The following is a 72,089-nucleotide window of genomic DNA, read 5'->3' as shown; positions in this document are numbered from 1 at the left end:
ACAGCCTCAGCTCCACCTCAAATCATCAGACATTAGATTCTCATAAGCAGTGCACAACCAAGATCCCTCACATGCACAGTTTACAGTAGGGCTCGGGCTGTTATGAGAACATAATGCTGCTGCTGGTCTGACAGGAGGTGGAGCTCAGGCAGTGATGAGAGCCATGGCAAGCGGCTGTAAACACAGATGAAACTTCACTTGTTTGCCCCCCCCTCACCTCCTGCTGTGTGGCCTGGTTCCTAACAGGCCATGAACTAGTATGGGCCGGTGGCCTAGGGGGTTGGAGACTGTAGGTGTAAAGGACATTGAAAAGTAAGAAGCAGGGAGGGTGGGAAGGATAAACAAATACCTATTAGGTACAGTGTACAGTCTTCTGGTGATGGGTACACTAAAATCCCTGACTTCAGCATTACACAATTCATCCATGCAACAAAAATTATTTGTACCTCCTAAGTCTATTGAAATAAAAAAATTTAAATAAATTAAAATTCTTTACAAATTTTGCTTTATATATAATACCGAGTAGAGTGAGAGGTCTCTATCTCTGTTGTATGACAACCACAGAGCTGCACTTTCTGAGATTTATATTGATATCTAATGGAAAGACTATGCCTAAAAGCAAAGCCAAATATAAAAAAGCAGCTTATGACATGGATGTGAATACGGACAAGGAGTCAAGAATGAGAGAGAGAGACAGAGAGACAGAGAGAATCCTAAAGAGATAGAAAGAGAATGGCCCATTGTTAATCATTTTATCATTTGGACTTCTGGGTCATCAATTTGTAAAGCCTCTAACACCCTTTTGAGTTTCCAGTTATGTAAACCAACAGATTTCATTTTTGTAAGAGGTTGACTGCCACATGCAACCAAAAGAATTCCAACTAATATACTAATCGAATAGTAAAATGTGAAAAATAAAGAGTAATTGGTTAAGTCTAACAGAAAACTATATATCCTACTCTTTATCAAAATGATCATGATGTGGGAAAATCAAGACTTTCTAATAGACATAAATATTTTATTTAAGATGGTCAACAGTGGAAATAAATTTTCCCACTCTCTTAAAAGAGATAGATTCAAGGAAATTGCAGACAGAATGTGAAAATCTTCAACTTTTAATACTGAGGAGCTTTTACTTCTGAAGATAAAACAAAAGATAAGAAGATAGAAGCAGTTGCAATGGCAGTAAAATTCACTTTGCACCTCTGCTGCTACCTGGATATGTTAAGAAAAGGCAATACAGTAACCTAGAAATCATTAAGGATTCAATTTTGTGGTGAATGTTGAAAATGTATTGTACTATTACTCATGACTCTTGGCCATGTCCGAGTATCCTTTGAAACATGTTCCAATTATTGTAGTAGTGAAGATTGTGCAAGATCTTGGGTTTACCTAATGAAAATTGAGACTAGCAGTAGCCACCAATATCTATTTTTACTCTTTTATTTGTGTGAGCAGGAGAGATCATTATTCACCTGTTCATTCGACAAATATTTGCTGAAGACCTAATCTATGCCAAGCTTTTGGGAAAAAGTGAACAAGACAGAACATCTTCCCTTCCTCAAAGATCTTACAATACAATGTAAAAGACATATAAACTGGATAATTTAATATTGCATAATATAAACTGATGGGAAAGAGCAGAAGCCATAAAACACATATAGGTAGCATCTAACCCTGATTTACAGATTCCTGGAAATCTTCCTGAATAAATGTCTGTCAAAACTGATTTCTGAGAAACTAGTGGAAATTAGTCAGTAATAAAGTCAAGGGAGTGATACAGACAAAACATCTGGTACAAAGTGTACAAGGCAGTGGGGTGTGACACAATGAGAGGAGTTCAGTGTTGCTCAAACATACACAGCTACATCTGGGGGAAGATAAGAATGGAGAGGTATTCAGAAACCAGATCTGGAAGATTAGGGTAATCATGTGGAGGGATTGGGTCTTTGTCCTGAAGTAAAGTTACATTATTGAAGATTAGACTTTGCTTACGTGTAGAATCTAAAAAAGTTGAACTCATAGAAGGAAAGAGTAGAATGATGGTCACCAGAGGCTGGTGGGTGGAGAGATTGGGGAAATGCTGGGCAAAGGATATAAAATTTCAGTTAGAGAGGAAGAATAAATTCAAGAGTTCTATTGTATATCATTGTAAATGTAGTTAATAACAACAACACGTTATATACTTGAAAATTATTAAGAAAGTAGATTTTAAGTTTTCTAACCACAGAAACAAAGGAAAAATATTGAGGTCATGCATGTGTTAATTAGTCTGATCTAACCATTCTACAATGTACACATACGTCAAAACATCATGTACTGCACCTTAAATCTAAAAAGTTTTTGTCAATTAAAAATAAATGCATAAATAAACAAAATTAATTTTTTTTCTCTGCAACATATCCTATTAAGAGAATGAAATTACAAGCTAAAGACTGGGAGAAAATAGTTTCAAACTACATATATGACAAAAGACTAATAACCAGTTTATGTAAAGAGCTCTCAAAACTAAACGGTAAAAATCCAGAAAGTCTAATTAGAAAATGGGCAAAGATATGAAGAAACATTTCATTATAAAGGATATAAGAATGTAAAATGATCATGTGAAAATATATCCAACGTCATAGCTATTAGGTAAATGCAAATTAAAACCACAGTGAGATATGACTGCATTCCTATTAGAATAACTAAATAAAAAATAATGACAATACCAAATGCTGATTACGGTGTGGTGCAAGTTGATCGCTCATATATTGTGAACTGGAATGTAAAAGTGTACAGCCATTCTGGAAAAATGTTTGACAGTTTCTTAATATACTAAACGTAACCATAACACAATCCAGACATTGAACTTCTAGGCATTTATCCTGGGGAATTGAAGCCTTACATTTACACTAAAACCTATATAGGAAATTTTATAACAGCTTTATTTATAATGGCCAAAAACGAAACAACTCGAATATCTTTCAACAGGTGAATAGTTAAACAACTGTGGTACATCTACGCCATAGAATAGTATTCACCAAAAGGGAACAAATCTTTAATATGTGAAACAAGCTGGATGAATTTCCAGAGACTAATGCTAAGTGGAAAAAGAAATAAAGCTGCAAAGTTATTAACACATACTGTTTAATTTCATTTACATAATATTCTTGAAATGACAAGATTATAGAAATTGAGAACGAAGGGTAGTTATCAGAGGTTAAGAAGGGGGTGTAGGTTTGAGGGAAGTGGGGATGGCTATATAAGTGCAACCTGAGGGATCCTAATGCTTATGGGAATGTTCTATATCTTGACTGTATGTTGACCAGTATTGATGTCAAAATACTGGTGGCGATGGGTACTGCAGGATTACAAAATGTTAACATTAGGAAAAGTTGGGAAAAGGATACATAGCGTTTCTCCATATTATTTCTTACAAATACCTATGGCTCTATAATTATTTCAAAAATTTAAAAAAATACTTAAAAATATCATTGTGGATTGATGTGTAACATTCAACATGTATGGGTAGCTGTCTGAACCTCAGGGAGTGACCGAATCTCCGTGGATCATCTGTTGCATGGAGAGGCTTTCTGTTGCCATATCCCTATCACATATATGAAGAGGATGGATCTGTGAGATATTTATGGAGACCTGTTAACAGTTTTGATTTATTGCACTGTGGATGTTCCATAATAAAATTTTAAATACATTGCAAACATTTGAATGGAAAATTAAATTTATGCTAAAATGACCACATTTTATAAGATGCCACAAAAAAATCAGATTTTGTTTTGTTTTATTTTGGCTAATCAGTTACTTCTAGGTAAAAAAAAATGAAAAATCTAAAAGAATGCTATATGATTACAAGGCATGGCATTTAGTGCAATTTGTGTCAAAAAGTACAAGTGAAAGTCAAAAACTTCACATTTAAATAATGAAACACAAAATGCATGTTCTAGGTTGTCAACTGACAACTTTTCAGGTATCTGACATGTGCACTGTAGGTGTAAAATCATATTTTATTTTTAGACAATTGCAGGCTGCTTACTGATTAGTTTAGAAGTTGAGAATCATTTATCTTTTATTACTTTATACAACTTTCTATTTGTGGGCAAGGCCAAGGTAACCTAGATAAAAGAAGGCTCGACCTAAGAGTGAGAAAAGAGTAAAAAAATAATAATATCTGATGGTGTATAAAGGCCTTCACTCCAGTGGATAATCTACTAGGTTTTCAAAATGTATAGTACTTGTATTTGACAAATGTCACTATCATTACCTTTTATTGTTATCATCATTATTTTTAAGTTTGAGGGTTTGTTATGGTACATAGGGGATCATTTAATAATTGTCCTGTAGAACACGACCAGCAAGGTGAAGAAGCAAGAGGTAAAGCTCATATTCTTGCTTCAGATTTTTGTTTCCCAGAGAGTGACTCAATAGCTTTGTGTGGCACAAGATGAGAAGAAACAAACAAAAGAAACATCAACAAAAACACCTATCTTTTGTCCTTTTGCACACACATGTAACACTCATTGTTTAGGGTACTGCTCCATTGATAAACTCAGTAAACAACGATATATTATGAACAAATATAAACACATTTTATGGTAAATAATATCGTATAGAGCAATGTACAAATGCAAAAACTCATTTTTGCTAATTGGAAAGCATGTTTTCTTTGCAAATCATCATGCTGAAACCTAGATTCCATTATAAAAACTTTAAAAATACTGTGAAATAGTATATGTTTTTTCATGAACCAAAATTACCAGCTATTTAATTGGGGTTTGGAGGTTGCAGAACCCCCTCAAAAATACCCTGAAATGTAGAAAATGTAAATATATCATTGCTGCTGGCTAAGTAATGAGAGATTATTTAGGAAAAAAAATGATACATTAAAAAGACATCAAATTCTCTATTTTTTTACTTTTTTTACTTTTTAATTATTATGGGTACATAACAGTTGTATAACTTTATAGAGTACATGTGAGGCTTTGATATAGGCATACAATGTGAATTAATCAAATCAGGGTAATTAGAGTATCCAATACCTCAGACATTTATCATTCCTTTGTGTTAGGGACATTCCAACTCCACTCTAGTTATTTTAAAGTATACCCTAACTTATTATTGATGATAGTCACTTGGTTGTGCTATCAAATAAAAGATTTTTTTTTAAAAAAGAAGAACTTGGAAAAGCAAAGTGAAGAATCAAAACGGGGGTGGGGGGGAGTTTTGCTCCATCTAAGGAACCACTATATGAATTTTATAGCAGCCCTTAATAGAATACTAAAGGATTTCTATTTGGAAGTTCACAAGCATGCCACAGGAATTCCCCAGTGACTGAATTTATTGCCCTCTGGTTTTCGAATTTGGCTTGAATTGTGCTTTATGCTTGCTAGGTTAGTGCTGCATTAAATTCTAGCTAAAAGAATCTTTTCTATTTCACATTGCTCATCTAAGATACATTTCCTTCTTTTTGAATGCTATTAGATATCATTTTTACAGATAATATATTTATAATGCATTTGGGAATTGTTGCCAGTTTAATTTAAAATGTTTTTAGCTATTGAATGTACATAAACAAAATTATTTTTGTGATCTTTTGTCTGTCTACAAGGCTTCCCTTTGTGTCTGGGGATATAATTTATTTCCAAATGATTGTTGTTGTTGCTGTTGTTGCTTCATTGTTGTTATTGTTTTTGCTTTGCCACTCATCTCCCCCACCTTTTTTATTTTTTCACTGTCATAGATTGCTATTGCTATATACTAAGCTGAGCGCCTCATAGGCTAGGTCATCAGAATTGGATGCTGCTTTGGTTCGTTCAGGTTGCTGTAACAAAATATCATAGACTGGGCAGCTTATAAGCAAAAGGAATTTATTTCTCACAGTTCTGGAGAACAGGAAGTCCAAGATCAAGGTGCCAGCAGATTGGGTTTCTGGTGAGGGCCTGCTTCATCATACACAGCTGTCTTCTCACTGTAACCTCACATGGAAAAGGGGCAAAGGAGCTCTCTCCAGCTGCTTTTATAAGAGCACTAATCCCATACGTGAGGACTCTGACCTCATGACCTAATCACCCCCCAAAGGCCACACCTCTTAATACTGTCACCTTAAGGATGGTATTTGAGCATATGAATTTTATGGAGATGCAAACATTCAGACCATAGCCCTATCTCAAAGAAAATGGTCAAACTCTTTATATATTAAAGGGACAACATCTGAACTATTCCCTAAAAGAAGCAGAAACTGTTAATGGCTTTATGTCCTAGTAGTAATGAAAATCAAATCTTTAGTATTAGTTTTAGAATGTTTTACCTATATTCACTTCATAAATCTACACTCCCTGTCTACCCATCTTTTAAACGAATGTCTTCCAAAATAAAACAATATTACACCTATAAGCAGAAAGTCATGTATGAAGTCTAGAGTGTTGGATGCATAAATATTGTTCATTGGGATTCTTCTAAAAACATAAATTCTATCTTTCTAAAAAAAAACATGTGAGGAGGTTAAAAATGGGAGTGAATAGATATGTCAGGAGGCTCCTAGTGATGATAGATGCCACAAAAAATTAGTAACAATGAATGTGAAGAATGGATTAATTTCAAAAATAGTTAAGAAATCTTAGCAGGATTTGATGTTTACTGGGACATGTGGTCCAAGTAAAGATGATTTAGAGTTTTCTTAATTTTTTTACCCTATTTCCTTTAATTAGTTAATTTTTTATTTATAGTTGACACATAAGAATTGTACATATTTATGGGATACAGTGTGATGTTTTAATGCATGTATACATTGTAAAGTGATCAAATCAGGGCAATTACCATATCCACCAGTTTAAACAGTTATCATTTCTCTGTAGTGATAACATTCCAAATTTTCTCTTCCAGCTATCTTGAAATATACACTACATTGTCATTTGCTATGGTGACCCTACTGTATAATAGAAAACCAGAATTTATTCTTCCTGTCTAATTGCAACTTTGTACCTGTTGACCAATTTCTGTTTTACTCTCCTCTATATAATCTCCAGCATTTTGATTCAATATCTTGGCTAATGTGAATAACACTGCAATAAACATGAGAGTGGGAAGATATCTAAAAAGACAGAGTTTTCTTACCTGAGAAATAAGGATGAAGTTGCCATTTATTGCCATTAAACCAAAAAAAAAAAATTGAGGACAAATCAGGGAATGGTTTTTCTCATCTTACAAGTTGAAAGGGAAACTTTCAGTTAACTTGATTAACAGATAGAACTTGATTTATTTCATGAACAGCTAAGCATACTTGTTCTGGTCTCTGGCCAGAACAGCCTTAGAAATGTCTTCCACTGTTCTTGCAGTCAGAGAGGAAAATAACTTCTGTTAAGTGATGTCACTGGAAACAAGTCACAATAGCTGCTGCTCCTAAGCCCTTGTGGTGTTTATTCATTCAGCTGACAGTGCCTTGCTGACCAATATAAATTTTTGACTCCGTTCCTGGTACTTTGCCATTGAGGCAGAAGATACTTCAGAAGCCATTTGACACACACGTATAAAACTCAGAATGCGAGATTATGTATCCTTTAGAGGCAAACTTCTACTATTTGAAAACAAAAACAAGTAGATAAATTGTTCTTTTCTCCAATTTTATTTTAGAAATGCAGTGAACTTATAGTCTATTTGAAGATATAATGTGAGACCAAGAAATCAGGTATAAAGCTGTGGGTGACATTGTAACTGACTCCCTTCAGCTGGCCCTCTTTCCTTTCCAGATCATTGTCCCTTCCCCACACTCCTGCTTCCCTGGGATTGGCACTTGCTATGCAGCCAATGGCACATCAAACTTATTATTTAAAATCTTCAAAAGTCAGGATGATGTAATGCATTACACTGTTGAATGCTAAAGACAGCAGTAAGCATTCATTGTCTGATTCCCAGGGTTCTATTCATTCTTTTGCTCTCTATCAAAATATGGTCCATAGGTACCACTGATTATCTTAATTTCCACAGAATATCATACTGGTCCACTATATTTATGACATTATGCTAAATTAATTTGATGAACAAAACATGACATGTAGCTTATATGCCTTAGTGAGACAGATATGCCAGAAAGTGAAAGCTACACTAAGAATAACAGTAGAAAGTAGACCATTACTACATTACACAGTAGAGCAAGAGATGAGTAGTAATTTTGGTTATTTCCTTCATTGGAAAGGAGAGGTGATCAGAGGAAGGAAGGAAGGAAGACAATCAAAGAAAATGCACGTTTTAGGATCTATGTGATTTTAAAAATTGGCATGGAGACATATGGTCAGATTCTGATGAAGCTGGGGACCTTGAATACTTAAATTTCACCAGATCTTCTTTGCTACCCAAAGTCATCATGCTGTCCCTCCCTAAAGAGCTTAATCCTTCCTTACCTAAAGAAGCTACAATGATCTTCCTTGAAGTGGTTGTCTTGCAAAGCACTGTGGGTACTCCTCAGGATCTACCCCTACCATGTCTCCTAGGTTCTCAAATAGGGATTGGCAACTTTATTTTTGATGTAATTCTTTTATTTCAGAATATTGAAAATTTACAGAAAAATTGTGAAAATAGTATGAAGTATTCCCATATACCCAACATAAAATTTGTCCTATTATTAACTTATTACAATAATCATAATTAATAAAACTATTTTTAGCCAATATTATTTAATAAAGTCCATACTTTATTTAGGGTCCCTTAGTTTTTATCTAATGTCCTCTTTTTGGTTTGAGGATCCCTTTCGTAATACCAAATTACATTTAGTTGTCATGTTTACTTATGTTCTGCTTGGCTGTAAAAGTTTTTTGGACATTTTTTGTTTTTCACAACTTTGACAATTTTGAATATTGCCCAGACATTTGATAGAATGCTCCTTAATTGGGATTTGTCTTATGTTTTTGTCATGATTAGATTGGGGTTGGTATTGTGAGTTCTGGGGAGAAATGCCACACAGAAATAATATGCCATTCACATCACAGCTCATAAACATAACACATTGTATGCACACACATATATAATTTCAGAATATATATATTCATATAATGTATATTTGGTAAAATTTCAGTTAAATCTCAATACAATTTTTTTTATTATTTGTTTAAATTATTCTAATGTTTGCCATTGGGAGCTCTTTCACTTGGCTCCTATTTCTCTTTGACATACTCAAATTATTGTGGTTTTATTTTTTCAGTATTTCTTTACCATTTGGCATTATAAGATGCTCCAGGTCTCATTAAATATGATGTTATCTGTAGGTTTTTCATAGATGTCCTTTATCAGGTTGAGGAAGTTGCTGTCTATTCCTAGTTTGTTGAGTGTTTTTCTCTTGATAGGGTGTTTTATTTTGTCAAGTGCTTTTACTGTATCTATTGAGAAAATCATACGATATTTGCTGTTTATTCCATTAATGCGGTATAGTACCTTAATTGATTTTTAGATGTTAACCCAGCATAGTATCATCCCTGTGATCAATCCCACTTGCTTGTGGTATATAATCTTTTTTATAAATGTTCAAATGTGGATTTGAATTCACTAGTATTTTGCTGAAGAATTTTGTGTCTATATTCATTAAGATATAGTATTTTGTAGTTTTCTTGGGTTTCTTTGTCTAGTTTTAGTATCAGAGCAATATTAGCTTCATAAAATGAATTGGAAAGTGTTCTATCCTTTTTAATTTTTTGTGCTAGCATGTAAAGAATAGTAATTAATTCTTCTTTGAATGTTTGATAGAATTCAGTGGTGAAGCCATAAGATTTGAGCTTTTCTTTGTGGGTAGTTTTTTGATTATTGATTCAATTTTTTTTTACATTTTATGGGTCCATTATTATTGTCTATTTCTTCCTGAGTCAGTTTCAGCAGTTTGTGACTTTCCAAGGAAGTTGGCTATTCCATCTAAGATATCTGATTTACTGACATGTAAATTTCCAGAATATTCCCTTAAATAGCTTTTTATTTTTACAAAATCAATAAAATTGATTTCTTTTTAATTTCTGATTCCCATAATTTGAGTCTTCTCTCCCTTTTTCTTGATAAAACTAGCTAAAGGGTTTTTTTGTTTGTTTGTTTGTTTGTTTGTTTTGGTTTGTTTTTATCATTTCAAAGAACCATAATTTGGTACCATTGATTTTTTTTCATTTGTCTTTCTATTTTCTGTTTCTTCAATTTACACTCTAAGCTTTAGTATTTTTTTTTTCTTTTTCTTGGTTGTTTTCAATGTCTTAAAGTGAAATGTTAGCTCAATGATTTGACATTTTTCTTCTTTTGTAATATGGGCATTTACAGCTATAAATTTCTGTCTCTGCAATGTTTTAACTGCATCCCATAAGTTTTTGTATGTTATGCCTACATTTTTTTTCATTGTGAAGTGTTTTCTATTTTCCCTTTAAATTTCTTCTGTGATCCATTGGTTAATTAAGAGGGCATTTTTTTAATTTCCACAGATCTTAGTTAGCAATAATGTATTTTATGTTTCAGAAGAACTAAAACAGTGGAATTAGAATGTTCTTAACACAAAGAAATGCTAAATGTTTGAAATGATGGATAACCCAGTTACCGGGATTTGATCATTATGGATTATATGCTTGTATCAAAATATCACATGTACCCCATAAATTTGCACAACTAGTATGTATCCATAGTAATTAAAAGTAAAATACTTTAAAAAGTTTACACAGGTATTTGCTTTCCAAATATTTCCCTGTTATAGACTTATAAAATAATTACATTCTATTATACTTAGAAAATATGCATTATATTATTTCTACTCTTTAATATTATTAAAGTTGGTTTCATAGCATAGTATATAGTCTGTACAGCAGAAGATTCCATGTACATTTAAAAATAATATAGTCCTTTGTTGTTTAGTGGAGTGTTCCATATTAGGTCACGTTGATTTATACTGTTATTCAAGAGTTTTATTTCTCTTTCAATCTTCTGTCTAGTCTGTCAATTATTGAAAGTGGAATATCGAAGTCTCCAACCATTATTGCTGAATTATCTATATCTCCCTTCTTTTTTGTCAGTTTGTTATTCTATTTGCATGTATATATGTTCACAGTTTCTATATCACCTTGTTTTATTAATCCTTTTGTTGTTATAAAATGTCTCTCCTTATCTTTAGTAACATATTTTTGTTTGAAAGCCAATTTTGACTGATATTAGTATGGTCACTCCAGTTTTCTTGTAATAGCTATTTGCATGGTATTTTTTTATGATTTTACTTTAGTTTTGGTCATTTATTTAATGTGTGTCCCCTGTAGACAGTATATTTTTGAATTGTGGTTTTTATCCAGACTGACAAATGCTGCCTTTTGATTGAATTGGACTCTTTAATCCATTTATATTTAATGTTATTATTGACATAGTTGAATTTAGGTCTGCTATTTTACCCCTTTTTTTCTCCATGTCTCATGTATTTTTCTTTCCTTAATTTTTTTCTTTAGCATTGAGTTAATACTTTCCAATGTAGTATCTTAATTTCATTAATTGACACATAGTTAACAATGAAAGAGTGGATGTTCTCCCCCTATGATCAGGAAAATGATGTGTATGTATACTCTTGTGAAATCTATTCAACATTCTACTGGAGACTAGCTAAGACAATTAGGCAAGACAAAGAAATAAAAGCCTTTTACTTTATAAACGAACACATAAAATTTTCTCTATTTGCAGATGACATGATCTTATTTAAAATGTTTATATAATCCATTAAAAATATTACAATCAATAAGTCCAGTAATGTTACAGGAAATAAAATCAACACATGAAAATTAATTTTATTTCCATACACTTGAAATGAACTATCGAAAAATGAAATTAAGAAAACAATTACACTCACATTAGCATCAAAAAGAATAAAATCCTTAAGAATAAATTTAATAAAAGTAGAGTAAAACTTACACTCTGAAAACTACAAAACATTGCTGAAAGATATGAAGATCAAAATAATTGGAAAAATATTCCATGTTTCTTGACTTGAAGACTTAACATTGTTGCTATGGTAAAACTTTACAAAATGATGTATAGTAGCAACAAAATCCCTAGTGTAATCCCAGCTGGCTTCTTAGTAGAAATTGACAAACTGATTCTAAAATTCATATGGAGATTTCACAAAGAAGTGAAAATAGAACTATCATTGGATCTAGCACTCCCACCATTGGGTATCTACTCAAAGGAAAATAAATCATTATATCCAAAAGAAACCTGCACTAGCATGTTGATCACAGCACTATTTATAATAGAAAAATAGGGAATCAACCTAAGTGTCCATCAGTGTATCATTAGAAAATGTGATCTATATAAACAATAGAATACTATTCAAACGTAAGAAAGAATGAAATCATGTCTTTTGCAGCAACATGGATGAGACTGGAGGCCATTATCTTAAGTGAAACAAATCAGACACAGAAAGACAAATACTACATGTTCCCCCTTGTAGGTGGGAGCTAATCAATGTGAACACATGGACACCGAGTGTGGAACAATAGACAATGGAGACTTGGAAAGGTGGGGTAGTGTGAAGGGTGTGTATGATGAGAAATTACTTAATGGGTGCAATGTATGTTATTCAGGTGATGGATACACTAAAAACCCTAACTTCACCACTATGCAACATATCCATGTAATAAAATAAGACTTGTATTCCATAAATTTATCCAAATAAAATAAATAAATAAAATTCAGATGAAATTGCTAGGAACTCATAAGAGCCTAAACAATCCTGAAAAAGCAGAATAAAGTGGGGAGGTGACTCACATTTTCTTATTTTAAAACTTACTATAAAGCAAACATAATCAAAATAATGTGGTACTGGCACAAGAACAGAAATATAAATCAATGGCATAGAATTAAAGACACCAGAAATCAACCGATACATCAATAGTTAACTGATTTTCAACAAGGGTGACAAAACAATTTAACAGAAAAAGAAGAGTTCCCCCAGCAAATGGTGCTAGCCCAACTGGATAGCCACATCCAAAAGAATGAGTTTGGATCTTTACCTTATACCACATAAAAAAATTAACTCAAAATGGTCCAACAATTTAAACATAATTGATAATACCATAAAACTCTTAGATGAAAACATACAAATAAATCTTTATGAACTTGTATTTGGAAATGGTTTCTTAGATATGACACCAAAAGTAAGACCAATAAGAGAAAAATAGAGAAAATGAACTTTATCATAATTAAAAGTTTTTGAGCATCAAATAATATTACCATAAAAGTGAAAAGAAAATCTACAGATTAGATGGAAATATTTGTAAATCATACATCTCATAAAGGTCTGGGATTCAGAGCAGAATTCTTACAATTTGGCAACAAAAAGACAAAGAATCCATGGACATTTTCCCCCAAAAAGATATACAACAGGCGAGTGGAATGACAATCAACATTGCTATTCATTAGGGAAATGAAAATCAAACCCACAATTCAGAGCCACTTCACACTGACTGGGATGGCTATAATTTTAAAAACATGAAAAATAACTAGTTTTAGCAAACATGTGGAGAGGTGAACCCTCATACACTGGTAATAGTGCTGGTGAAATGTGCAATCGAGTATGCTCTTTGAAAACAGTTTGTCAGTTCCTGAAATGATCTAGCATAGAATTGCCATATGATCTAGACATTATACTCCTAGTTACATACTCAAGAAAAACAAAAACATAGTCATCTAAAAACTTGTTCATAGCATGCTTATAGCAGCACTGTCTGGAAACAGCCCAAATGACCAATGGATAGATAGATAAAAAAATGTGGTATGTTCATACCGTAAAATGATATTCAGCCATAAAAAGGATGAAGAACCGATACACATTGCAACATGAATGAACTTTGAAAACATTATGCAAAGTGAGAGAAGACACTCGCAGAAGACCACATTTCATATAAATAGCAAGTCTGCAGTAGGGAAATCTATAAAGATAGAAAGTTCATTATTGATTGCTTAGAGCTTAGACAACAAGCAATGATATAGAGGGGTGATAGCTAAAGGACATGGAGTTCTTTTTTAAAATGGTGAAACTTTTCTGGAATTGACTACAGTGAGGGTTGCATATATCTGTGCATATACTAAAAAGAAACCAATGAATTATACACATTAAATAGGTTAATTGTGCGGTACATAGATTATAAATCAAGAAAGCTGTAGAAAAATGATGCTCCTGTCTCATCTCATGTAACATCCCTCTCTGGTCCTAAACTAAGCATCCCTGGTTCCTTTAGTAAACAATGGTATCAATAACAACAGCTGGATGCAAAGTTATTCCTTGCTACTGTGATGTCATTGACTCTATGTCATGTCAGCTCAAAGAACAATACAACACATTTGTGTACACTAACCTGTGTTTAGACATGATTGATATTCATATGTGCATCCATCTGAACCTATTGAACTAAACACGAGTTCTTATTGATGTTTCCAACTCTAATCAATTGCCACATGGATCATTGTAGACTTATTCCCTTGCTTACCTGTAACCTCTCACTCCAAGAGTGAAAAGCCTGACTCCTACCGTCTGCCATCTATTTACTTAATTGTTCAAATCCATGTACAATGCTTTCAGAATTTTTAACTTATATTCTAATGGGGAAAAAACTTTTTAACAACTAGAGTACAGGTCCTATTGCCTGTAGAATCATAGACTCTGTTTAAATCCAAAGTTACTCTAGTCAGCATCATATCTTCCACCTCCTACCTCCTGCAGGAAGATTTTTGATGCATATGCAATACAATTTTTAACTTGATACATTAGTGTTTACTATCTGTGCATTATAGTTCTGTGCAGTGATGTTACTAGGTATTTACCCACCACATTTGTGGTAAATTTTTACAGTAGCCCTGGAAAACAAATGAAATGTTTTGGTAATATTTTCTCCCAGAGTGGCTCATCTTTTTTCCTCTTTACAATGTCTTCCACACAGGAGACATTTTTAATTTTATTAAAGCCTAATTTTCTGTTTCTAACTTTATACATTATGCTTTTAGTATTTTATCAACTCATCATCAAACTTAACTTCATGAAAATTTTCTCCAATTTTTTCCTCAGATATTTTATAATTTTACATTTAAGTCTATGACTGAAGTTAAATTTGAGTTAAATTTTTGTGAAAGGTGGGTCTTTATTCTTTTTTGCAGGAGTGGGACATATGAATGTCCAATCATTACAGTACGATTTGATGAATGATTATCCTTATTTTATTGAATTTCCTGTGCTACTTGGTCAATAATCAATTGATTATATTTGTGTGGGCCTCTCCTTGGGTCATTATTCTATTCTACTTATCTACATGTTTATTCTGTCATGAATACTATGCTATCTTGATTACCATAGCTTTATAATAAGTCTTGAAGTTGGGTAATGTCAAACCTCCAACTTTCTTTTCTTCAATATTATATGTCAATTTTATACTTGTTTCCTTTCCATACAAACTTTAGAATCAGTTTGTCAATATATATGAAATTGTTTGGTAGAATTTTGATTGGGATTGCTTTGAATTTACAGATCAAGATGGAAAGAAATGACATCTTAACAATATTATCTTTCAATCTATTAATGTGAAATATTTGTCTTTATATTTATATTTCTTTGGCTTATTTCATAAGTGTTTTATAGATTTCTTTATACATATTCTATACATATTTTGTTAGACTTACAACTAAGTATTACATTGTTAGAGTAATTTTTTAAAAGTGTTAAATTCAAATTGTGCATTTTTTGTACATAGCAAAACAAATGAGTTTTGGATATTGACCTTGGATCCTGAAAACTTGCTTTCTGAATTTTTACATGTTTTGGAATTTTTAAAAATAGACAATCATATTCATCTGCAAACATTATTTTTCTTTTTTAATCTTATAGACTATTTTCCTTATTTTAACACAATAGCTAGTACTTCCACCATGAAGTGAATAGGAGTAGTAAGACAGGACTTCCTTGCCTTGTCCATGATTTTAGGGTAAGGGCACACAAGTCTCTGACTACTGAGTATGGTGATAGCAAGAGGTTTTCTTGTGGATACTTTTCCCAGTTGAGAAAATTTCCTTCTATTACTAACTGCCTGAGAGCTTTTATTTTTAAATCATAAATAATATTGGATTTTGTCAAATGTTTTTTTTGCACCAATTAATATGATCATGATTTTTCTTCTTAAGACTGTTGATATGATAGTTTGCATTCTTTGATTTCCTAATGTTTGGACATGTCTTATGTCTTATATATCTGTCTTATATATCTGCTTGATTTTAGAATATAGTCTTTTCATACATTGTCAGATTTTATTTGCTAGTATTTTGTTGAGAATTTTTTCTTTGATGTTTATGAGAGATATTTGTCTGTTGCTATTCTTTCTCATTACATATTTTTCTGGTTTTGGTAATAGGGTATTGCTGACCTCATAGAATGTGCTATGGATTTCATGTGCTTTTATTTTCTGGAAGAGATTTTGGAGAGAATTTGTATTATTTCTAGCTTAAATGTTTGGTGGAATTCATCAATGAAACCATATAGACCTGGTGTACTCTACTGTGGAAAATTATGAATTACTGTTTTGTTTTATCAGTAGATATGTGGTTATTCAGATTATTTCTTTCTCCTTATGTGAATTTTGACAGTTTATGTCTTTCAACTAATTGTTTCATTTAATCTAATTTATCAAATTTGTGAAAATGGAGTTATGTGTGCATTCCTTTAATATCCACATTTGATGTGCATGGAATCGGTAGCGATGTCACATCTTTCATTTCTGACTTGTTAATTTTTGTCTTCTCTCTTTTTTTCTTGGCTAGCCTGCATAAAGATTTATTAATTTTATTCAGATATTTAATACGTGATTTTTGGTTTTTCTTCTATCATTTTTGTTTTTGATTTCATTGACTTCTGCCCTGATTTTTGTTTTTCTGACTTTCTTTTATTTTGCTTGCTTTAAGATTAATTTCCTCTTTTCACTGTTTCAAAGATATAAGCTTAGGATATTGATATTATATTTTTTCTTTCTAATCTTTGAATCTAATGCTATAAATTTCCCCCCATCTGCTGCTTTCACTGTATCTCACAAATATTGATAGGTTGTGTTTGTGTTTTCATTTAGTTCAAAAATAATTTTTCATTCTCTTGGGGCTTCTTGTTTAACCCATAGATTATTTCAAAGTGTGCTGTTTAATTTTCAAACATACAAAGATTTTTCCAATTATCTTTCTGTTATTTATTTCTAGTTAATTCCATTGTGGTCTGAGAACATATTTTGTATGATTTCAATACATAAATTTGTTAAAGTGTATTGTATGATCCAAAATGTGTTCTATTTTGGCAAATATTCTAAATTAGCTTGAAACAAATTTGTATTCTGCTATTGTTGGATGGAGGATTTATTAATTTAAATGGCAATTGCATCCATTTGATTGATCATGTTTTCAGTTCTGTTTTTGTCTCAGTTTATTAATTACTGAGAGAATGGTTTTAAAGTCTTAAAATATAATAGTGAATTTGTCTATTTATATTTCAGAAATCAGTTTTTGTCTCATGTATTTTGACATTCTGTCATTAAGTGTACACATTTAGGATTGTTATGTCTTCTTGGAGAATTATCACATTTATAGTTATGTCACACCTCTCTATATCCCTGACAATCTTCCTTGTTTTGTGGGTTTCTTTGTCTGAAATTAATATAGCTATTTCAGCTTTCTTTTGATTAATGTTGGCATAGTATATTTTTTTCCAATCCTTTATTTTAACATACCAGTCTCTTTAAATTTAATATACTTTCTTGTTGGTAATATATAGTTGGGTGTTCTTTTTAAATCCAATTTGACAATCTCTGTCTTTTTCACTTGTATATGTAAAGCATTCACATTTAAAGTGATTAGCGACATTGTTGGATTAACACCTACCATGTTTGTAACTGCTTTTCATTTTTTGTATTTATTCTGTATTTTCATTTCCCCTTATTTTCTCTGGTAGTATGGAACCTTTTAATAAATTTCTTTATCTCCTCTTTTAGCATATCAATTCAGTTTTCAATTTTGCTCTAGTGTTTATAATATACATTTTAACTAGTCAAAGTCCACCTTCGAATAACATTATACTGCTTCACATGTAGTGCACAAACCTTATCACTGAGTATTTCCAGTTCCTTCATACTGTTCTTTGTGATATTGCTCTCATTCATTTCACTGATCTCTCTGCTATAATCACCCAATATATTGTTACATTTATTCTTTAAACAGTTTTCTTAGATCAACTAAGAATAAGAAAAATAAAAGATATATTTTACCTTCTTTTATTCCTTTTGTGACACTCTTTCCTTCTTTATGTAGATCTAAGTTTCTGACCTATATCATTTTCCTTTGACTAGAATAATTTCTTTTAACATATTTTTTTGCAGGACAGGTATGAGCATAATGAATTCTCTCAGTTTTTGTTTGTCTGAGAAAACCTTTATTTTTCCTTAATATTTGAAGGATAATTTCACTGAATATCAATTTCTAGATTGATGATTTTTTCTTACAACACTTTAAAGATTTCACTCTTATCCATGCTTTCTTGGTTTCCTATAATAAGCCCACTGTATCTTTTCTCCATGCTCCTCTTTAGGTAATGTATTTTGTTTCTCCCCTGACTTCTTTCAAGATTTATTTTCTGTGACTTTCATTTCTGCAAACTGAATACGATGTGTGGATCATCTGGTATTTATTCTATTCAGTGTTCTCTAAGCTTTTTGGGTATATGGTTTGGTGTCTGTGATTAATTTTAGAAAGTTTTAGGACATTATGACTTGAAATATTTCTTCTCATACTTTCCCTTCTTACATTCCAGTAAAGCATATTTACACCTTTCGAAATTGTCCCATAGTTTTTCAATGCTCAATTTTGCTTCTGTTCTGTTTTGTTTCATTTTTCTTTCCTATCTTTCAGTTGAGAAAGTTTCTATTGACATATTTTCAGCTTCATGATTCTTTCCTTAGCACTGTCAAGTATATCAATCAGCCTATAAAAGACATTCTAAAATTCTATGATAGTGTTTTGATTTCTACTGTTTCCTTTGGATTCTTTCTCAGAGTTTTCATCTCTCTGATTACACTACCCAAATGCTCTTACGGGCTGTCTACTCTTTCCATTATACCCCTTAACATATTAACCATAGAAATTTTTAATATCATGCTGAATATTTTCAACATTTGTGTTATATGTGATTCTGGTTATGATGATTATTTTGCCTTTTCAGACAGCATTTTTTGTTGCCTTCTGATATGCCTTGTTATATTTTTTCTGAAAATTGATTTGAGTAGTAGGAACTGAAGCTAAGGAGATGTTATTAGGAACATTTAGGTTAAACTGGTTAGGAATAGATTTGTATTTAATATTTCTTGATACTATACATGCCAGAGGCTTAAGTTTCCTCTACTTTTCTTGTTTTTGTTACATCTGCTGATTTGGGCTTCCATAAACTCTCCTCAGAGAGAGTCTGTGTCTTATAGATCTTTCAGCAATAATCCACTGTCATTATTCTGGAGTCCTGTTTGTGTTTTGCTCATGTCTGGGGAATGAAGAGCATTCTACAATCTCACAATCAAACCTCATTGTTCAGTGGACTTATGTCTTGGAGTTGTGACCTTCTTATGTGTTTCTCCACTGGTATAGCTTTTTTTCTCCCTGCTTTGTATTCCCTTCCCTGGCTGCAGTCTTTCAAATCTGTTTCCTTGAGACCTTAATCTCTGTTGACTGTGCCCTCCCATCTAGACTTTTGGTGAGAAAAGAAGGCTGACAAGGGCTGGGGTCCATATAACATCCTGCCTTACACTGGGAAAAGCTCTGGCAAAGTATTTTCTCATGGAGATCCAGTTTTTATTATGAAAAATGCTCTGGTACTATTTCACAACGTCTTCTCTTCTGCTTCCCCTGCCAGAATTAGGAATGCTTTTTCTGGATCTTTACAATGAGAAGCTGGTGGGGTCCCTGAAGAGAAAGCCCATGAAAGTGTTGGGCCCCCATAAGATTCTGCCCACTTCTTTAAGACTTTCTTATTCTTAAGCTAATCTACCCTCAAACTTCAACAATTCTTCACAATTACTATTCAAGTATTCTTATCAGTTTATGGTTCCAGTGGCTTCTGCTTCCGGTAAGCACATCCTAGCTCTGCCTTTCAGGAGGTGCCTGTCTCTTCTGATTTTGTGATGTTATTTTCCCCTGCAACCTCTGTTCTCTGATGTGTACAAGAAAAGTCATTGATTTTCAATTTGTCCATCTTTTTCTTGTTATAAGGCCAAGAGAGACAACTTCCAAGCTCCTTAAATGCTCTTAAAGGGACAGATAATAAATATTTTAGGCTTGTAAGTCATATGATTTTTGCCATAACTTCTCAGCTCTGTTGTTTTAGTGCAAAAGTAACCATAGACAATACATAAACAGATGAATTTGAATGTATTCCAATAGAAATTATTTACAAAAACAAGTTTACAACCTATGTTCTATAGTTCACTAAACCTTATTTTGTGCTATACCCAGACTTAAATCCTAGCAAAGCATGAAGTATAAAGTGAGATCTGTGATAAGATCTGATATACACCAAAATATTTATATGATTTAACTAATTTATATATGAGAATACTGGAGTTCTAGCATGCAAATATATTTTAGAATTGTGGGATCGAGTTAGAAGAATATAGAAAATTTGATCAGGCTAAATTTATTGATAACAGCCTTTTGAAGCAGGATTCTGGATTCAGTGTTAGCTTAATGGACTAGGAATGTCTCTTAAAGTTTACTTGATTGTTTGACTAAAATATGGACCAAATAATAGCCTACACTGTGTGAAGACAAAATGCCCAAACATCCTTTGTGTACTACAGAGGAAGATATCAACAGATTTAGACAGATTGGAGTACTATAGAGGATTTATCATGTAAGATTTGGTCACCTATGTTGAGAGAGACATACCATTTATCAGTGAGCAGTAAATAAATTTATGAAGAGAGCTCCAGTTTACAGACCCGAAAACCTCTCCAATATGAAAAAGGCTGTGTACCTTTGAGTAAGGTTTTTGCAATTTCCCCCAAAATGTATGCTGTTGATTATCCTGCCAGCCATTTCTATAGGGACCTACTACCTGATGGTGTATTAGGAAAGGAAAAATAATCAGAATTCTCAGGCAGGACTTGACATTGATTCTGTAGACCCAAAGCATCACTGTGGTCTACCTGTCAGAGTAGGGGCTTATGAAGGTTAAGTGATCAATGTTTTTTTGTTTGTTTGTTTGTTTGTTTGTTTTTTAATTAATGAAGTTTCATTTCAGGTCTGTCTCACAGTAGGCTCAGTTTTCTAGGATATACCTGTGCAGTTTTATACTTACCTATTTCCCTTAGAAGATTGTATGGGCTGGAAGAATTTATTACTCCCCAAGGAAAAGTATTGCCTTCCACGATGGGTTTGAACAGCACCATCAGATCACTGTTGCTGAGCTACAATGGCCTGTCCTATGAGCAACATCTTATTTGGGGAAAGTCTGGAAACGTTGCTCTTTAGCATGCTCCTTTATTTTGTCTGGCCATCAGGCTTCTGTCATCAGCATGTGTACTTTAATTTTTATGAGACTTGTAAGTAGACCTACTGAATTGGTAATAAACAGCACATAGAAATAATGAATTTGGACTTGTAAAGTGCAGTTTTATTATGCATCTAAGCCAACTAGATAGAAAACAATATGAATAAATTAATTTTAATTTTCACCAAGACTGCTTCATGGACTTAAAATTGAAAGGCACTTACCTTTCAACTTGTCTTGATAGCTCAAGGCATAGCACAAGTACTTTCCTTACCTTGCTAAGAGATCAGACAAATTCATTTTAAAATGATAACTTCTATATTAATCACAGGATAATCAGAAGTGTATGAATCTATACTGATAGATATAAATATATTTGTCAGTGCTTAAAACATTTTTCACAGCTGAATATATTATTTAATTCGAAGTTAAAGGGCTTACACTAAAGTTCAAATAATTTTAGTAGATTAGGTGTCATTATGTGAACATCTTTGTCAGCAATTACTGGGTATAAAAATATGAAAACAAGTACAATTTGTCTAAAATAGACATTTTTCCTTTGAAAGGCAATATGAATGTTTCTTTAGTTGTCCTCTTTCATGAAGAACTAGAAATAGAATCACCCAGAAAAGTGTCAAAAATTTACCTTCACTTTTCCAAAACTGAAGTTTAATTGAACTTAACATCAAATAAACAGCCGTTACCTTTAACACTAATGTACCCAAAAGACAGTTTCCACTCATTTTGTATGATTAAAACTATGTTAGGAATATAAATGTATTAATTTATAGATACAGATACTAATTGCTTAAATATTGAGTTCAAAACCAGGCACTAATATGTGTGGAATAATTGGTTCTTGCTGTAGAAGGAAACCATAATAAAGAACTTGAAAGTGCTGTCATATTTCACATAACTAGTAAAATCGCAGAATATTTGAAAAATATTCTGAAAGAAAATGTCTTGGGGCTTCCTTAATGAGAATGAATGTGGTTTGAAAAGATCAAATAATATTCACATATGTCAAATACAGGTTTTAATAACAGTTAGAGATAATGAATAAAATTAAAGTAGGTCAATTTAAGTCATTTATTTTCCAAAAGGAGTTACACATCATAATCACTGCTTGTTAAGATATAATTAAAAGCAAAAAATGATATTTACGAAAGAAAGCTCAGTTACTAAATATAAAATATCAACATGAGTTATTTTATCATCTCTTAATTTTAATGTTCATTTTTTATTAGCATATCAGCATTTTGTAGTTAATGGCCATGTAAATATGATAATGTGATAATAATTGAGATAAGAGTGGATGTCAGAGTCACGAGAACAGAGTGTCCTTGTTTTGCCGCTGATATTTTAGCAGCCTGCTATTTATTGTGATTCAGAAGGAAATTAGATGTTTTCTAGCACAGATAAAGTATTCTTGGATGTATATATATATCTCTCAATCTAGGAACAAATGACTCCACAAAAACGAAAAATATTTCTTGAATTCTTCAAAAATAATCCTAAATATAAAACATAATCTTCACATATTTGTAAATTAAATAACATAAAGCTATAATTTTTGCCTTAGCAATACTTTTATTATTTCTAAATAAGTCTCTAGTACTAAGCCTATGAGATCATGACTTCAAAGAGATTGTTCATGTTAGAGGGAACAATTAGCTTAATAAAAGTCTGTCAAAATTCAATATAATTACATAATCACCATTAAAAATCAGACTCAGAAAAACCTGTTTCTTTAGAAAATTTGATTAACCTTCTAAAAATCCAATGAGTATATGATCTGGAATAGTTTTCTATTTTGGTCATCATTTAAAATTGCCCATTTTAGAAAATTCTAAATAAACCTGCACTGTAGAACTTATTATTGTAACTTATTAATTTTAAATGAAATGGAAAAGAGTAATAGCCAGAATCAACAGAGGAAATGGAAGTTTAAGAAAGATAGCATAAAGCTTGCACTGTCATGGGCATGGCATAGGAGAATAAATTTTTAAAATTCTAAATTATTGGCAGATTTCAAAGAATAATTCATTTATCACTTTAAAATAACAATTATTGCTATTTCTGTCATATTATATGGCATTGGCCAAAATATCCACTTAATGAAATCTGCTTCAAGTCTCACTAGAAAAATCTTCAAAAATTTCACTTTATTAAATCAGAATTTATAACTAATGAAGCAAAATTGATATAGACTATATAAAATAAGCTTTTGCTTATCGAATTATATAAACATATCTTTGAGTGAAACTTTATTTTGAGATAAAAGACCCTGATAAGACATTAAGTGGGACATTGGGAGTAGTAAAAATAATATTCTTTTAAAAAAATTAGAAGTTAAAAAAGGAGAGTTGATCATAAGAAGATTATTTTTCTAAGTTAAATGAAGTTTAGTGACTCCAGATTGAAAAGACCAACTGATAGCTGAGGAGAAACAATTAAAAATATTAGTCTAATACAAAGTCCTTGATACATTCCAATGAATTTTCAAGACTTCAATGATAAAGAAGACATGTTGAAAACTTGCCAAAACAAAAAAGAAGGTTTTGTATGATAGATTCAACAACCAGATTTATTTCAGACTTCTGGTCTATAATACTCAATATTTAAAAACAAATATCTAAGGAAAAATAATGAATTTATGTCCAACCCATATATAATTCAAATAAAGATTTAAAATTAATGTTTTTTTTAATGTTCAAGGACTGAGAAAACTTACATTTTTAAAAAAATATTTTCTTTGTGGTGACATAGAATCTTTAAATATCTGACCTGTGTTTAAAGAAAGTCCCATAAGATGAGTTTTTCTTTTCCAATGCAGAAGCCAAAATTTAGTCTCCCAGTTTCCTCTCTTTTGGAGACTGGAAACATGTGACTTAGGAGCTACCAATCAAATGGAGCCAGTAGCATCTTAATTAATAAATAAGCAGTGTGAGAAAGAAGGCACTGAAAGTCTCAATCTTTTGGTGATGTGATACTAGAAACTTTTTGAAAGCAGCAGTTGCAAAGTTTATGGCCTCACTGATGTGAGCTGTATTGTCTGTAAACAGCAGTAGTGTGTTTGCTGGATCAGCTTTTGAGTCTAATTCCCTGATCTTATCAGAGACTTGTGGACTTTCTTTCAACAGATTTTTTTTTATTCTTAAACTATGTTCAAAAAATGCTTTCCGTCCAATGGATGTTGGGATTTCAGCTTTTATAATGGAATAAGAGTTCTGCCTCATAAAATGGGGGGGAGGGGGTTTCTCCCAAACTAGGAGAGAGGTTCAGAGATTTAGTTGTTAGGTGGCAAAGAAGATTAGATAATATCTACTATTAGATATTAGAGTTATTAGAGAATATTTAGATAATATCTACTATTAGATATTAGAGTTATTAGAGATATTAGAGAATTAGAGTCTTCCTGTTGGGCTTTACATCTTCAAAAAATGAAGAAAATCTTTATTTCTGACATATTAAAAATATATATATATTATACACTTTCCCTTGTTTTGTCTTTAATGATTTCATATAGATATTCTTTTATTCATATACTAAATATTAAAGTGAACCACAACCAATACATCTCTATATAAAATGGTGGAGGAGAGAGAGAATTAAAAAGTAATAAAAAAGTACATTATTGGCCGGGCACGGTGGCTCACGCCTGTAATCCTAGCCCTCTGGGAGGACGAGGTGGGTGGATCGCTCGAGGTCAGGAGTTCAAGACCAGCCTGAGTGAGACCCCATCTCTACTAAAAATAGAAAGAAATTATCTGGACAACTAAAAATATATAGAGAAAAAATTAGCCGGGCATGGTGGCGCATGCCTGTAGTCCCAGCTACTCGGGAGACTGAGACAGTAGGATCGCTTAAGCCCAGGAGTCTGAGGTTGCTGTGAGCTAGGCTGACGCCACGGCACTCACTCTAGCCCGGGCAACAAAGTGAGACTCTGTCTCAAAAAAAAAAAAAAAAAAGTACATTATTTCCACAATATAGCAAGTGAAGACATATTGGTTAATGATATGTATTCCATGTTTACAACTAATACTAAGCCAATTTTTATTTATAAAGAATAAAAAAGAATTTGTGATAATTTTCTCAATGGTCATTAAAAAAGATTCAAGTTTCTGAAAATTGGAAAGAGGTAAGTTGTAATATACCTTCAGAAATTTTTGAAGTTGCTACAAAAAGAAGTAAAAATTACTGTTTGAATTTTACTTTCTCTATTACTTGAAGGACAGCAAACATTTAGAGACAAAGGCAAAGAAAGGCAAAGAACATAAAAGTAGTAAGAATAAGTATATTAACATAATAACGTAAAAGAACTAAATTCCTGAATCGTGATAAAAATCAAGGATATTCATAAGTGGTTTGCAAAAGCACATATACATATTCTTCTGAGAACAGTCCATAAAATAATTTGTCAATACATACTAAAGAAAATGAATGTCTACTTGTTAATATTAAAATCATAAAATTACAATTTAATATATTAATAAAACATCTTAAATGGGACATGAATGTTCATCTTAAATTGATAACCTTTAAGCCAACAAATATACAAGTATGAACCTCAATATTTTTATTTTGAGAAAGAATATGTGTTCATATTCTTATTGAGCCATTTGATTCCAGGTAATTTTCAGCTCCTCCTAGCACACACCTGATCCTACTTTCACATCAGAACATCAGATTGCTTATCTGGGGCACCTGTTAGCATTCTTTGGCAACTCAGCTGAAGACTGGTATTGATTTAGTATTCCACTAAAATTTATAATCTTTATTTCTTTATTCTTCTTGTCAGTTTCTTTCAAATCCACATCTCACTTAATCCCCCATATTAATGTTTACATTTTTATCTCCATTGCATTTATCATTATTACAAGTTTTAGTCATTAAATAGGAATAATATTAAGGCTAATGATTATAATAAAATTATAACAATGTAGACCAAATTGATGAAGGTGGTTGATTGTGGCAGTATAAAGAGATGGAATCAAACAGTAAAAATGAAAGCCTACTTTTGAAAGGACATAAAATATCTTTGGGGCTGAGTTAATATATCCTATAAAATGTTGTTATTTTTTGATAGCTTCTGCTCCATTTTTTTCTCTCCTCTATTTTCTTCTTCTTTCACTTGCTGTTGTATTTGATTAATTTAATTATGTACTAGTTATTTTCTACGTGTCTCTGATACCAAGTTTGGGACATAACAGATTCAGTAAGTTTTAAATGAATTTTTCTCTTATTCTAGATACAAACAATTTGTGGAATAGCTCCTGCTTCTCTTGTGCCCTAAGATCTTAGAAATGGGTTCAATTCACAAAGGATGAATAAAAAGACCCTTTAAGTGATTATTTGTGGCATCAATTACTGATTTTAACTATTTTATAATTTGGAGCCATCTGGTGCTTCAAAGCAAGAGCTGTCTTTGCAGATTACAGAGGCTTGTAAAACCATCTTAGTTTAATATGGATATTTCTTAGGTTTCTCAGGCTTATACAAGAAGTGCAAACTTCTTGTGGGGTATATTACCTCTGCATACTAAAGTTTCTCATTACATTTGGATACTTTAGTTACATCCTCAGAGTTTGACTACATTGCCATATTCTGAGAGATAAGTTCTCTAGCTTTCTATAAAAAAATTACTGAAGCCTATGGCACTACTTCTCTAAGATTAACCAGTTATTTAAAACATTTTTGGTGCCTACAATGTGTATACTCTCCTCCCATTAACACACCCCGGATCTTATTTAATTGCATAGCGATAAGCATGATGAGAAAGAAACTGTCTTTGAAAAGCACATCTGCTTTTAAATAAGGAAAATGTCTTATTCTTGGTATGTTTTACTAGCATTTTCTATCTCTAGGGTGGAATATCACCATTTTTAGAAGACAACCCTAGAGAAAGAGCTTGCATATGCATGTGGTATTCAGTGTGACATTAGCAGGTGCAACATTGCTTTAAAGACAGAAGTTAGGCATTTTTAAAATGAATGTGAAAAGCTTTGGGAACCCCAATCCATTTGATGTAAGCTAAAGGATAGTTTCCACTTAGGTTATTCTGCTATATTCAAGATACTTTGTAATTATATCCTTTTCTTCCATTAATGATAGAATAGGCTATTAATATCTTATCCTATATAAAGACACAACATCAATTTATACAGTTTAGGATTACATAAGGCTGTCAGATATTTAAAAGATTTTCTGGCAGCCTATTTACAGTCTACCTGCTATGGCTGGAATTCAAATCCCCTACATTGCCTTCATAAAACTGTTGGCATAATAGCTCTGAAAAAAGCAGTAAAGACTTTTTTGTTCTCCTGCCTAGCTAAAGTTTTAAAATATCATTTCAAAGCCCGATCTTTATTTTCTTACAGCACCGGTTCTGATATTTAGTCCATTACTATGTACTTGGTACTTACTATTTGTAGGTTGTCACTCTATGAACCATTGGAAATTCCATCATTGATTAGATATCTCTCCCAGCACACTTTTAGTATGTTAAAGGGCTTAAAAATTTACAAAGAAAATCAAGTATCTTGATACGTAGTCACTAATATGAAGTAGAAAGCAATAATTGTCAAACAGCAATATAAAGTATTATATGTGTTGAATAGAAACATAAGCATTTGTTTTAAAACTTTAAGATAACAATTCTGATCCTATGACTTCTATGCATTTGAACATAAAATAATATTTCCCTATGTTAACTAATAATATAGCATGTATGTTAAGGTTGAAATCAACTAGAAGGCAAATGCTGAGAAAAAGTGTCATGGATTGGGCCAGTAATTCCGTGTATCTAGAGTGCTTATTTATTTAGTAGTTGTTATATTGGTTAGGCAGTGTGCAACATGCTTTTTTAATATTATTTAATTTAATCCTTTTAAATAACTCCAGCGGTAAGTATTAATATCCAACATTTCCTGATCAGGAAGATGAGTTACAGGAGAGGTAGCACCGGTTCCTCAAGGTAGTTCAGTGCTAGAGCTCCATGCAGTAGAGGTACATAGCACATCCGAGTTTTATAATTTACTTCTGTATAATATGCGGCAAGTACTCAAACTTTCTATAACTCCAATCTCTTACCTGTTAATAAGGTATGCCATTTGTACTTCTGAGACAAAGCCAACTTTAATAAAAATGCAGTATTATTTTGACATATTGTGACACTCAGTTTATTACTCCATGAAAATTATTTTTTCTTCATTTTCTTACTGATTTTTATATCTGTCTTTGTTATCCTCAGTTGCTCTGTCAGGCATCTAAGTAAGAATTCTTCCTTCTTTCCTCTCTTCCTTTTCTTCTTCTTCCCTGTCTCTTTCTTCATCCCTCCCTCCCACCTTGCTCTCTTTTATCCTGCTTGGAATCCAGTGGAATTCTTCAGTGCACCAGTTGGTGTCTTTCACAAGCTATGCAAACCCATCCCAGGGATAGGTATGAGTTGACTTCTAATTTACTCTAACATGAGGGTTCTATCCAGTCTCAACTGAATTGAGGGAGAGTTTCCTATTACTTTTCCTTGACTTTGCAGCCGGTTGTACCCCTGGACATCATCAAATTAAAAATCTGATGGTTTGAAAAATGCTTACAAGGTGAAGGAGGCTTCAGTTTTCTGCTTATGCCTCTAAATTTCTGTCTTCAACTAGATGTTTGTTTAATAACTCATTATTATATAGACTCATAAATAATTCTCAGAATATGTAAAAATATTTATCTACAGTTTTTAGTTATTTGTATAAGGAGAACTTAGTGTTACATATTACCTGAAAGAGAAAAGACATTTACAGCCCGGCATGGTGGCTCACGCCTGTAATACTAGCCACTCAGGAGGCTGGACGTTGTGGTACATAGTTCCAGCTACTGAGAGGCTGAGGCAGGAGGATCTCTTGAGCCCAGGAGTTTGAAGTTGCAATGAGTTATGATGACACCACTGCACTCTATCTACTCTGGGCAAAAGAGTTAGACTCTACCTCAAAAAAAAAAAATATGCAATACATTCTCAGACCATCCATTGTTCATTAAATATATATTTCTTCATCGGTTCTTTTTTAAACACATATTATTTGTCAGGTACTGTTTTGAATATGTGGGTTGTATCAATGAACAGAAGAAATATCTCTAACCTCATAGAGTTTGCTTGCTTTCTTTCATGCTTTTTTTTTTTTAAACTAAACTCCATCAAGTAACAAGAAGGTAGACTTTAATCTATGGGCAAATACATTAATTATAGTAAGTAATACTTTGAAAATTAAAAATAAAAAATTAATTTCCTACCTAATTTTATTTTTATTTTAAACTCTGCTTGAATGTTAGTAAATAATCACGAGGGTTCCAAGTTGATTTCACTCATAGTATAATTAATTGGTTAATTTAAGGTTTTGACTGTTTTTGATTTTTTAGGCCAGTAAAATTATTTGATGAAGTAGTTTAGGTATGATTTTGTTAAAAGCTGGTATTTGCTTTTATCTAAGCTCTTCTCAACAAACAGAGTATCTTTTCGTCCTGTCTTTTCCCCGGAGGGCTACCAGAATACTTGATACGGAGCTATAATTATATCTTTTAATTGCTAGTATATTTTTATTTCTTCTACATCTATTTCTGCTTTTTAATAGTCCTTTCTCTCTGTCTTGTTAGTATATTTTTTTCTTTCCTTGACAACAACATTTTAAAACTGTTATTTGTTGATGCTATTTGGCCAGGCCAGCACTTTCTATTTGTCCTTGTTTCTTTTTCACTACAATTGATTTTTAACCACCCAAAGATAAACTGTGACTTCCGACTGCTCTGTGGCTCTAGTTGTTGCAATTTCTTCTTCGAAATGGCTGAGTGAGCAGGAGATGACTCAAATCATGAGCAGGAAGCAAATGATTTCTTCCCTCATGAATCTTTGACTCAGCGTTTGGCAAATTCTAGAGATGGTGAGGTATTTCCAATTGTACCATTCTTCTACTTTCCCTAGATTGTTCTAGCATTTATGATCAATCAGAACTTTATGGAAATACTCATCTTGTTCTGAGTTCATTGATAAGAAACACATTGAAAAATCTGATAGTATGCTTTGGGTGATAGTTGAAAGAGATGAGATATGAAGTTATAAGGGTATCGCTGAAGGCATTTTAATTTATCTTCTGATTTAAAGATTATCTGAAGACATCATCATTTACAACAAACTTTTAAAAAGAATTATTTATTAGATAATTGAACACTGTTTTTTATTACCTGAAGTAACACAGCACAAGGAAAACAATTTGATCCAGTATCAGGAAGCCTCAGGCTTGCACCAGCATTTATGATTAACTAGAACTATAGAGAGACTCTCAGTTTTACTATTACATGAATGCATAAGTTTAAACAACTGATATATACCATTTAGGCCTTATTTTGGTCATACATGGAATTAAGGATGTCTTCTAAGATCGCTTAGAGTATCCTTTGATTGACTGATTGATCGATTGATTGATTGTAAAATTTACTATCTTTTTCTCTTGACATGAAGTCTTATGAACTTTATTACATGTATAGATTTCTGTACTCACTATCATCATCAGGATATAGAACAATTTTATCAACCTAAAAAACTCCTCAGCTAGCATTTTATAGTCACACACTCTGCCCACCCCAGTACCTGGAAATAAATGATCTGATATCTATCCCTATAGTTCTGTCTTTGAGAAAATGTCATCCAAAGCACATAACCTTTTAAGAATGATTTTATTCACTCAGCATAGTTCCCTTGATATTCATCCAAGTTGTTATATGAACACGTTTGTTCATTTTTATTCTCTGAGTAGTATTCCTTTTCCTAGATGTATACTTTTTTTTTTTTTAATTCATTCACCTGCTAAAGAGCATTTGAGTTATTTCAGTTTGGGTAAATTATGGATAGAAATTTTTATAAACACTCACGTTCAGGTTTTTGCTAAAAATCAGTTTTCATTTCTCTAAGGTAGACCCCCAGGAGTGAGATTGGTAGGCTAACTGTAATGTATACATTTAACTCTATAAGAAACTGCTAAATCAGTTTCTACAGTGGCTATGTCACTTTGCAATAACACAAAAAACATGAGTGGCCCAGTTGCTTTCTTTTTATCTTCACCAGCTTTTGGTACTGGTGACATTTCTAAGGTTACCTACTCTAATAGCTATGTGCACTGGTGTCTCATCCTGGGACTAATTGTATTTTTCTAGTGGCTAATGACAATTCACACAAATTTTTGGTATGTATGTACTATTCACTGTGATGAGTAAGAAAGTATCTCTTCTTAAAAATTACTTGTCTTTTCCTTAACTTTAAGTCACCTTAGTCTCCTTAATGTTGGCCTGAGAGTTCTCATCTCACTCCTCTGATCAGCTCTCACATGTGTAAAAATGACTCTCAAATCTAGCTCTGTGACATCATGTCAACTTTTCTCCTAAATTCTAGTTTCACATTTCTGGCTGTCAAACTGTCATATTTGTTTGAATGTTTCAGGAGCTACTCAGTTCAACTTTTCCTACATTAAAAGCTCCTGTTCATTCAAATTAGTATATTACCCATCTTATCTTTTTCTGCTGTATCAACATTCTCAAAGTCTCAAATCCTTAGCCAACCTCTACTACATTTTTTTCCTCAGTATATTCCATGAATTTCCAAGTATAGTTGATTCAGCACAGGCAATGTCTCTATTTTTTCTGTCTTCTACGACCACTAGCACACTTTGGTTCAAGAAAATTAAAACAAAATAAAACAAACAAATGTATGATTATGTATGAATATATTATATAAATACCAGATCTTTTGATATTCAGACTAAAAGTCTCTGAACATTGATAGAGTATTAATTGTACTATACACTGAGATTCCTTTAAGAAAGTTCAGAAATCCAATGTTCATGGGAGTAATGGGTTTTGTGGAGTTTATCTGGAAGAAATGCCTGGATCATTAATTTGTATAGGACATCCAAAAAAGATATTTATGTTACAGATGAATTTGGTTAGAATTAAATGCTGAGCCAGGAAGAAGTATATAGGATTATTAGACCTCCTGAGTGTACTTTGGACACCTCACATAATTATGATATGAAGTTTTTGAGTGATGTGTTTTTATTAATCCAATTAAGTCTAGGGATGGTACATAAAACTTTTTCTGTCTAGTCTATGTTATCATTATCTAAAGTAAAAATAAACGTGGTAGCTTGATTATTAATATTCAAGCTGATAAATTAGATTGGAAACAGTTCACTAAAAAGGTAAAGCCACATTAACTATTATAATATATACATTTATTTAAGCCTAAAATATCTGTATGAAAACCACTAATTCAGCAAGCATTATCTAATATTACCTGAGGGTAAGATACTATGCTAATTATTGGTGATATATAAAGCAAATTTTGAATGTCAGGAATTTAAAGTAACTGCTAGAGTAAGTCAAATAAACAGACAACGTTTATAGAGTGTAATACTATGCTATATGCATTAAATATTGAAGAAGGGTTTGTAACACAGAATACTAAAGCAAGGAAAGCCTCTGAAGAAGAAGACAACACATATTGTTTTGGACAAATAATAATAATGGAGAAAGACAATAGAAATGGCATTCTAGGTAGAGGGAAAAGAATAAAGTTACTTGGCAGACTTGGGAGTATTGCATGTTTTCTTCACAATGTATACTATTTTTACCCCAGACAGATATATTGTCTTGTCTCTTTTTTACCTATCTATTTATCAACCTCTTGCTAACCTAAGAAATAATTTGATATGACAAATTCACCACCCTTCTGTGGTCAAGAATTTGGTTTATGCTGACTAGGACGATGGGCAAGAGTTAAACACTGAATAGGAGGTAGATTTATTCTGGGTAAAAACAAATAGCAACTGTAAATATCTGGAAACTGGAATGACAATGCCTCTCATCATGGGTGACTAGGAAATAAACTCTGAAGTGTAGAGTACAAGGAAGAGAAGGACAGAAGTTAAAATGGAGAAATAAGCTGCATATTGAAGTGTTTAGACAGGACACTATCAAGCTTTTGCATCGCCTTGAAGAGTTATATTACTTGCTTAATATTTTAGAAGACAGAAGAAGGATCACAGGTATGATGCCAAGAATGTGTGATACAGCACAGCACTTTTGAAGAATGACAACAGTTTTCATTGTAACTTGAGGTTTTGAATGTCTGTACTATGGGTGGTGGATGAGGCTGCAACAGAAAGCTAAGAACATATGGTAAAGCCTCTCTGCATGTTATACTAATGAATTTGCAACTACTAAAAATTTTCAAGCAAGGGAATAAGATTTCTGAACATTATGAGCCACACTCACTATTAACATATAATTACTTCTTTGTAGTAACATTCATCCAATTACAATGGTTGCTAGAATCTGCTAGAATGAAGCTGATCAATGTTCTTTTATTAGTTGTACTCATGAAGAAATTCCCTACAAATGTACTATGTTTTCTCTTACAATACTATATGTATAATAGCATACGTTATATGTTTGTATGAATAATATAAATTTCTAATTCATAGTCTTTTAAGAAACCATTTAACATAATATTCAGAAAAGTTGATAGAAAGCTTTAATCTCATTTTAGAGATGTAAAAAGTGTAACATATTTTAAACAATATGTTCATTATTACAAAGGTAGTAGGTGATACTATTAAATCCAAATTTTGCCCCATGGATAATTTTTATGAAAGCCTACTGTATTTTAAAAGTACTGTGGAATTTTTATTTCAATGATTTGAAATATTAAAAAGAGAATCTTGATTTATTTCAACCAAAGCAAAAGATTAGCTAATCTGGTAAAATCATAAAATCTACTTATTCTGAAGAATTTATATGATTCTGAATGATTTTGGAACTTTGTTCCTTGGCTATACTTCTGTTTAAAGGGATACAAATACAGTTTTCTATGTTAACTTCAAAATAATTTATTGTAGTGCTTAACAATCTTACACATGAAATATCATTTTTTCTTATATATGTTTATATATGTATATGTGTATATGTATGTATATATGTATATATATGTAAATTTTTGTAAACTCTAAAATATTTTCTTTGGATATTAAAAAGTCTTTTACAGTACACATAGAAAATGTGTATATACTTTTTGATGTTATTTTGTGAGAGTTGTGTCTATTTTTTGTAATTCAATTCCATCACTCTTATTTCTTTTCCATTATCTTTAACAATAACTTTTTGGTTTTGATGGGAGACATTTATTTCTCTCAGACTGATTGATTTTGACGGGTATATTTAAAATTATAATTTGTTTTTAATGTTGTATAGATTTGCTACTGTTCATTGCTACTTCAGAACTTTCTTTGCTATTTGTATAGAATTGTATTTAACTGACCTTCCAAAGAATGTGAATGGCATGGACATCTCAAGAATCTATGCCACTTGTACAGTGTGTTTACAGTGTGTATTCTTGGACTTTTATTATCAAAAGCTTTTTGCCAGAATGTGACTGTAGCATCCAATCTAGGGAACCTCTTCATGCCTGCCATTTCTGCCATTACTTCTGTTTAAGTTTGCAGATGAGAATATTCTCTTTGGAAATTTTCATTCAGCAACTTTGGATACATGTAGATTTCAAATTACCATCTGTTTTATCAACAATTACCACCAAGAGAATACAGGCAGAAGTCCTTTGCACATGACACATAATTCCATTTTTCTATTACTCAGTTAAACTTATACTTCAGTCTGGTCAAGCTTTCATAATATTAATGTTTTTCTAATTGTGTGTATCAGTGACCTCATATATCCTATTGATTCTGAGGAGTAATAAATTGTGAATAATCCAATATCTTCAACTAGGCAATAAATAATAATATAAAATGTATTGGACATATAATACTATATTTCAGAGTGCAAAATATACTACCACATTAGTCATAGCCCAAGCAATACTCTAACCTTGTTAAAAAGACAAATAAACAATATGACATATTGAATAAAACAGAACATAATAAGCAATAAAGAGTTTACAGATATAGAATGATGAATGGTAATACTAAAAGCATCACAATTTTTTTATAGTACTAGTACCCAATAATTATATTGGTAGATGAGTAGTTAATTGATTTAAACTAAGGAGCCATGAAATGATTATGAATCTGGGCAACATTATATGCAAAGATATATTTAAAGTGGCAGGAATGTTCATGATAACAAAGAGGGAATTGAGGGCAATGGCAATAAGTCTATCAATAATACAAGATTTTGAAAAGGGAAAATAAATACATATTCTCCAAGGTTAATAAGAAAAAATTAAAAAAAAAAAAGGTGTAGGTCACTTTTAAAGCTATTATACCCTAATCTTGATTTGACTGAAGATATACAAAAGAATAACCAGACACATAATCCGTATGAAAGCTTTTACCACTATAATTGGTTTATAGTCAAGAAATATATGAATTTTCTTCTTTCCTCTTGCCACCTCAAACTCACTGTATTTGCTATAATTTTGGGTGTTTAAAAAAATAACTGAGGTGATATAGAGATAAAATTTCCAAATAAATATGTAATGTCACCAGAGGTCTCAAGTACTTTAATATTTGTGTAACATATTGCCATAAACCTATTCAGTCTGAATCAAGGATTCTAAGTTAAATGTAAAATTTTAATAAATTTGGTTAACTGTCTACCATAATTTTTATATGCAGAATAAAAACAATTAGTAAAATACACAGAAAATTAAGAAACAAATAACAATGTGCTTGCTATGATTTGAATTCCCCCTCCAAAACTCATGTTGAAATTTAATTGCCATTGTGATAGTATTAAAAGGTACAACTTTTAAGGGTAATAAAGGCAGGAGGGATTTGCCCTCATAAATGGATTAATGCTATTATCATGAGAACACGTTAGTTATTGAGGGAGTGGTCTCCCCATAAAAGGATGAGTTCTGCCCAATTTCCACTCTTTGTCTCATACACTCTGCCTTTCTGCTTTTCTCCATGAGATAACACATAAAGATGATACTCATCAGATGGCCAAGCAGATGCTAGCACCATGTCCTTGGAATTCCAAGCCTCCAGAACCATGAGTCAAATAAACCCATTCACACTAGAAAATGGACTAAGACAGTATTGTCTTACTATTGTTTCAGAAAATTGAAAGTAACCCATGTTCTTATAAGTGATATTTATATCATATTTACGTAAAGCACATGGTAAAATAGAGAAAGATTAGAAAAATGAGATAAAACAAAAAGAAAGTTTGAGTTTTAAAGAAATAATATTTGAGCTCAATATTGAAGAATTAATTCACAAATCACAAAGATGTACTTTATTAGATATGCAAATGATAAGTAAATTGAAGCAAAGTGAACTGAATTTTAATTACTTGGCTTTCAATGACTTGGGGGGCATGAATATAATTTGATTCAAAATATTTTATCATATTATCAATATTTCTTGTGTATTTTAATCTACCTATTAAAGAACAGAAAGAAGAAAAAAAATTAACAGAACCTCAGAGACTGGTGGACACTATCAGACATATCAAAATAGGCACAATAAAAATCTCTGAAGGAAACTATAGAGAAAAAGAGATAGAAAAAATATTTGAAGAAATACTTCCCAAAATTGATTATGTACATTAATGTACACATCCAAGACCTAGACATGTAATAGCCAAACTGTTGAAAGCCAAAGAGAAAATCTTGAAGTCAGTAAGAGAAAAAAAAATACTTATCACTTATCAGGGAACTTTAATAGCAATTACAGCTGATTTTTTATTAAAACTATGGAAGCCAGAGGCAACAAGAAGGCACAAAGTTCTAAAAGAAAATATATATATTGTCAACTAAGAATTCTTTATTCAGCAAGGATCTTCTTTAAAAACTAAGGAGAAATTAATACAGTCCCAGATAAATAAAGAACTGAGAGAATTTGTGACTAGCAGCCCTGCCCTACAAGAAATACTAAACTAAGTTATTTGAGCTAAAATTATAGGCTGTGGGAAAGTAACTTGAATCCATATGAAGAAATAGAGTGCCAGTAAAGTTAACTACATACGTAATGTAAAGATGATATAAATGTATCTTTGTTTTTAAAACATTTTTTCTACTTTATTTAAAAATTCAACTGCATAAAGCAATAATGGTTAAGCTGTATTTGGGGGATTTAATGTATAAATATGTCATTTTTATGACAATGTTAGCACAAAGGAGATAAGAGGTAATGGACAGAGTTTTTGTATAACATTAAAACTAAATTGGTATTAATTCTAACTAGATTTTTTTACATTAAGATGTTGATATGTATAGTATAGCCACTATAAAAAAACTCAAGGAAATATTCAGAAGTAACAAAAAGGTAGTTAAAATATAACAAGATAATGTGCATAAAACAAAAGAGAAAAAAATAAGGAGAATTAAAGGATATAAAAAACAATATAAGGCATACAACAAGCAAATAGCAAAATAGCAATTGTAAATACTAACTACCTCATAAATTACACATTTCAGTTAACAAGATTGCAAAATGGGTTAAGATTATGATTCCACTATATGCTGTCTACAAGAGAGACATTTTAGATTCAGTTACATCAGTATAGCAAATGTATGAAAAGATATGTCATGCAATGACAAAAAAAAAAAAAACCCATGGAGAGCCCATATTTTAGAGAGTGCAATATAGAAATTGTAGATGAGAACTGGAAAATTATGAAGGGACAGAGTTATGGTTGATGTTAAGGTAGTCCCTCAGTATTCAACATAGCATATAACTTAAAGAAAAATAAGATCTAGGATCTAACTGTGTGCTATGATCTGAAAGAAAGTTTGTGTCCCCTTAAATTCATATGTTGAAATTATAACCCCCAAGGTTATGGTACTAAGAGGTAGGATCTATTAGAGGTGATTAGGTCATGAAGGCAAAGCCCTCTGAATGTAATTAGTGCCCTTAAAAAAGGAGGCCCCTGAGAAACCCTTGCTCCTTCCACCATTTGAAAACATATTAATAAAGTGCTGTATATGAACTAGAAAATGGGCCCTCACCAGTCACCAAGTTTGCCAGTGCCTAGGTCTTGGACTTCCCATGTTCCAGAACAGTGAGAAATAATTATTATTGTTTATAAGTTACCCAATATATGGTACCTTAAATAGCAGCCTGCATCACCTAAGACCCCTGAGAATAGGTACTTGAGATAAATAGAATAATTTATTATTTGAAGTAAAGTAGTCAAAAAGCTGAAAAGCCAGGGAGTCAGAAAATCCACCGAGTGATACCAAATCAATATTTTCAACAAGAGAAGCTTTAGATTCAATCAATGTCATAATCTTTAGTGAATAAAGTGTTCAAAAGGAAAGTGGATTATATCTATAAAGAAGAAAGGAGATTGTATATACTTATGATATTCATATAAAAAAGCTGCTTTTTTAAGAGATGAAATAATATGTAGTCTATTAGTGACAAAGAAATACTAAGAGGACATTAACTTTTTATGATCCAATGGATCAAAGAAGAAGCGAGAGACCTGAACCCTACTTCCGCTTGCTAGACAGTAGATTCTCGACTGTCCCACTTCTAAGAGTATGTTCTTCAGCATGGTGGGGGCTTCTCCACCCTCCCAGGTATCCCCCAGTGGTCTGGGAACTGACCTTTGACCCACATTTAGATGGCACTTATGTTAACCTCTGTAAAACCTGGACATGAACTTGTCCGATCCCGCTTCCCCTGGCTTTGTACTCTCTGAACTATGAAATCAACTTAAGTGTCCATCAATGAATGAAAGGATAAAAAGATGTGGCAAATATTTACAATGGAATACTATTCAGCCATAAAAAAGAACAAAATCCTGTCAGTCATGGCAACATGCATAACCCTGAAGGTCATTATTTTAAGTGAAATAAACTATGCACACAAAAATGAATAATGCATGTTCTAACTCATATGAGGAAGCTAAGGTTTTTTTCTCATAGAAGTAGAGAGAGCAATAGAGTGGCTTGTAGAGGCTGGAAAGGGAAGGGCTGAGGGGATAGAGAGAGATTGGTTAACAAGTATAAATTACAGCTAGATAGGAGACATAATATATAATGTTTTATAGCACTGTAGGGTGAAAATAGTTAACACTAATTTATTGTATATTCTCAAATAGGTAGAATAGATGATTTTGAATGTTTTCACCACAAAAATGATAAATGTTTTAGATGATAAATATGCTAATTACCCTGATTTGATCATTATATATTGTATACATGTATCAAAGTATCACTCTGCATCCCATAAATATGTACCATTATTATGTGTCAATTTACCAAAAAAGAAAAAAGAAAAGAAAGAAAAAAAGAAATTGAGCAAACACAATAGGTTTATAATTTTGGCATCCTCATGATCCATAATATGTTTATTTCTCATTGAAAACTTACAAACTACTAAAAATACGTCCATATATTCTCTGGGCTTGTATATCTCCAAGAAGACATCTCTTAGAAACTTATAATCTAAATAAGTGATTGAATTTCCAACTATAATATGAATGTTTTAAGGAGTAAAGGCAGCTTAAAATGATGGAAATAGTAAGAAAACAAGAAGAAATAAATTGGACTATAGGATCAGAGCAAAGGAGGGGTAACAAGCAGACCTAGAAAAATTCTCTGAACTCCCGTGCACCTTGGGTACCAATCAGATAAGTAGTTTGTAAGAACACTATATAGGAATGTGAAAGGAAATATTTTAGATGTTGCTTTTTTTTTCCTTGTTTTTTTTATTTATCAGAGAGATACGTACTTGTTGGAGAGGAATGGGTTACCACAAAATTCGTTTGTAAAAATTTTCACATCATAACTTACATTTCCATAAAAATCCATTGAGATTTTAATAATACAAGTTTCCATGTTTTCAAATGAAACAATCTACAAGTTTGAGTATGATAATTTTTTTGTTTGTTTTTGGGGTAAATGAAACATTCCACATTAACATATAGCACGCCAATATTCTCCTTTCACTATTTATAATCATAGTTGCTTTCATTCATGCAGCACGTCCAGTGTTTTCTTTGCTGAGTAAAGATCCTTGAATTATTCCCTGACAGCTTTTCATTGGTGCAACTTTTTAAAATATGTCCTTATACTTCTGGCATTTTGCATTTGTGGGATTTCTTTTCTCCATTTGTTCCTGAACTACACTTGCATTACTTGTTGCCTCAAGGCCATATGCGTATATGTATGTATATATATATATATATAAAAGTATTTATATATGTTCTTTTTCTTTTCATAAACTTATTTATGGAGGTCATTGTTTTCTTTCTGATAAAGAGTCTTGGCATTGATGGCTCCTTGTCACTAAGTCAGATTTCCTGGAGAAGGTTAATTAGAAGAGAAAAACAGTGACCTTGGTCTTTTGAAGAAAGTTAATTTTTCAAATAAGTACCTTTATATTTCATTCCAGAAAAAAATGGTGACTTTTTGACTAAATCACAGTAAATCAGATAATATGATATCTGAGATTTTTATTTCATATTGTTTATCAAAGATAAGAAATTCTTAAAAATAGACAGAATAGATTTAGAAAAGGATGAAAGAAGTAAAGCATAGGATCATTTTCTATACAAAATCCATATTATAAACTCTTATTAAAAATAAGAAGTTAAACTATATAATCATACATGTATTGTTGGTATATTTAGTGGATATCTCTCACTTCTTGCATTATTCAATTTAGTCTAGGCTATATTTTGGGAAGATTTTTGTCCTTCCAGATACTTATTAAAAAGAGAAACATGAAAAATGATGCACGACTATGACAGAAGGGTAACAACTTCACAAAGAGGGATGAATCATTGCACATTCAACAATGGATCTCATCAAAATTGTTCTTAGCATCACATACTTTACATTCAATGGTCAATCTATGAACAAACTAGTGACTGAGCTATGGGTTCCCCATCTCATTTATCACAGCAGAACTATATCTTTCGCATTTCAAGAAAATTACAGAAAATAAAACTGCAATAAAACCAAAAAGCTGGAAAGAGAGATGACACCCATGACAACATTTTAAAAAGGATGCTGAAGATGTGCAGCCATCCGCTCAACTTACAATTAATGCAGCACAAGATCGATGTCTGAATTTTCCTGTTGCAATATCTGACTGAACCTAAAACAGGACCCAATGGGAATGCACCAAAGACATGAACAAATGCACATCAAAATAGGTTATATTATTAATTTTAACTGATATATATGTATATCAGTATATCCATGTATTTCTCCATGGCTCTACCTTAAATTCAGTGCAAATATATAAATATATAACATTTGTTAATCTGAACCATTGCTAAAATGAATCCATGATTTTGTTCTGAGCTAATACAATGCAGTTTGCCCAAGGTACTTATTCTTGGCTATAATTGCTTCTTATCTGGGAGATTTCTATTAGGCAGACTTGTCCTGAAGTACCTACTGAAACTTAAAAATTTAGATTATATGTTTTGTGTGTATATAAATAAGGGGGAAAAGTGACAGGTAAAAACAGGTGAAAAAGGAAGTGTATCATGAATTATAAACTTGAATCATATAAAATGCCTTAGTAATACCCTAAAAAATGAACTTAACCTATATTCTGGGCAATACTACAGGATAATGGTCTCCAAAATGGGGATGCATTTGCCCCTGAGAACATGAGAAGAAAATTTTAACATTTATATTTATATTTTACATTGTACTTTTTCAACTTACATATTCACAAAGTTATTTTAATACTGCTGAAAATATAAATTTTAAATTAATACTGATATATACACATATGTGTGTGTGTGTGTGTGTGTGTGTGTGTGTGTGTGTGTGTGTATGTTGGCAGCGCATACTTGATTATTTTTTAGTTTAGAAATCATTGCCAGACTTTATGAATTGGCTTTTATCTGACACTTTACAACAAGTAGATTGCAGAAAGATATGTTTCTTTTCAAGAGAGTCTTCATGGTTAACAAGTTGTTTTAGAACAATGGATATAGGATCACAACTCAGTGGATAGCTACTTATCATGGATGAGGATGTACTGAACTTGATTTGATTCTTTGTTGTTGATTTCTGACATCCTACTTTCCACAGGCATATATTCTAACCTAAGTGATAAAAATTATATGTAAGTATTTTCTGTAAGAAATGTTAATATGAGTTATTAAGGAACAATTAAAATAATGGTAATAATAAAGGTGATGAAAACAACATTTTTTGGTCTGCTTATTTTTAAGATATTAGTATAAAATATTAAGGAAAAGAAAAATACTAGAATAAGATGCCTGGTTCTTATGAATGTGAATTTGTTTTCATAAAGCACATAACTTAGAATAAACACTTACAGCTCATTTGGAAGTATACATGACATAAAATTTAAACAAAGAGATGATAAAATTTAAGATGTTTATAAGATATACTTAGGATGCATATTACTGAAAAAATATAATTAAAAAGAAAAGAACTTTCATGGGTTTTCCTTTTGCCTTAAACATTTAAAAAAATACTGTACTTAAAAATAAAAACTTGAAGAAGGGGCAAGATGGTGGACTTGAAGCAGCCCATGCACTACACTCTCAAGGAGAGGATTGAAAGTTGCAGGTGGATGCCCACATATGGATGGGCCTTGTTGGAAAAAGTACTGTAACTCATCAGAGAATCTACAGGGGACAATCAGAGTGAAGGAGAAGGTGACTTGGCAAGATTGGAGGGTACCTGAAGAAGGCATCCAAAGGTAAGGAAGGACAGGAGAAGAGAACCCCAGGACTCCATGCTCCCACATGGACACTGAAACCAGAGCTGTGGGGGCCTCCACTACTACTGCAGACCTCCAGATTGATTGGGGAGCTATTTGGAGTCTATGCAGTAACACTGCACCAGAGAGTGGGCAAAGCAGGAATTTAGTGGCTTCCATTCCCAAATCACTGCAGCTGGTGCCATTCTGAGCTCTCAGGTTCAGAACACCTGGTCTACACAGAGCTCAGCTTTCCTGTAGCTGCTCCCACATCACCCCAGCCAGGTTAGGGAGGAAGCAGGAGAGCAGACATTCTTGTGTGCCCAATTACTGGGAGCCTAGCACTGCCCCCCCCCCACAACCATGATAGATTTGAGAAAGGTCAGCACCACACACACCACCTGAGAAGCCCTAAGGTGACTGCCTGGCAGGAAATGTGCAGAGGTAGAACCCAAGTTGCCTGATGGCCTGACCCCATGGCCCTATGCCTGAGGGCCCTACACCACCACTGGGACCCACAGCCCCACACCCAAGGCTTCCACACTGCTGCAGGGCCCACAGCTCTGCCCCTCTTGCCTGGACCTGTAGCCTCACTCAGGCAGTTTGGGAGCTACTTCCGTGTGGCCTCATGGCTCTGCCCCCAAAGCTTCCACCCACCAACTGACAGGAACCACCCCATCAGCCCAGTGTTCCACCAGGGACCTGTTAGCCACAAATCACCATCACATCTTTACCCAGGTGGAGTGAATACCTGCAGCCCTGACACCTGTGACCCTGCCCAAATAGACTCACCCAGTTGCCATTTGCACTGTGGGAAGACTCAGGCAGAGAAATCTTCACCTATGTCAGCTTCCATAGAGAGGGACTCTTCTAGCCCCCCATATGAGCCTCCAACAGTGACCTGGGAAGAAACCTACAATTTCTCACCGAGATCATCCAGCACCAGCTTAAATTATGACAATCACAGGGGCATGGGACAACACAGAACAGCAGCATTACAGGCTCTCAATGCATCTTCCCCTCTCCTGCTGAGCCACTGTTATGGAGTAGGTCACAAAAGCATCATATGGGCATCTCTTTATCATCTTACTAGATAGGAGAGTTCCCAGAGGAGAACAGATGCACCACAAACCTATCTGCCTTGAGCTAAGAGAAGAGGTTTCAGATGAGAAGAAATTAAAAACGAAAATCCTCTGGCAACATGACAAACAATCTAGTTCAACACCCCCAAAGAATCACAATAGAACCACAGCAATGGATCCCAACCAAAAGAAAATTGTCAAAGCGTCAGAAAGAGAATACAAAATATGGATGGTGAATAAGATGAATAGAATTAAAGAGAAAGGTGAAAAATCAATGTAAAGAAGCCAAAAAAATATTTCAGGACAACACATGAAAGAAAAAGTCACTAAAGAGCTAAACAGCATAAGAAAGGATATAAAAGAAATTAAAGAAATAAAAAAATCATTTATGGAACTTCAAAATACAGCAAAAAGCTTCAACTACAGGCTAGACCAAGCAGAAGAATTAATTTTAGAGCTTGAAAACAAGGCTTTTAAACTAACCTAATTGGTCAAAGATGCAGAAAAATGAACAAAGAAGAATGAACAATGACTCTGAAATATGAGACTTTGTGAAATGATCCAATATACAAATTATAGATATTCTTGAGGGGAAAGAAGAAACAAAAATCATGGAAACTCTATTTGAGGCAATTATTGAAGAAAAGTTCCCTGGTTTTGCCAGACATTCAGATACCCAGCTATAAGATCAAACACTGGGAAGGTTCATAGCAAATAGGACATCTTTAAGACATAAAGTCATCAATCTAGCCAAAGTCAAAATGAAGGAGAAAATTCTACAAGCTGCAAGATGAAAACAACAACTAACCTACAAAGGAAAACCCATCAGGCTAACAGAAGAATTCTCAGCAGAGACCTTACAATCTAGAAGGGATTGTGATCAGTTTTAGTCTTTTAAAACACAACAATTGCCAGCCAATAATTTTGTACCCTGAAAAACTAAGTTTCCTAAATGATGGAGAAATAAAGAGTTTCCCAAACAAGCAAATACTAAGGGAATTTGTCTCTACAAGGCCTGCCCTACAGGAAAGATTATGAAGTGCACTATAGCAAAGGAAAATAGATACCCACCAATGTAATAACACCTGAAAGATAAAGCTCACAACTCTTATAAAACAATAGGGCAAGAGAGCAAAGGAAACAATATGGTATCATTCAACATATGAATAGAATAGTATCCCACATACCAATACAAACACTGAAAGTGAACAGTCTTAATGTTCCACTTAAAAGACGTAGACTGACTGGATGAAAAACAAAAGCCAAGTATTTGCTGTCTCCAAGAAACACATCCAAATTGCAAAGATTCACATAGATTCAAAATAAAGGGATGAAAAAACAACATTCCATCCAAATGGAAACCAGAGCAAGCAGGTGTGGCCATTCTCATATCAGATAAAATAGAATTTAAGTCAACAATAGTAAAAAAAAAAAACAAAGATGGTCCTTATATAATGGTAAAGAGAGCAATTCAACAAGACATAACAATCTTAAATATATATGTACCTAATGCAGGAGCTCCAAGATTCATAAAGCAAATCTACTAGATCTCAGCAAAGAAATAAACAATAGTATCAATATTGCTGGTGACTTCAATACCCCACTGACAGAACAGGACAGATTGTCATAGCAGAAAATCAATAAATAAACACTGGACTTAAATGGGTCTCTAATACAAATGGACCTACCAGACATTTATGGAAGATTCTATCAAAAAACTACTGAATATATATATATTTTTTCAGCACATGGGACATTCTCCAAGGTTGATCACAACCTAGGCCACAAAACAAGTCTCAGAAAATTCAAAAAGATAAAAATCATACCATCTTTCTTTTCAGTCCACAGTGTAATAAAAATAGAAATCAATTCCAAGAGAAACACTCAAATCTACCCAAAGTCATGGAAATTAAAAAACCTTCTACTGAGCAATATTTGGGTCAATAACCAACAAACAGATCATATGATTATTTCACTAGATCCAGAAAAATCATTGAATAAAATCCAGTAGCCTGTCATAATAAAAATCCTCAACGAAATAGTCAGTGTAGGAGCATACCTCAAAATTATGAAAGCCATATATGACAAACCTACAGCCAACATCCTACTGAATGGGGAAATGTTCAAAGCATTTCTTCTAAGAACTGGAACAAGATAAGAGTGCCTACTGTCACCACTCCTATTCAACATAGTACTGGAAGTCCTACAGAGAACAATCAGAGAAAAGAAAGAAATAAAGGGCATCCAAATCAGGAAAGACAAGGTCAATCTACCCTTTTTGCTGATGATCTAATCTTGTGTCCAGAAAACCCTAAAGACTCCACTGAAAGACTTTTAAAATTGATAAATAATTCAGCAAAGTTTCACGTTACAAAATCAATGTATATGAAAAAGTAGCATTTCTATACACTAATAACTGCGAAGTTGAGAGGCAAATGAAGGGCTCAATATTATTTGCAAGTGCTACAAAGAAAATAAAATACTTAGAAATAACCAAGAACATGAAAGATCTCTACAAGGAGAACTATAAAACACTGATGAAAGAAATCATAGAAGACAAACAAATGGAAAAACATCCCATGCTCATAGATTGGTAGACTCAACATTGTTAAAATTTCCATACTGCCCAAAGTGATTTATAACTTCAATGCAATCCCCATCAAAATACCAATGTCATATTTCACAGATCCAGAAGAAATAAATCTAAGCTTCATTTGGAACCAAAAATGAGCCTGGATAGCAAAAGAAATCTTAAGAAAAAAGAATAAATCTGAAGACATCACATTACTTGACTTACATTTATACTACAAGGGTATATTAACCAAAACAGCTTGGTGCTAGTATAAATGTAAAGACATAGACCAATGGAACAGGACAGAGAACTCAGAAATAAAACCATCCACCTACAACTAACTTATCTTCAACAAAGCAAACAAAAACATATACTGGGGAAAGGAAGCTATATTTAATAATGGTGCTGGGAAAATTGGACAGCCACATGCAGAATGAATCAGGACCCCTATCTCTTGCCATATGCAAATAATTAATTAAATATGGATTAAAGACTGAAATGAAAGGGAGGCATGAAATGATAAAAAATCTAGAAGAAAAAGTAGAAAGAACCTTCTAGACATTGGCCTAGGCAAAGAATTAATGACTAAGACACAAAGGCAAATACAGCAAATGCAAAAATAAATAAATGGGACTTAATTAAATTAAAAAGCTTCTGCACTGCAAAGGAAATAACAGAGTGAATAGAAAACCTACAGAATGGGAGAAAATATGAGTAAACTATACATCCAACAAAGGACTAATATCCAGAATCTACAAAGAACTCAAGCAAATCAGCTAGAGAAAAACAAACAACCTCATTAAAAACTGGGTAAAAGACATGAAGAGAATGTTTTTTCTAAAGAATATAGACAAATGGCCAACAAATATATGAAAAAATGTTCAACATCACTAATTATCAGGGAAATGCAAATTAAAACCACAATGAGATATCACCTTATCCTTCTCAGTATGACCATTATTAAAAAAGTCTAAAAACAATAGATGTTGGCATGGATGCAGAGAGAAAGGAATGTTTATGCACTGTTGGTGAGACTACAAATTAGTACAACCTCTAATGAAAACAGTATGGAGATTCCTCAAAGAAATAAATGTACTACCATTTGATCCATCAATCCCGCTACTGGGTATCTACCCAAAGGGAAATAAGTCATTTTATCAAAAAAGACACCTGAACTCAAATATTTACTGCAGCACAATTCACAGTTGCAAAAATGTGGAATCAACCTAAATGCCCATGAATTCATGAGTGGATAAAGAAAATGTGTATCTGTGTGTGTGTGTGTGTGTGTGTGTGTGTGTGTGTGTGTGTATGTGTATACCATGGAATATATCATGGAGTATACCATGGAGTACTGCTCAGCCATAAAAAATAAGGAAATAAAGTTTTTTGCAGCAACTTGGATGGAACCAGAGACCATTATCCTAAGTGAAGTATATCTGGACTGAAAAAAAAAATATCACATGTATTCACTAATAATTGGGAGTTAAATGATGGGCAAAGATGGGCACAAAGAGATGTAAAGGATGTTGAACACCAAGAAGGGGGGATGGTGTAAAGGCGTGAGGTGTAAAAACTTACCCATCAGATACAATGAGCACTATTGTTGTGGCAAGCACACTAAAAACCCGTACTTAGGAAATATACAAGGTATCCATGTAACAGAAACATTTGTATCCTCTTATCATTTTGAAATAAAAATTAAAAAATGAAATGAAAACTTACACGAATCACTTATAGTAGAAAGACTAGATAAGAAAAAAGGAAGTTGGAGTAACATCTACCAACAAAATATCAATACGTTTTTTCATTTTCACTTCTTGGAAGATGTAATGTGAAAGATATCCTTGTAAATACACTCTGATGTGAAGTTCATGTTTATGTGTTTTAATGGCCTTTTATAAATTAGTTTGCATGTTTTTGAATTTTACTTATCACATGTCAGCCCCTTGGAGTGATTCTCAAGGAGTGAGGGTCATGCTTTTCTAGAGGAACTCATCTGAACTACCTCTGAGATTTTCGTCTGTGATTTCCATGACCATTCTTCACCATTGTTTTAAAATGTTGTTCCCAGTGAGTCATTTTTACTGATGGCATGCATTTTAGTAGTAAAAGTTTGAAAAATACTGTACAATTAGCATGACCCACTTGTTTTTCAGTATATTTCCTGCTTTCAAACCTGCATAAGACTCTACTTTTTAACATATCTTTAGGCAGAATCTAGAGCATCATATTTGCTCTCCTGCTCTTACTCCTGAGTGGGACACTTCTGGATGGAACCAAAGAATGATCTACACAAATGTGTCCCTCCATTCCCACTGAGTCAATAATCAGCACTAGCCCTTCTTTTATTCTCTTTTATCAGTCAGGATCCAATCAGAATATAGAAACCACACAGTACAATTTGAACAGAGAGCTTTTAATACAAAGATTTATTAACTATAATGGAGAATTATCTGTAAAGGAGTAAGTATAGCTCTAAAGAAGACCCTGGGGCTGAGAAAGAATACCCAACAAAGAACCAAATTGGAAACATGGGCCTTTCTAAACTTCGGATTCAGACATTATTAGAGAAAGTGTGGTTGCACTCCACCACATGACAGAGAACTTTTTTATGTTGTCTAGATCAAAACTGGTCCGAAATGACCAGGGAAACTGGAAATACTCCTCTGGGGTGAAGGTAAGCGAAGGCTGTCAGTCAGAGAAACCAGCCAAGACAGGAAATACTTCTCTGGGGTTCAGGCGGAAACACCCCTGCTAGTAGCTTGAGGGGATATGCTTGCAGAGTACTGCTGAAACTTGATGGGAAGGCATCTATGGGGCTGAGCTCCACTGGATATCCTCACATGCACTACAGATAGCCACATAGTAGGAGCAAGAAGCAGCAAACAAAAGCACACATGAACCAGAAAAGAAAACTTTTCTTCCTGCAATGTCCCTTCTCTGTACTCTACCAACAACAACAAAAAACAAAACAAAACAAAACGCATAATTTTAGCACAAAGGAGCAATATTTAAAACATGCGGCTTGGTTTTTGCAAAAATAGTCAATGACAAGAAGATATGAAACTGAAAGTCAATAAATTGAAAACTTTATGTTTGCTTTATTTTTTTATGACTCTCTCTCCTTTCCTATTCTTACCCATGTAGACTGTGAAAATTCCCTTCCCTTCCCTCATCTTCAACAACTAGCATAATTTTTCTATAAAGTGGTATATTACTAGATATTTATTATTAAAATAAAATTCTATACCTAACATAGCACTATTAGTGTAGTAGTTAAAAGTTCAGACTCTGGAGCCAAACTATGAACATACAAATCCTATTTCTGCCATGTTCTGGTTACAAGACTGTGAGATAATAATCTAAACTATTTGCATTTCAGTTGCCTCATATGAAATTTGAGAAAAATAATTCTACCCACATTATAATGTTGTTGTGTGGATTAAATAAATATAAAGCATTAGATTAGTACCTTCAATGTCTATAGTAATTACTAGTTTATATTATTATTCTTTCCTATTCTTCTTTGATTTTTCCCCAACATTCAATATAATTCCTTATGTACTTACAGTGTTTAATAAATGAATAAATTCAGGTCTATATATAGATGCTCATACACTTTATTTTGAACCATATATTTAAGGAATAAATAAGAAGAATAAAGGAATTATTCTGGCTTTGGAAAATCCCATTAATTCTACTTTAACTACTTTGCACTTTGTCTTTATTCTTCCAGTGTATAAAATCCCAAATAATTCTGTGAACAACCCAAAAGTCTCATCAGTTTTATGTGGATTAGAAGGCTTTGTCTAGCCTGAGATCACACATACCAGTGACAAGAGGGAGAACACAAGTTGTTTGATCTTATCCTTATCCTAGGATAGTGGTGGAGGGTGTTATGAAATATATAAATGATTTCCTTCCCTTTTATGTTACCCTCATCTATACTAGACTACTACACTTTTGTTTATGTCTAGATAACCTTCCCATCTGAATAGTGTACCCCCATAATATCCTGAATTAAGAAAATTTAAAAAAAGATATGTCCAAGTCCTAAACTGCAGAATTTTTTAATGTGAAATTGTTTGGAAAAAGGATTTTTATAGGTACTGTTAATAATTTTGAGATCAGTTAGGGTAGGCTCAAAATCCCATGACAACAGATGTCCTTACAGTGAGGCAGATTGGAGAGATAAAGACACTCTTGACTTCTAGCACAATGGATAAATTTTGCCCATTTTCACACTTTACATGAATGGAATCCTACACTATGTGCTTTTTTTTGTCTTACTTCTTTTGTTCAACATCATGTGAGATTCATTCATGTTGTTCATTCTCACTGAAGTATATGATATATCACAGTTATATAAATATACTAAAACTTTTTGTTGGGCATTTGATTTTTTCCAGTTTTGACTATTACTAGTGGTGGTGTTACAAATATTTGTTTGTATGCGCTTGGGTGAACACAGTTACACAGTTTTGTTAGGTGTACACTTAGAGTTTCAGTATCAGAAATTCAGGTATATTCACCTTCAAAAAATACTATGCTTTGTCAAGTGGTTGCTGGGAATCTATTAAATTAGTCAAGTACCATTAATACTTGTATCTTTATAGATCCAAATGTATAGTTGGTATCTAAGAAAATCTTTTGAATGCACAAAGGGAAAATATTATTTTCCAGGTGCTGTATTTATAAAGAAGAGAAAAGTAATATGTCAAAAGTAAAAGATGAAATGTGAGAAATATTTCCTAATTTTCTGAAATATGAGTGCTAACTTATTTTGTATCAACTTTATATGTTTGTGTGTGTATATGTATGTTTGCATATATTCTACTATACAGTTCCTACATATGTGTTTATTGATAGGGATAACTTAACAAAAAGTTGGTACCTCTGCAGGTTAGGGATATATTCTAATGTGTCTATGTAGCAAAATAAAATGTCTCTTTTCCCAAAAGTCAATCTGATAGAAAAATTTGACAACTCTCAATGCTATATAGCCACACTCTGGGATGTTTACTCTTTGCAAAACTGTTACTGTGACAAATTCTGAGGACATTTTTAACTTACAGCATCATAGTTGTTTACCAAAATTTAAAGTGCTACTTTAAAAGTATATCAGTGAAAAATTTGGTGAAGATATAATCCAGCAGAAATCTTTCATTAATTCATTCAAGCCCACTGTTAGGAAACGAGGGTAAAACAATGATAAATGATTCTGACGTGCTTCCTGCTCTCATACATCACTCTCGCATGGAAAGGAAACCCATTTAGGTTTCTGAGTGATAAGTGAAAGGTAGGCTAATTCTGAGGCTAGGGATGCTAGTAGGAAACATATTTAGTTGGAGTTTTCACCTTCAGGATAGAGATACTTCCCCTCTCTCTCAAACATGATTTCTTTCCTTTTGTTCAAGTTGAGCCTACCCTTATCTGTGGTGAAAGCATATAAACGCTAATAAAGTACATCTGGAGGTCTTTTTATTCAGCTTGTTGAATATGCATTGCCAAAACTCAAGTACCATATAGAATAAAATATAACATACTTGATATATAGCCCTTCATACTCAAGGTATCCCAAAGCACTTTACAGAGCAATGACTTAGATAATGTAGTGCAGTGATTGTGTTGGCAAACTTGACTGTCATTACTAACTCAGCAATAGATCACACTGTAGCCTTGAACATTATAACCTGTTTGAGTGAGAGAAGCAAAGTTAGCTAAAATTTTAAGAATTATACTCTGGTAGATTTTTAAAAATGACTTCCTATATTGTTATTTTTTTAAGTCTGATGTTGTACTTAACAGACTATTCCTTTTATCAAGATTTTATCTATAAGATGGCACAGGTATTAGTGTAACAATTTTCATGAGATTGTATATTAAAGGAAGAATAACATGATAATTGGAAATTAGAATGTAGTTTAAGTTGTACAGATTTAAATCTATTTTTGTAACAAAATTTCCCTGTGTTCCGTGGAAAACCTGGGAGAAGTTTGTATGCTTTTGTTTTTAGGTGGGGATACCAAATACTAAAAAGTGTATGCTGATTATAACAATTTATTTTACTGATACCTGTGATATACAGTCTGGGAATTTCACTTATTTTACTTTCAATCTTCATGATAACCCTGTAAAATAGATATTATTATCTTTATCTTACAAGTGAAGAAACAGGTACAGAGAGATTAGGGAGCTCACTCAAGGTCACACTGTTAATAAGCAGGAAAGTAGGTTTTTAAACCCTGCTCTGTCTTGCTCCAAAGGGTATGATCCTTACCCTACATCGAGCAGTCTATGTAGTGTAAAGGCAAGGGATGTGTTGATTATGTTCCACTCAGAATTGAAATTGGAAAGAAGTTTGACATTAATGCAAATATGTAGCACCATCTGGGGATGGACACACTTGAAGCTCGGGTGGGGCAAAGGCAATATACATAATCTAAACACTTGTACCCCCATAATATGCTGAAATAAAAAAAAATAAAAAAAAATTCTACCTCAGATATAAAACATTAAACACTAATGATAGTATTGTTATAGTAACAACTGAAACTATCTTAAAGCTTCAAAAATAATTTCAGATACTTCCAGTATCCAAAAGCAGTCTCTACTCATAGAAACAGACCTATCCAACTGGCTGTTAATTGATGTCAGGTTACAGGCAATTTCTAATCACTCTCTTGAATATAGCTATCTGACTTTACATAGTATTTGGTCATGGAAATAAGATAGTAAGTTTAAATATTTATTCAATGCCTGTTAGATAAAAAATCCTAAGCTATTGATTATGGAATTACAAATATGAGCTAAACACATATATTGCTCTCATGAAGCTTACATTCTAGCCTATTGGTACATAAATTTCAAAGTGCTAATATTAAGCAATAATATGAAAAAACAATGAAAAAGTACTAAGAATGCAAAGGATGAAAGACTTAAAATAAGGAGATCAGGAAAGACTAATAATTAGAAGATATATTAGTTGAACAAGTGTCCAAGCACACTGTGTACTAAAAACAGGCATTATGTCATCTTTTCTCCCCAAAGATGTCTTCTTCCTCTGTTTCATATATTGACTAAGAACCTTATTATATAGTAAGATACTTACACAATAAATCTATACTTATTCTTTGACTTCTCTTTCATCCAACATAGAATTCTGTCAATTCTAGCTGTTAAATATATACATATTTTTTCTCAACATTTTTACTCTAATTCCACCATTCCCATTATAATTCAGGATTCCTTTATCTCTCACTTAGATTATTTCAATAGGATCACTACATATGAACTTGCCACATTTCAATCTCTTCATATAGTACCCAAAGTTATTTTTCATAATGCAAACATCATTTTTAATATTTAAATTTCTCAATTTATTTTACTGGGTCATTTTTTGTAGCAACTGCTTATTTCTCTGGCATCATTTCACCACTTCCCACCTTATCCGCTAAGCTTCATTATATTAGTACTTGAAATTATTAGAATACATTCTGCTTCTTAGGACAGAGTGTTCTATACTATACTGTTCCCATTGTTTGAACGCTCCCATAGCACAAATTTATATTTCATATTTCAGTTGAGCATTCAGTCCATTCAGCTCTCAAAGTCAAGCATTATAGGAAATCACACACTGCTTTAGGCATATTTGCTATATCTTTTATAATGGCCCTTTCATACTCTTTGTATAATAATCAGCCTCTGTGTACCTCACTAGACTTTAATCATCACAAGAGCAGGATCTAGCATAGAGTAGCTGCAAATATCTATGAGTGGGATGAATTAACAATGAATGTACTAACTTTTCTACCTCTGCTCGAGATTTTTATTTATTTATTTAAAATTGAGCTGCACAATAATTAATTTGTCACTATCACTTACCAAAATTTTATAATGGACTAAAGAGAAGAGGTTTTGCATTTCCCATTCAATGTCCATCTTCTTCTCTAGAACATAAGCTCACTTGCACAGTGTGGTAGAACAGAACAAGAGCCCTGCAAAGATTCCCATGTTCTCATTCCCAGAGCCTGTTGAACGTTTAACCTTACATGGTACAAGGGATTTTACAGATGTACTTGAGTTAAGGATCTTGAGATGGAGAGATCTTCCTGGGTTATCCAGGGTCCCAATGTAATCACAAAAATTCTTATAAAAAGGAAGCAACAACATCAAAAACAGTAGTAGAAGATGTGACAATGAAAGCGAGAAGTTGAAATGATGCACAGTTGGATCCATGAGCCAAGGAATGCAGATCACCTCAGAAGCTGAAAAAAGGCAAGAAAGCAGAGTTTCCCCTTAGAGCATCAGAGGAAACAAGCCCTGCTGGCACCTTGATTTTAGCCCAATGAGATTGATTTTAGACTTTTGAACTCCAGAACTTTAAGAGAACATTATTTGTGTTCTTTTAAGCCACAGAAAGCTAATATACATAGTGACTGCCACATAGTAGGAAATGAATATTTATTAGAAGAATAAAGGAACATCCTAAAGGCAATTATGCCCAAAGACATAACTGAAGAAACAGGGAAGTGGCAAAGTCAGTGTGAAAAGTCCATGGTCACAGATTATTTACCCATTGCTTTGGAAATATGGCTAGAAATAATTTTAAGAAAAATTGCAGATGTAAATAGAAGTACCTGATGAACTGAAAAGTGTAGAATAGAAGCAGTGTTTCTACATGGTTTAATATCTACCAGAAACACCTGTAGGAGTGGGCCCCACTCCCAGATTTTTGATGCAGTAGGTTTTGGGTGGGGCCCGGAACTTTGCATTTCTAACAAGTTCCAGAGAGAGTTACTGCTGCTAGTTTATGGGCCACACACTTTGAGAACCACTGGGATAGAGAAATGTCAGCTACTTTTGATTCTCCTTGTTTTCCTCGTCAACTAATTTTAATAGGTGGTCTTTTTCATGTTTTCAAGCATCTGTTCTGTGGCTTTTATGTTCTATTTATTTTTCAAGTTTTTCAAAATATTTTTACTTTCAAATAAATTAGTTTTCTTTCATATTATATGTAATAAGATTCATACTGGTTTTAAGTTGAAAAATTATTTGAAGTTGCATTACAGTTCTCGAAAGAATAATTTTTAAAAAGAGACAATTTCTCAATGTACAAAACTCTACTGAAGATTCAAAAGTCTTCTAATTTCTTAAGTGTAGATGAATGGAGACATTTAGAGGAATCATGGATAAACTTTACAAAATGTTGATGGAAAAATCAGACACAAAAAGTTTATGCTCTGTGACTTCATTTATATCATGTTCAAAAAATAGACACAATGAATTGCTTGTGATAGTTTAAAAAGTAGACACAGTGAATTGTTTGTGACAGAATTATGATTTTCTCAGATGTGGGGCCTAAGGATCCCAAGGTGATTGTGGGAGTGATGGTGATGATGATGTTCTAATAATTGATTTTTTTGCATGTGCATCCATCAAGCTATACATTCATGACTGTGTATCTTTTTGCATGTATTTTATGTAATTTTTTTTTAAAAGAGGACTTTAAAAAAACTCCAAAAGAACTGTTACACATATATGTTAGCTTAAAGAGTGTTTTGCTTGTGTTTGGGTCTTTTGTGTGTATTTCCTTGAAACAATTTCTCTATTGGCAAAGTGATTTGAAATACTGTGACAAAACCTGAGTGTATTCTCTAGAACAAGTAGTTTTTAAGAAGTGAAAGAGCCTATTTCCTTCCACCACTTTCAGCAAGAATTTTCTATTAAGTGCTTAACATTTTTATCTACATTTATCTTAAAAATGCATCACAAATATGTAAATGAGAAGACTGAATTTATATGAGCACTTTTATGTTAAAGAATTAAATACCTTTTTGTTAATACATACAAGGTAAGAGAATATTAGAGTGAAAAATATCGTTTTTATGTTTTAGAAATTATTTTATAATCTTATGATTTTAGAAATCGTTGTTGTGTTTATACTAGTTTGTAATTCATTATTTTACTTCTCTTGCCTATAAGCTATTCCAGAAGCATTGTGTCATAGTTAGCTGAATTATGAAGAGGTGAAATAATTGGTTATTCAGTCAGTGATTCTACTGGATTAAAAACAGAACAGGTTGGTAATGATCCAGCCAAGTGAGTAAAAAGAGAACAGGTAAGCACATATGGTACAACATCTGCTTTCAAACTTAGAAAATATCTTCTCTAATCCCTGAAGCTTTCTTGGCTTTTCTTCTTAATTCTCTTTCTTTGCAGAAAGCACTGTGAAAACACATCCTGACTATTTTTTACATTTATTATAATTTTTCAAATATTAAATCACTACAATTTCCATTTCACAGTTTCTGATCCTATCACAAAAGCTTCTGAATACCGAAGCAAATAGATTTAGAATAGTTAAACATTATACTGAATCTGAATCTCAAAGAGAATCTTTCTCTTCTTTCAGTGGGTTCAGTCTATTTCCTTCTTTATCTTTTATGATAGAAAGTATTTTGGGGTTTTTTAAAAGCCTGTCAATACATTGTAGGAATGTTATTCAAACAAGTGTATTATATAATTTACCTGTATTATTCCTCACCTTCACTAAAGATAGCTGAATGCAGCCAGACGTCATTCTGAACACAGTAGTGCTTTGAACATACAGTTGTCCCTTAGTATCCAGGGGGTTGGTTCCAGGACCCCCACAGAAACCAAAATTTGCTATGCTCAAGTCTTATAAAATGGTGTAGTATTTGCATACAACCTACACACATCCTCCTGCATATTTTAAATCATCCATCGATAACTTATAATACCTAATACAATGTAAATGCTATATAAACAGGAGTTACACTGCATTTTTAAAAATTTGTATTATTTTTATTGTTGTATTGGTATTTTTTATTTTTTTCAAATATTTTCGATCTATGGTTCATTGAATTCAGGATGCAGAACCTGTACACTTGAATCCTTGCTTTTCTTTCCACAATAATTTTAATTTGCTACCCTCTTAAAAGACTGAATAAGACAAATTAGTTTTCAACTGTATTATTTTGATTCCTGATAATTCCAAAATTCTGATCATTCAAAACTCGAGGTTTGTTTATAAAAAAGCATTTTCCTGTTTATTAAATGAATCAAGTAGGTCCTACTTAGAAGAAATATTTCTGTTGCACAAATATTTACTAATTATTCAGAAATCATCTATCAATAATATTTATTTGTACACTACACCAGCAGCAACAGTTGATCTTTCAGAATAATTTTAATTCCTGCCAGTTACTCTACCTCTTACTGAGCACCTACCATACCAGGAGTTTTCCTGACATCCACCTCAATGATCCTCACAACTATCCCATAGGGCATCATTCCCACTGCACAGACTCAGAAGTGAGGCTTAGAGCTGGTAGAGCCGAGAGCCTGATGTTATGGAGCTGCCAAAGGTGAAGCCTGGCTCATTATCCCTATCTTAGTTTGATCTCATCATGTGTGTACCCCAGAGCCAATGTTATATGCATTATTTTTTCTCCTATTGAAGTTAAATAAGGACTAATATAAAAATTCTAAATTCTATATGGACTGACGCATATTGTATTCATATTTAGTATGAATGTAACAACCATTCTTTCAGTAACAGCACTGGGCAAGTATTACCTATCAAAAATCTCAGAGAAAAAAACATCTTGTATGCCAATTATGGGATTGCTCTGGGGAGATTTAAAATATCATAGTGGATATTTCTTATGTATAATGATTAAGATGTATTTGTAAGATGTGTTAATTCTTTCAAGTCCTTGGTTTCATCATTAGAAAATCTTTTTAGTGCTCTAAATGCAGATGATGTTTGGAAAGAAGTCCTTTACATTTCCTTGTTTCTCTAAAACAGAACAAAACTGATGTTTTAGTGTGCTTCAGTGCTGTTCTTAAATCTCTCCATAGTTCTGTCTTCTTTTATATTACATCCTCACACAAGAAATAATAAATTTATAATGATTCATTTCTAGTATCTGTATATTGAATTAACTTTTAAACTTATGGAGAGTTTTTATTGTTTTTTTCTATTGACAGTCATTTCATGCTGCATAACAAACAGCTTTTATGCTATAAAGGTATAACCACTAGCTTCCTTGTGCTTGTACATCTAATTGGTTCATTGTGATCACGAGTTATACTCAACAAATAACCTTAGAATTACTTAATGGTTATTCACGTTACTGTTAATAAAAACCATTGTACATCATCAGCATCTGCTTCAATACAATCCTCAGATTAGTCTAATGTGACCTATTGTTTTTAGACGCAGATCCTCACTGAAAGTGTAGGCACCCAGCATCGGAATAACGGGGAAAGGAAGAGTCCATTCAGAGAGAAATACAATGTAAGAGAATTTGGTATTATAGCACCAGGTGATATAACGCTATTGTACTGTATTCCATACTCACAAAAAAAAATCAATGACTCCTAAAGTGCATTTACTAAAGAGAAAGCAGGATGAAAAAGAGAAAGGGGAAGGATGGAAATAATCAGCTCTATTCTCCTCCAAGCAGGCAGGAGTCCTGCTAAGCAGACTCCTTAGGGAGAGAGAATATCATTTTCCTGCCTCACCAGGACTAAAGCTGCTACAGACCAGAAATCTATGGCTTTCTTAGGAACTGTCACTTTTATGGTAGGAAAGATTTAGGGGACTTATCCAACAGGCAGGGACACTATATAAGCACCATTTTTATGTAGCAGTGGCTCCATAGGATTCCCTTCCTGCCTGGCCACAAGCTTTGCCCAATGATTGTTGCACCTTTATGGCAAAAATGATTCAGTAACTGTGGAGAGGAGGAATGGAGTCTCTCTTTTGCCTAACATGACTCTTTTTTTTTTCAAGCGCTTCTTAAGTACCCTTAAAACAAACAACATCTTCCCCAATGGGAATAGAATTGATTAGTCAGCCATAGAGGCAAATGAACATTTTAGACTATACCATAACATACATATACACACATGCATGTGTGTGTGTATTTATGCTGGTTCCATTTTAATTAGCAATGAAATCCATTACAAAAGGTTAAAATGTCTACTGTCTGAAAAGATAGTCCAGAGGCTGCATTTTTAATTGGATTCAGAAATTACATTACTTGGGCACAGTAGGGCCCAAAGTACACAAACTGGTTTATCCAATCTCTTCTTACGATAATAATCAATAAAGCTATTAAATATGAAATTATATCTCTAAATCTTATAAAAGCTTATAATTTGATTTTTACTTGACTATGCATTTTAGCTAATTATTTAAATATGAATTTATTACTTACATAAATGTACTTGATTCACAAAAAGGCTTTCTCTTGTGCAGTGATATATTCTTATGCTACCCTTCAGAAACTTAGATTCTTCTTCAAATTTACAAATAATGTGTGTCCACCTCAATTATTATGAATGGGTTAATTATCAGTCTCTAGGTTTAAAATCCTGATTATAACAGAAGTTCTTCTGTTTTGTTTATCTTTTTTTTTTTTTAACAATTAAGTTTTTAGTTCTTGGCATGTTCTAAGATTGAAAGCATTTATTTTTTCTCCACATGGTCCACAGCTACTCAGAAAACTCTTTGGAACCAATTCTAGCCATTTAGTAGGTCCCAAATAAATGTGCATAATTGATAAGGGATGATATACTTTTTGACTCAGCCTGAGATTAAGAGATTTAAAAGTAAAATAGCTACTTTACCTTTAATTCCTTATCTTTACAATGAAGATGAAAAGTGAATGAAAAGTATAGAAAAATAGAAAAACATATACCATTATTTTTATCTATGTAAACAACTTACATGTTAATCACTACATACCAAACTGGTAAAACTTCTTTCCTCTCTCTCTTTTTTTTTTTTATTCTTATTTCCATACACAGGCACTCTACTGAATGTACCCTAACACTTCTTTCTTTCCTTGTCCCTTAGTATCTTCTAGCAGACTTGTCTCAGGCTTTAGAGTCCCTTGCTAGGTAAATATGCTAGCCATTGACCACCCTTTCACAACTTAGATATTTATGTGTAAGGAATCTTGAATTTGTATGTATATTAATATTCTTATGGGAGGATGACTGAACTTCTATTTGATTTGATTCCTCTCTTATGGATGGTCTTTGATGGTAGCAGAGAAAGTGACACCTCAAGTAAATCTATTCCAAGACATTTAATGCTGTATAATTATACTGCAATTAAAATTTAGCTGATATAAGAAATAACTTTTGATCAAAGTTAGTTTAGTTTAGAACCAATGACATAAATGTGAAAAAATTGTTGTGTTTTCTAATTTTTACACTTTCTTTTTTTTTAATAAAATTAACTTATGGGAAAAAAAGCCTTATGGAAAGAATGATTGATAGCACATTTTTCGTTTTTTAAGAGCAACTAATTTTTTGTGCATTTTAAAAATGTACATGTTTGTTCAGGAATGACATATAAGAGAAAAAGAGAAAGAGAAAATTTATTGTAATGATATTTATTTATAAAAACCACCCCCAGCATTTTTTCGGCATATACTCAGTTAATATAGCCAATACATATAATAGAGGATACTTGTTCCAAACTTGTAGCATCATTACACATTAACTCTCTTACATATTTTCCCAATGTGTACAATGTGTCATTTGCTACTGAGGATACATAAGACAGGTTATCACTTCTTTGTGTTTGTATAAATAATCGTGCCTGAATTAAGAAGTTTTTATTTTGAGTTCTCTTTCCGTATATTGACCTGAACAATGATTATATGTAGAGATAAATCTATTTTTTAAGGAAATATGTCAATGCTATGTAATTATTGTTTTTCTTTTCTTTTTATATGGCCTGGCAAGGGCTTTCCTACAACAAAAAGAGATGGCTAATACCAGCCTGAAAGTGCAAAGATAGTGTGCCATGTGAAATTTAAAGCAACAAAAAAAAAAAATGTGGAATATCTACATTTGCTAATTTTAATAGAGCTGTTTTTTTCTATTCCTTTCTTTTCCAATAAATGAAACTTTTACAGTCCATTGGTGGGACAGAGAGGTGAAACTGGATCTTTGAAGACCTCTATCATCACCTCTATCATTATTCCTGCTCCAATGACAACATGGAACATACTGTCAAAGTCCTCTAGGTAATACCCTTATTACATGTGTCATTAGAGGATGTTTGCCATATCTGCTTTAACACCACAGACATTTTAAGTAGGTTATTCCATCACTTTGCCATTTTGATTATGACAACAAAATGACACCATATTGAAATGGATTTTGGAAAGAAAGGCTAACTGTCCAAAGAGGTCCATGCTCACTCTAATTAAAATTGGCTTAGGTGGCACAACCTTCATAATTCAGAGTGTGACTATGAAGGATATGCATGTTGAAAACCTCCTTTGCTCATTAGTGCTATTTCTGTCAGACACTACTACCTGCTCTTTTCTTAATGAATGCTAAGCCATCTCTTTAGAAGATTGTGCTGCTTCTCTGAGCTGAAGGAACTGTCTTATTTCCTCCCAAGTTCGTCAGGAGTAAAATCGGGGAGTCACCTCTTTGACATTTCCCAACCTCTGTACTTATTTATCTCTCTGAGACCTTGCGCTCCAGAGATATCACTGTCTTAATTAAGAAGAAGGATGTGACCATGGTAAATTGACTGATTTCATTGATTAAGGACTAGCTGTACAAGTAACATTGATTTTAACAGTGGGTCTACATAAATGTAATTGTTCGAACATGGGGCTGCATAATTATGGTGATGTACGAGAAGAGTTGGTTTGTCCTTTTCAACCTTCACTAACATTCTTTTGCATGATAATGTACCTTGTGCAATTAGCAGAAATCTTAAATGTTACAAAATGTCTTTTGTGAAGACATGAAGTAATAATTATATTCTAATGTAATTCAACAACATCAGACAGTTTTTCTTTTCTTCTCATTTTTCTTGTTTTCGTATATGTAAGATCATATACATGGTAACATGAAATGCATTTTTACTTTCCAGTACCAACAATCAGCCCATACAAATGTACACAAAAAATCTGTTATTTGAAAATAAATATACTATATATGTTCTGACATTCAATAACATTTGCTATTAAATACTTTTTAAACTAGGATTCTCCTTCACAGGGCTTAAATCCAAAGAAAGTGCCTATAATCCTCCTATATATTTATGAAAAATATGGCAAGGTCACTAGTTTGTAGGAGATAGATGAATGTTAAATTCTTTATGGTAAATCACTCCTTAATAGAGTAAATATATATAAATCAGAATATAAATTAAACAATATAATCATTGTTTTATTTACTATTACTATATTTAAATGAGAAGATGATAATAAAGCTCTATAAGATATTCCTGTAGGGGTCTTATCTAATAGGAACTAGATTTTCAAGTAGGTACTATTAGGCTATAGGCGATTAAATATTTTGATGCTTCATGAGCTGAAGAAAGAAAAATTCTCCTCTTGTAGATATGTGAATTTGAAAAGAAAAATTAAAGAGAGGAGTCAAAATTTACCTAGAAAAAAAATCTTGGTTAGTGAGTCAGGAGCATTGGATTTTTGTCATAAACCTGCCACTAATTAGTACTGTGACCTTTAGTAACTGTGTACCGTACATAGTAAAAAGTAGCTCATAAAATAATGCAAGGGCTCAGTCTTCATTTGGGTCTATATTTTTTATCCACTTGTTGACCATCTGAAAAAAGAATTCTACAAACTATTATAGAAATACTAGGTCTCCAGTTTGACTATGTTTGTATGTGTGTTTCTTATTTGTTGATTGCTTGGTTTTTAAATGCTCAGTATTTGCAAGTTGAACTAGGACAAAAGGTTAATGACTAAACTGATGGCAGTGCTGTTATTCTCATATTCCCTTAGTATCCAAAGCTTCTCTCTATAATCACATGGTCACCTTTATATAAATTAAACTCTATTCCACTACTTTGCATATGTATGTAATGGAGACAATATTTTTGAAATGCCATTCAATGGGTGTTCCCTTATCAGTAAGACCATTTCTGTTCCTTTATCTAGTCCTTCATTGCATCTAAGCTTAGTATTTTCTTCTTCCACCTCCCACTTCAAAAAGAAAATATAATCCTCCCCAAGTCTACCCAATATAGTCTACCCAATAGTTAAATGAAGTAGAACATTTATAGCTTGTGAAATATAGGAAGAATATGAGAGATGGAGGTATTTAAAGCAAATGATCTAACATAAATGTTCTCACTTCCCTTCAGTCGACCAGAATTATCCCTGTGTATTATGGGTGTGGGGTGTGTGTGTGTGTGTGTGTGCATGTGTGTGTAATTTGATAGGTGGTGGCAAAAGCAAAAAGCAAGAGTCTTTTGTTGGGATCATCATGTGAAATGCTGAGGGAAGACTAATATGCATGGTGGCTTTATACTAACTCAAGGTAGATGCATTGGAGTAAAAAGTTAACAGCATAGCATTTGAAAGAAAACCAGCACTCTCACACTCCTTTGACTCCCATGAGAGCTAGACAATTACCCCCATGTGGTATGTGCAGAAGCACAAGTGCCTGGGTGGCCTTGACCAACCCAGTTCTCCCCACCTTCTGCTGATAGTTCTCAAAATAACTGTAGAATATGTTGAGATTGCAATATCCTGAAATAAGCAGGAACTGTCTGGAACCCCAGGTTTTGTCCTCGTCCCCCCTAGAACAGGATGTCCTGCAAGTCTTGAACTCAGAGAGCCCAGTTGCTCCTGGGGTATAAACCCAGGGCGGAGCACTTTAGGGGTCCCTTGGCTGCAGTGCAAAGTGGAGCATGTGCAGAGGAGACTCCATCCATATTAGGCAGCTTTCCTGAGCTTTGTGGGACAGGCCCATCACAGATTCTTGGCTTCTGTTGATTCTTGCTGGCTATCTGTGAGTAATACAGTTGCTTTGCCTTACTTATTGTGTAAGTGTTTTCCTGTCTCACTGGACTTTTACTCTGGCAGCTGAGTTTATACAAACTCTTAAGCCAGACTTAGGAACCATTGCAATGTGGCAGCGCCACAGGAGGAAATAAAAAGTAACTGAGTTGAAAGCTAGTGTACCTGACATGGGGTCACTGTTGCAAGGGACAAAATGACCCTGGCAAAAAGGCCACATGTGACCAGCGAAGACACAGCCTGGTAAAAGAACCTTACTAAACTCGAAGAGGTTCTGAAATTCCCATAAAAGCCAACAAGAGGCTGAGAACGCAAGAGAATCCCATTGTATTCTTATTCAAGAGAACAATCCGCACATACACAAGGGCATCTCAGAGGACAGTGATGCAATGGTCCTGGGAGAAGACCAGAGAGACCCTCTGTTACAGAGAAAGGAAAGGTATAGCACAGCGCAATACAGGACTTGAGATCACTTTCCCTTTGCCATGAGGCCATGGAAAGTCTAAAGCATCTAGGTAACTTTTTGGAGACACTTACCTAAAAGAGACTGTTGAAACTTGAAGAAAATATGAACAGAGAAACTAAAGTTAAAGATACATCTTTGTCCTCAAACCTGACCAATTAACCGAAAGGTGAGTCTAGTGAGATAAAGCATAGCATGTATACAAAAAAAAGAAGTCACATTTTCTACCATGTGAGCCTAAGTATGTTCAAATTGTGCTCTTTAAGTATATTTTATTACTAGGGATGGTCCTTTCCACTTGGCCATGGATTTTTTTTTTATAATTATCTTTGTTTAAATCAGATCAATCAAGAGATCTTCATAGGGTGGAGGGATTGAGTGAAAAGGAAGATGCCTACTGTGTTCTAAATACCACTGAGCACTTGAACTGCATGACTTCATTTAATCTTTACTACACTGTGATTTACATATCTTAATCCAGTGTTAATGGTGGGATACATGCCAAGATTTGTTGGGAATATGGGAATATAACCCTACTTAATGTTTGCATTTTAATGAACACACACACACGATATACACACACAAACATGTCCCTATCCTTTCTCCAGTACAAAGGCAATTTAATTACACTTATAGAAAAAACACATAAAACATATTATGAAAACATTTTCCTTTCACACTCTAGAGACATATTGTCACTTTTATTGGGGCTGGAGTCAGAAAAAGAGATCACTGCAAAAGTTTATTCTTGAAATATGAATAGTTTTTCCTTGTCAGGCAGAAAGGGAACACACAGTATGGGAGAAGAATAATGCCTGAAATATAAAAAGGAGTTTGGAAACTTGCAAATCATTTAGAAAGATTAGACTATCAATACAAAATGGCAGTCGTGAGAAATGAAGCTAGTGAGTTGTCAGAGCCAAATTATGAGTGACTCATGCTTTATTAGAAGGACTTTAGATTTCACCCCAAAGACAGTGGACAGCCACTAAAGATTTTGAAGCAGGATTGTGAAAAAATCCAAACCACATTAAAAACAAATCCTCTGCCCTCAATGTAGAGTTTAATTTGGAAAGAGGAGGACAAGAAACAAAAACTCCAGTCCGATGGCTTCTGCAAAATCCTAGAAATATACAGAGTCTCTGAAATAATTCAGTAACAGGTGAAAGAAGAGGTGGAATATGTTTGATAGGTAAGAGAAATTCTCATCATCAGGTCAGAACTCAACTTGCTATTTCTACTAAACTCTATGGGGATAGGGTAAGTACTTACCACATAAACAACTATAGAAACTGTTATGGGGGCCTGATTTCTCTGATACTTTCTTGATTAATCTTGGGATTTCTTGAGACTGTGAGTCTATGAATTTGTGATAGTCTTGCCTGTCAGTTGAGCAATGGATCATAGCTAATAGTGTCTAACAAAATCTTTAATTTCTTTATAAGATCATAGGTGTATGAAGTCATAGTCAGGAGATTTCATTTTGTTTTCTTATTTTATGAGTAAAAAATTTAATACATGTTTCATCACTTGGGGCATATATAATATATAAACACTATTTAAAATATTTTATATTATTAGTAATTTTATGGATTATTAAACGAAAATATTTAGTTGAGTTTAATTATTTTCTTCAAAGTTTATACTAAATAAAACTACTATGTAAATATATGCCTCTGTCTTTGCAATTGATTTGGTAATGTTCTTTTTCTTAAATAATGATAATAATAAAAAGTAACATTTATCAATAACTTCTTATGTATCAGGAATGACACTAAATACTTCACATGGTTTTTCTCATTTAATCTTCAACTACATAAAGAGTTAGGTAATATAAAAGAAACTAAGACTGATGAAGTTACCTCTAGATTGCATAACTCATAAGTGGTTGTAGCCACAATTCAGATCCAAATAATTGGCCTTTAAGTAATTTGGTATAGAAGTAGGTTAGTTTTGCCTGGCAGTGCCTGGGATATAGTAGTTGTTTAACAAATATCTGTTGAATTAATAAGCAAATGGATTTTGTCTACCTGTAAATAGATGTCAAACTTATATTCAAAGACCTGGGATTATTTTTCCTGGGAGAAATGGGTAGACATTGAGCAACATGTCCAGGAAATTGATATGAGTAAATTTTCTTTTTAGGAGGCAAAGTCTGGTTCCAAAAAGGAAAATGCATACGACAAGGGCCAGATTGGAGGTAGCAAATCTAGTAAAACAGCTGTTTCACTAATACTTTTGAGAGTTTCATGTAAAACAATGGCATAAAGAATGGAGAAAAAATAAATTTGATACACATCAAGGAAGGAGAATTAACAGAATTTGGTGAGTAAGAAGATATTATGGATTGGGAATAGAAATGAGTCAGTTTTCCCCATAATACTATGCAAAGGTATCTAAAATTCACAAATGCTTTCTTTCCTCTACTGATATTTATGGGGATGTGCCTCATAATATTCATGACTCATAGAATCTATTGCACCAGTTTGAAATTTACATAAAGGAGAAGAAACATTGTCATATTTGAGAACTACAAAGTGAGAAAAAGGAAAGCTATTGGAAATGAAGGTATAAAACTTAGACATGTGACATTTGAATATGAAGATATCCTAATATTTCTCCTTTATGACCTATTTGATCTCAGCCTCTATCTGTGTTATTTTCAAGTCAAGTGAGCAAGTCTTGCTTATGAGTCTATTATGTATATTCAGCCATTTAAAAAAGTAAATACTGACTAGCTGACAAGTGCTATACTGAACACTTCACCTATTTAATTACTTACTTTACAATGAAGTATAGAAAATATATCTCCAATGATCAATAAATTTATATGGGCAGGAAAAAAATCATGCAAACTCAACTTGTCTGCGAATTCAGATAGTAAAATGAAACATTGTGGGTTATTGTCAAAAAGGACAATCCTCAGGAAGAAAGCAAGGTTTGGGTTGAACTTAGGTAGGTGTTATAACTACTCTATACCAGGCTTTTTCCTACTTACTGCAAAGGATTACAAACAAGGAAAGCTGGTCTGTTTTTATGATGCTTAGAGTGGCTTTAAAGAATGTTTAAAACTTGAATTGTCTGAAACCTAGAAGAGAATATCTAAGAACAAAGAATAGTATCTATAAAAGAATTATCAGGAAACCAACCTATTGAGAGTAAAGAGCCCATAGAGGGAAGTAGTGGAGGATGACTGTGGATAAATTAAATGGGACCAGTTTGTTGTGAACACTGGGGAGCCTGTCAGATTCTTGGGAAAATTCATCTTTGCATAAACCACATAAACTGAGATTGCTTCTTCCTTCTTTGAAACAGGCCTCGACACAAAAATCCGTCAAAGAAATATCAGTTCGACTTTAAAAGTCTCAGAAAGTGATATGAGGCTTGACTTTAGCATTCCTTAAAAGAAAAGAAAAAAGCTTTACAGTGTCTCAAAAAAATCTTCTTATAACTTCTCTTTATATATCTCTTTCTCTTCTCTATATCTGTCACTCTTCATAGACCCTACCATCAACCCCCCACACATTTCAGAATAGGGAACGTCTTACCTTTGATTAAAAAATACCCATTCACCCTTCACAGAGACCTTCTTAATCTTTTCTTGGACTTCTTTCCCATTCCCCAACCAAAGAATGAGCAGCCCATTTGAAGTTCTGGTAAATAAAAATGTTCATTTCCTTGTATCATCTTCTGAGAAAAACAAAACAATTGCACAGCTCAGGATAAAAACAGAACATTTCTAAAAATAAAAACATAAAATTACGTGCATTCATAGATGTCTTGTGATTTGTTTGTTATATGTGTTTGTATGTTTACTAACAACATATTCTCTTCTAAATTTACTTGTCTTCTGGGTTGGGCACCCAACTTTCTGTTGTTCTTGAGAATTATACTGCCTGTATTAACCAGAGTCTACTAAATTTTTTTCTAGAACACATTGCAATTTTTCTGGAAGGTAATACCATTTCAGTTCTTTTTTGCAATTGTACTGTTGGCCACACAGTGCCCTTCGCAGTATGATGCCAACAAATGTGAGAAGGCAAAGTCCCGGGAAATTCAAATTCAGCCCTTGTTAGTATGTTTACCACCCCATGCTGACACAATGGCAGCTGAGCACCTGGCCATCCGAGACATATATTCTTGCCCAGCCTTTCTGATGGAAGCAAATTAGAAGATGGCATTTCCACCCAAAGCCCTGGACTAGTTTGGTTTGAAGGGAATATTTGTCTTTACATGCTAGGATCTTGCTTTTTCAATATCAACTTTAATATGGGAGGCTTGACTGTATCAAGTCCAGTTTGAAAGTAAGAGTTGCATGCATTTTAAATGTTTATTTAAAGGAGTAACACATAGTGATAAACATTTTACACAATACATCACACAGGAAAAAAAAAATCTTCTTACAAAAAAATTTCTTACAGAATTATAATAAATAAAGGACTGAGAGAAATGGAAAATCACCATTAGAATATCACAGCAATTGCCACAGGCAAGATCCAACTACTGAATGCTAACATTAGTGGGCAGAAGTTTAAAAAGAGACAGGATATTTGTAAAACCTCAAATTATCTCCCCTCAAATGTTTATTGATTACTCTTGTGATTTTAACATAGGCCCACACATTTTTTTTATATTTTTTTCTAAGAGGTGAAGCTTAATTCCTCTTCCCTGGAATGTGGGCTAGATGTAGGAGTCACACAATGAATAGAATATGAAAAGGGAAAAAGAATTACTTCACAGTGGAGAAACCAGGCAGACCACACCTTAACCAAGCTATTAATGTTAGCAATAAAGAGACATATTGCTATCATGTACCCTCGATCTGATATAAGAGAGAAATATCACCCTGTAGTTGTCTTCTCCAAAATTCATAACCTGATTTAAACCATCAGAAAACATCAGACAAACCCATATTAAGAGACATTCTACAAAATGCCTACACCGTACTTTTCAAAAGTATAAAATATGTGAGAAATTAATTCTCCATGAGGGTCTGTCACAGATTGGAGAAGACTGGTGACATGGCAATTAAATATAGTATGGTATCTTAGATTGAATCCTGACTTTAGTGCAAAATTTGGGCAATCTGAATGATGTCTGCATTTTAGATACAGTATTATTCCAATGGTAATATCTTAATTTGTATGATTCAAGATCTCATTATGATGATGACGATAATGTAAGATATCAACAGTAGGTGAAGCTGAGTGGTGGGTATAGAGGGATTCTCTGTACTACCCTTGGAACTTGTCTGAAGGTCTTAAAATATTTCAAAATAAGGGTCTAAAGCAAAATTTGAATAAAAGTATACGAGAAATTACTTGTCCCTTCAAAAAATTTTTTTAAAAACCTAAAACTCCTTTTATGTTTAAAATTTTACATACATGAATGAGCTAAAAATCTCTTTTTTTTCTATTCATGTGCCTTTCCTCATCTCATAATACTATTTTTAATTTCCTTTTCCTGGAATCAATTGTTCAGAATCTATCTATTTGAAAAAAAATATACCACATGTCTAACCAGTGACTTACCCTAACATGCAAAGGAACTATTCAAACCTTAAGTTTTGAATTGAGTCTTGAATTAATTTCTGTGGGAGTAGGAAGGGGGTAAAATTATTACATGTTCTTCTGTGGGCTTTCTTATTTTTGAACTTTCACTGAAGGGATTTGGAACCCTTGAAGGAATTTGCAATGAATTTGGAGTCACAATAGCTGGGTTGTAATCCTTACTCTTTTGCTTACCAACTGTGACCTCAGAATAATCATATAACCTCTTGAGACTGAGTTTCTTCTACTACAAAATTATGATAATTGCCTCACAGAGGAGTCACTATCATCATGTATTTGAACATCTCTCTAATCTGTCCACGGTTTGTCTCCATCAACACACACCCCATCCCAATGTGGATCATTTCTTCTCTGAATCACTGTTACTAGTATCTAAACTGATTCACCTACATTTACACTGACACTTATCCAATCCATTCACTCACACCATGATTTAAGCCATCTTTCTGTAACATAAATCTAATTAAGACATCGTTTTACTTCAAACCCCCAAGCCTTGTGAAATAAATACAAGATTTCTAGAATTGCCTGAAGACCATATGAGCTCCAACCTCTCTGTAACTCTCTAGGCTGTCCACATGCCATGCTCCTCCAAGCTGTCTTGGCTCCAGCCACAGCATTTTTCTTTCAGCCTTTGATGCTTTTCATGTTCCCTTTCTCCTGCGCCAGTGCTTTTCCACATTGCTGGCTCTGTGTGTAGTTCTCTTCTTTTATAGCTCCAGTTTTGACTCCTCCCTGCACACCTAAGCCCAGGTCACTTTCTCAGGAAAGACTGCTCAAGCTTCTCTTTCATCACAGTATAAATGCTTATACAGCTATGTGCATCTATTTTTTAATATGGTATTCGATAGAAATTTTACATGTGTTTGTGTGATTATTTGAATAACACCTATAACTTATCCCACCTGAAGTTATACACCCAGGCTTTCAGAGAACAAGGCCATTTATATATTGGCTTTAATACAGTATTTAATAAAGTGTTTTGCACATGTCAGTACCAGAAGAATATTTATTGAATGTTTTGCCATTTTCGCCATACTATATAAATGTGTATATCATCACCACATTACTACCTAAATTATATCTTTGATCTGTAAAACAATGATATTTTTAAAGTTTAAGAATAACAAATGTAGCATGGAAACTCAATGCTTGTGGGAAGAGAGGTTATTGTGTCCTGGGAAGTTTAGTAGAAAGAACTAAAAATAAATTACATCCAATTTTCATTATTCTTGGTAGTTATATTCTATAAAGGGAACATAACAAACACTAAATTATCATATACTGAACCACTGCTCCTAGGAGAATTATAGGGCTCAG

Source organism: Lemur catta, chromosome 6 (assembly GCF_020740605.2).
Source record: "Lemur catta isolate mLemCat1 chromosome 6, mLemCat1.pri, whole genome shotgun sequence".
NCBI lineage: Eukaryota > Metazoa > Chordata > Mammalia > Primates > Lemuridae > Lemur > Lemur catta.
The sequence above is the reverse complement of the archived record's forward strand: the minus strand, read 5'-3'. Positions refer to the sequence as shown.